At 38.7% G+C, this 72,089-nt stretch overlaps 1 protein-coding gene and 1 long non-coding RNA gene across 2 annotated transcripts; both read right to left on the bottom strand.

The window, feature by feature from the left end:
• Positions 1-32,690: 32,690 nt before the first annotated feature.
• On the bottom strand, positions 32,691-33,661 carry LOC140806644 (uncharacterized mitochondrial protein AtMg00860-like). Its single transcript, XM_073163197.1, has 2 exons — positions 33,545-33,661; positions 32,691-33,197 (listed from the first exon to the last, which is right to left on the bottom strand). The coding sequence occupies exons 1-2, from the start codon at positions 33,659-33,661 to the stop codon at positions 32,691-32,693; spliced, it is 624 nt and encodes a 207-aa protein (XP_073019298.1).
• Positions 33,662-40,511: 6,850 nt separating this feature from the next.
• LOC140807971 (uncharacterized) lies at positions 40,512-65,154 on the bottom strand. Its single transcript, XR_012112780.1, has 3 exons — positions 64,845-65,154; positions 57,308-57,373; positions 40,512-40,748 (listed from the first exon to the last, which is right to left on the bottom strand). It is a non-coding gene; the product is annotated as an uncharacterized lncRNA (long non-coding RNA).
• Between the last annotated feature and the right edge of the window lie 6,935 nt (positions 65,155-72,089).

Here is a 72,089-nt window from a genome sequence, read left to right as displayed (position 1 = left end):
AAATTTCCTCAGTTTCTCAACAACATCCCTAGCAATAAGGGGCACAAAGCGATAACCCCTATCAAACTTCCTAACGAGCTGAGCCACAGTCCTTTCCCCCTGACAAAGAGTCATAAACTTCTTCTTCAAGCATCCTCAGACGTCAGCAGTAAAATACTTCTCATAGATGATATTCTTTAATTGCACTCAAGTGAGGGTGGCTAGATTGACACTGATGGATGGGTTCTGGCACCTTTGAAGGTGCTTCAAACACAGTATTCTCAATGAGCTGCATTAGCTCGTTTTCTAAGAATGTAAACATCGATAAATTATATTGATTCTGGTGTTAAACCAAGCGAAAAATACTCGAAATAATCCTTCATTAAGAAAGCTAATCAGTTTAAAGCTTTTAACATGTATAAACTAAATTACTGAAATAAGGGGGATCAGTTCTTGCATATATCAGTTCAGTTATGGTGAGAACTGAACTGATACCTAACTGAACTAATAACAGCTCGAACTGATTAAATTAGTTTGAAAACCATAATTAAACAGTTAACACACAAGATATGTTTATGGATGTTCGGAGACTTCAACTGCTCCAACGTAACCTCTTCTACCACCTCGTGTAGGTTCCACAGAAGACTTTGATTTATACAACACCTTGTAAAAACTCACTCAGCTTAGGATTTACACCGCTGCCTAACTGAACTCCTAGCCTAGATTGAAGGTAATACATTCCAACCAACACTTGTTTAACATATATGTGTTAAAAACTAAATACACAATTTTTACGCCCTTGTGCAAGACTCGCTCAACTTATCAGTACGCTTAATTTTCTGTATATGTGAGTGATGGTGTGTGAGTGTGTGAGAACTGATCTATGAATACAACATGAAAGTATTCTCACACACTGAAAATTTTGCTTCTACACTAAGCAGTTGGCATGCCCTATTTTTATTTGTATCTTCACACACTTCTATATTGATGATCTTGGTCTGGTATTTATAGAGGCAATGAGACGGTACACCAAGACTCGTCAAATATGTTCGATGCAATTTCAATTCGTTCTTCGAAATGTGTCTGTACTTTCCGACATCCATTCTGGAACATTTTGTCTTTAAGCTCTGATGCAACGTCCATTATTGTCCTTTGACTGGAAAAAAGCTTTTCCGTAATATGCACAGCTTGATTCCACTGAATAAGCTTGTCGCGTTCTGCAAACTGATTAATTCCTAACTGATGTTCTGAACTGGTCAGTTGAACTGATCTCGAACTGGTTTGGTGAAATTAGTTGGCTCGTCGGTTGAATTTATTTCGCTGCTTCAGTTGAACTGTTCAGCTAGACTCTTCATCAGTTAAGTTTTTCATCAGCTGGTGGGGCTTCTGAAGGTCTTTTACTGAACTACCTATCATCTGGACAATCAGTTGAACTGGTTCAATTTGGGAGATCAGTTGTCGCTTACAGTTTACGTCTCGATACCTTCAGTTTTGGTTCGATAACTGATCAGTTCGAATCCTAATCAGTTCCAGTTTCTACACACTTAGGTAAAATCATTATAAACAAAATAGAAAGTTTTGTTAACATCAAAATTAATATTGCGAACATGAAATTTCCAACAGACACCATGTTCAGCTCTTTCCCACCAAAGAGAAGCCTCATCGCGAAGCATATAAGTAGCACACCTAACTCGGTCAACATCTCCCATATTCAGATAACGGAAGTGCACCTCAATGGATCTAATCCAACCCTCAGCAGAAAATGGGTCGGTGGTGCCAGAAAAATCCTTCGGACCCAGCCTCCGGGACTGATCATATACATCATGTTGTGGCCTCGGAGCCTGCTGCTCAAAGAATCGTGCTATGCCCTCTAGTACATGAGTAGCAGCATCCCCATTAGGAGGTGGGTGTGTGGGCTCGTGCTCTTAATTAATTTTTAATTTTCAAACAACCAGGATTTATTAGTGTAAAAAGCAAAAACGAGTAAAAAATTTCATTTTGGGCCTACAGAAATTTCGGCATAACCTTCTCGTAAATAGTACATACCAAAAAATTTCAAAACAACACAACAAAACATTTACACTCGAAAATAGATTCCAATAAAACAAACAGAATACCAATCTCAAGCAGAGCCAGCCAAGCTCAATCACACAAAATAAGATCAAACACTCGATAATACAACCATACAAATACACGAGGCATCCCCTCGGAAAATGACTCAATATATAGTATAAATATCCGGGAACTGCCAACTCAAACCGTCTAACTGGGCTCCACTGGCAGACGCTCTGTCAGCAACATCAGAACCACCTGTATAACCTGCTATGGAATCACAAAACAAACCACAACAGCCCTGAGGGACAGAGGTCGAAACCCAGTACGAAGATCAAATAAATTACAGCATAAATAAATGACATGTAATGAAATAAATGCAATGCAATGCATGTAGGGTACCAATAATCTTGGGTATCAAACTAGATCCAAAGAAACGATAGCAACAAATGTGGCCACAGGTATGACATGTCAAATATGCCCTCGGCCCTGCATGGAGAACCCAAATTATTGGGCCCGTAATTAATTAAATATAGACATGTATTAGAATTTATTTTCGAGTTATAATAGATTCGAAAATATAAATAATCAATGGAATTCAAAATCAAGTATAAGATACATGATAAATAAGGCTGGTTATCAATCTAATTTGGAAGGAAATATTACATACAAGGTAGATTTTCTCAACAAGGAAGCATATCAATATTTATGGAATGATTATCTTGAATTTATGGAAGGAGCATCTCCAAATTATGGAAAGATATCAATCAAATTATGGTAAAATTTTTACCACATCTCTATAAATAGGAGGACCTCCCATTTAAATTTCATACCTCAATTTTCGAGTTTTCTCTCTATATTTTCAAAATTCCTCTCCAAAATTCTGCACGAGTAATCAAAGTTTTGTCCAAGTTTAGAAATTTGTTTCTCTCGTTCGTGCTCGAAATCCGATCTCCACCGTTCAGAGTATGCTTCCATATGTTTTGAATAACATATCCAAATTTCGGCCAAATCCAACAGTTAGTTTTTCGTTTAGAGCCTTCGTAAAAAAGCTGCTCAGATTTTAGGCGAGAAACAGCATACCTACGATTTTCCGTCCATAAGCAGGTTAAAACGACTTCAAACTCGATCTCCACCGTTCATAATTTAATTAACGTATTTGGTAACGTACTGTAAATGTTTAAGCCCGATCCAGCGGTTCAATAAGGTGCAAGGAATTTTACAAGGCGGCTGATTTTTCGGTAGAGGTGTTGTTGCGTTTTCGAAGCATGATTCTTCAATGATTTATGAATTCTTCACGTTCTCTTTAAATATAAGGTAAGTGGGCTTGTTTTAAAATATGTTGCATATGGATTATTTCGTTTTCGAATGTTTCGGCTGAGCACCTTCATTCTCTTTCTACGTTTTTTGTGCGATTTTGGTACGTTTACGTGTTGGCACTATGAGAATTCACTGAAAATGGGTGGGAATCCAAACATATGGCCCTTCACTGTGGGATAGAACTGTTTTATGGCTCGTTCCCTTAGAGGATTAAAAATTAGGGACTGATAACAGTAAACCATAGAAGGTGGAAGAATCGCAGTGCTGTTATGATACGAATATGACGATATGTTATGAAAAGCATGATATGTTTACGTGTTATTTTCGAAAATTGTGTAAATGTTTTTATGTTGTGCTCGAACGGCCCCCACTTTCTAAGTGACGACCATATCACTCACCCCTTACTCTACTCTACCCAGATAAATCAGAAAAGAAAATCGAAGAAGATGAACAAGACCAGTTTTGGAGTAAGTTTATTTTAATTTTGACTTAGTAAGTTGTAAACGCTTCCGCATATTTTTTTATCATTTTAAGAATCTACGTTGTAAAGACAATCTTTTGATTGATTATGAGTAATAAACTGGTTTTTTGTTTATACTGTACTACGAGGCTTGTTGTTTTCAATTGTGTGGTTGTAAAACAACGTCGGTGTCGACTAACCCCAGTCACGGGGCGTGACATTTAAGTGGTATAAGAGCCGTCAGGTTCATAATACAGTCGGGAAGAAAAATTTATCAGATTATGGCAAAAGGCTGATGCAGTCCCCTTCGGAACGACCAACGAGTAATACTACAACTTTTTTTTGAGGCGTGGTCTGAAAACGAGAAATTCCTTCATCTGTACCTCCGAAATCGCGTTTTTGCTATTTTAGGAAAGCATCGTAGAACTCATAGCTTTTCGTAGGAAACTCATAATTTAATTCCGTCGACTATTCTAGAATCCTCTTGACATATTCTTTCTATCCATGTGTCAATGCCCAAAATTTCTATTTTTGGAAAATTTCTCGAAAAATTTCGTTCAACATATTTTCTTGAAACTACTCGAATTTTCATGAAATTTTATTATGAGGACAATTAGTATTTGTATTTATTTTTTGGGAATATACATATAAGAGATATATTGACTTAAGCTTCTGATTTAAGATTAAAAAAAATTGAGTCGAGGATGATAAGTTATTTATGAAAACTAATATTAAAAAATTGATATAAGAATTATAACAGAAGTTTTGGATATTCCAATGGAGAAGTTGATTTTGCGGTAACACCTAACTGTGTGGGCATTAAGTTTGGGTTATTAAAAATGTTAAGCACTAAGACCTAGGAAATATCTTGTGAGACAATATCTACACGTTAAGAAATGTATATTATTTTGGGATAGCAAGTAGGTTGTGATCTTATGTAAATAAAATAAGTTATGAGATATTGATGGGTGTCAAATAAAGTATAGTACAATAAGTTTTGACTTTTTATGTTACTAAGAATGATTCAAAGAGGACGAAATTCAATGAAATCCTTTGTGTTAGAGCATGATAGGCTCATGGTCTTGATGAAAATAAGATTTAGTAAAAGAATAATTATTTGAGGTAACTACTAGGTTATAATTTTCGGGATTTAAGTTAATAAGCTATAGATCGATATTGAGTTAAGTTTCAATATTCTATATGGATTTTAATTTTTTTGATAGTAATTGGGATAATTTCAAGATAGAATAAATCAATATCAATTCGCATATATTCAGTGCCGACTTGATTCAACTCACTTCTGTAGATTTCGATGCCATCCTAGTAATGAATTTGTTATTTAAGAACCGTGCAATAATATATTGACAGAATAAAAATGTCAAACTCTGAACCCCGAACCAAGAAGAAATCAGATACCATGTCCATGCCAAGGAACAAAAATATATTTTTTCTGTTTCCCAAACTGGGAAAGCCATAATATTGGGCAAAGAAATTTACCTAGCAATGGTAAACAAAGTGCAAGAAATAGATGAGCTAAAGTTTGAAGATATTCCAGTAATACAAAATTTTTGGACATTTTTCCAGAAAGTCTTCTTGGAATAGTCTCGAACTGTGAAGTAGAGTTCGAGATAAATTTGGTAGCTGGTGATGCACCATACCGAATTGCTCCAGCTAAACTCAAGGAGCTAAAAGAACAACTCTAAAAGTTGTCAGACAAAAAGCAGATTAGGACAACTGCATCCTCTTGGGGAGCTTCATTCCTATTTGAAAAGAAGAAAGATGAAAGCATGAGATTGTGTATAGAAAACAGAGGACTCAATAAAATCACAATCAAGAATACATATCTTCTTACAATGATAAAAGATCTTTTTGATCAACTTAGAGTCAGAGTCTTCTCCAAATTTGACCCGAGGACATGGCATCATCAGCTAAAGGTCAGAGCAGTAGACACCCCAATGTCAACATTCAGAATAAGGTTATGTAAGATCGAAATCAGGAATATCAGTGGAACTAAGAAAGTAGATGCAGTTCTAGATTAGCCGAAACATAATAATGCAACCGAAATTAGAAGCTTTTTTTTTTTGGATTTCCAGGCTATTAGTGGAAATTCGTCGAGGGCTTCTCTTCAGTAGTCGTATTACTGACGAGACTCGCACAAAAGAACTACGAATTCAACTGAAGCGAAGAATGTGAAAAGAACTTTCAAACATTAAAAGAGAAGCTTGCAGTTACACCAGTGTTGGTATTGCCTACTAAGGACAAGGATTTTACCATCTACAACGAAGCATCAAAAGAATATCTCAGAGGTGTACTCATGCAAGACAGGCGAGTTTACTCTAGCCGCATGAGCAAAACGCAGTGATCTTTGCTTTGAAAATTTGGAGACACTATCTCTACGATGCCAAGTGTGAAATATTCACTCACTGGCCACCAAGTCTCAAATATTTGTTCATTCAAAAAGAATTAAAAATGAGACAAAGACGATAGATAGAGTTGCTCAAAGACTATGACTTGATAATAAGCTACCACGCCAGCAAGGCAAATAGGGTAGCCGATGCTTTGAGTTGAAAAAAAAACATGAGTAAGATAACCTAACATCACTCTCCGCGACCATGCCTTCGGTAAGTAGTCAAGTTAAATCAGAGTTGTGACAAGACACTAGAGTTATTCGAAGAACAAGCCATTGAAATAAAATCATCAGATTTTCAAGTGGACCCGGACGGAATCCTAGGGATGAGAAGATGATTGTGTTTGCCAGACATCGACAACCTGTGATAAAAAGTGATGTAAGAGGCGCATAAGCAACATTCCCCATCTATCCCGTCAGTACAAAGACGTATAGGGATTTGAAAGTAAGTTTCTAGTGAAGCATAATGAAAAGAGATGTCACAGATTTATATCTAAGTGATAAGTATGTCAACAAGTAAAGTTTTGATCATCACTGTGCAGGGAAGAAATAGAGGAAACAGACATAACTGGCTAGAACTAATTCAAGAGACAATGGAAAAGTGGCAATCATCAAAGACAGACTCAAGGCTGCATAAGGCCAGGAAAAGAGTTAGTCTTATCTTAAAAGGAGACAAATGGAACTCACATTGTGTGAAAAGCTTATATAAGTTTCTCATTAATGAAATAATCATTAGATTCAGTAAAGCTGGAAAAGTGAATCATCGGTACGTAGGACTATCCAAATTCTACAGAGATTGGCATATTGGCTTATAGAATAGCATTGCCACCAGATATATGTAGAATCCACAATGTATTCCACAAGTGCAAACTAAGGAAATACATCTCGAACCCAAGCCATGTTAGGTGAATTGAACTGCTCATGATCAAAGGTAACATGGGGAAGAGCTGAAATATGAAGATGCCTATATTCATATTGTGGACATCAATGACAAATTACTGAGACGACGTATAATTACCTATGGAAAGGTACAATGGTCAAAATTTATAGAACGAATTTTTGGGGTAATAATTAATTAAATATAAACATGTATAAGAATTTATTTTCGAGTTATAATAAATTCGAAAATATAAATAATACATGGAATTCAAAATCAAGTGTAAGATACACGATAAATTGTAGTGCCCAAATTAAGTACACGTAAAACCCATGCATCTGTTTAATTATTAAATCATTTAATTAATTCTAAGTGAGTTTTGGCCAAGCATGATTTATGAAAATGCATTATTTTAAATCATTCATGTTTATTGTGATGCACGTTAAAATGTTTTTCAAGTTTCATGTTTCAGGCGATCATTCAAGGCGGGATTGGGGAAAGGACCCGGCGACGGTGTTGGCAATTTAAGAATGCGGTATTTTATTTTAAGTTGAGGATGGGGCGTTTTAAATGATTTATTTAGTTGTTAGTATTTTAAAGCCTAATTTATTTGTTAGTGGATTATGAGTTTAAATCTTCTAAGGATTTTTACTTGTGTAAGTTATTTTAAAATTTTAGAGATTTTACTAGTTAAGTGAGAGTTATTATTTTAAATTAGATGCTAATTATTTAATTAAGCATAATTTACTCCCTAATTACTAAAACACACGCGCACACACACTTTTACACACACCTGTAAACGACTAAACACACACACACTCACTTCACATTAAGATTTTTATTATTTTTGAGAGAGAAACCTAGGGTTCCTCAAGCTAGAGTAGCCGCCCCCTTCCCTCTTCGATTTCCAGCAACTTTTCGTGTGTTTTCTTTGAGGATTTTAGTGCCACGTTCGTCCCGGATCAAGCCTCGCTCCGTTCCCGCATCGGTATCGCCGTTTCGATAAAGTGTATCATCAAAAGGCACGTATAATCTCTATTTTCTGGGTCGATCATGTCCTATTATGTGTTGCGTTGTTTTTATGCATAAAATCCATGTGTGATGTGTAGTAGTTTGGGCAGGAAATTTATCGATGCGTTTTGCAATAGTTTTTTGATCTAAAATCCCGTTTTTCACTGTATTTTGGGTTACTGCGATTTTTCAGTCTAGCATCTGAGAAAACTTTCAACGCAAAAAATGTAGAACTTTTCGATGCCTTCGATTTGATATAAAATTAGAACTATTTGGATAACAATTGAGTGAGTTACGGCGTTTTTCGTGGGACTGCTCAAACTGCGACTTTTACGTAAATTGTGTTCTTGAAGTTTAATTGTTGCAGGCTTCGTTGGGGATCGACGGGCGATCGTTGATGCGTATAGGAATATTTTTGTTGCTGTGGGGATGGTTATTGACATTTCGTTTCGTGTCATTAGGCATTTGAGAGATTGAATAGTCGTTTATAACTGTTTTGTTGTCAAAGATCGTGTTTACGGGTTTAGTGTGTACTTGGAATTGCATGGTTGTTTTGGAGACTTTTGGGAGGTTATGTGGAGTCGAGTCAAAGCCATAGTATCCTAGGACGAGCCTCAAAGCGTTGTTCACTGTCGGTGTGATTGAATTTGGGGAGATTAAGTTTCTAAGTCGCGGATCACAGTGCACTCGGCGCCCGAGCGGTAATTTCTCACCGCCCGAGCGCCACTCCTTCGGTTCAGTCTAGGCGTCCAGTAGACCTGGCGCCCGAGCGGTAATATATTAACGCCCGCGTGGGGACCCTGCCGCTCGAGCGGTCAAGTTTCACCGCCCGAGCCCCACCCCTTCTGTCCAAATATTTTGTTCTTTCTTCTTTTCAAGTTCTGATAGTAAGTTCATGTCTTTTATGGTTGGGAAATGTTCACACGGCATCTTAGAGTTTGTTTCGGGGTTTGATGTCCTGGTTAGTATGGTTAAACGAGGTCAAGTCCCGAGTGATCTAGAATGTCATAAGCTATTTATGCACTTCGGTGGTGAGCTCCTGTACCTACGTCTAAGTTATGCAAGTTAAGTGTGGAAATTCATGTTAGTTTGTGCAGCAACGGCCCCAATCGAAGTCCAACGAATCCCTCAACACCAAGTAAGTATGTTGACGTGCGAAACGAAAATATTTTATGTTTTTGAGGTATGCTAAATGTCTTGTGACCAAATTATGAATGGGTTTGGAAGTCGTTGAACGTGGCCGAGGACCTCTCCACCCCGTTAAATTATGAACGGGTTAGATCGTGGTTGGAAAGCATTAAATCATGAACGGGGACCAACCAGCCCGTTTAATTTCCGCAAATTTTAAGTAGTACAAGTACGGTTCGTTACAGTTGGTATCAGAGCGTTGTTTTTGTAAAGGGTTACGCCTACTGCCAGTCGCAAGAAGCTCACGAAGTCACACCTCAAGTCTGTAAGTTTTAAAGTTTCAAATTTATGTTATGTAGTAAGCATTAAGTTCTGATTTCAGCATGTGCATATTTTCAAGTTGTAGTACGTGCATCTTATGTCATTTATATCATGTTCATGCATATTGGGTTTATGTGTTGGGTGAATTATTGGAACAGTGTGCCTCCTAGACGTGTGGTTGACCGTGAAGCGAGGGAAGAGGACAGAGAGGCCCGAAATGAGGAGAGGGCCGATCCTCCATCTCCACCTCCAGACATGCAGGCACAGATGCTTGCAGGTATGACGCAGTTCTTCGCGCAATTTGCGGGGAACCAGGCTACAGCAGCGGGTGTAGGGGCGAGGCCCCAACCGGAAGCAGTGTACGAGAGGTTCAGAAGAATGAGCCCAAAGGAGTTCTCGGGTACCACTGACCCGATGGTAGCTGAAGGATGGATCAAGTCTATTGAGGTAATATTCGACTTTATGGAACTGACTGATGCAGATAGAGTCAGGTGCGCCACGTTCCTTCTGTTAGGGGACGCTAGACTAAGGTGGAAGAGCGCGTCGGGGGCAGTGAATTTGCAGACTTTGTCTTGGACTGGATTCAAGGAAGTGTTCTTCGCCAAGTACTTCACTAAGGAAGTACGCTCCGCTTGACCAGGGAATTTATGACACTAAGGCAGGGGGAACAGCAGCGTGGCAGACTTTGTCAGAAAGTTTGAGAGGGGGTGTTACTTCGTAACCCTCATTTCGAATGATTTCCAGGCAAAGCTGAGACATTTTATGGATGGTTTGCGGCCGATCTTGCGTCGTGATGGGAGGGTAGCTGGCCCTACTACATACGCAGTTGCCATTTCGAGCGCTTTGGCGGCAGAGCAAGACCAGCGAGACATTGAGGCAGATAGGCAGGGCAAGAAGCCCTATCAGGCTCCACCGCAGCAGCAACAGCATCAGAGGCCTCAGTTCAAGAAACCTTACCAGGGGCAACCGGGAAAGAAACCCTATCAGGGACCGCCGAAAGGCAAGGGCCCTATCCAGCAGCAGGGGCGCTTCAGAGGCCCGGTAATTCCCAGTGTGTCAGAAATGCAATCGCCAGCATCCCGGTCAGTGCTTATGGGGATCTGGGAAATGTTTTAAATGTGGAGCTACGGACCACATGTTGAAAGAGTGCCCACACTGGAAGCAGCCAACCCAAGGGAGAGTTTTCGCCATGCATGCCCAAGAGGCAAATCCAGGACACTACCATTTTGACTGGTAATGTATTTAATTCAGTACAGTATTGATTTCTTTTTTACTGGTAATGTATTTAATTCAGTACAGTATTGATTTCTCTTTGCCTTGCATGTTTAATTTTAATTGGGAATACTAGTGTTTTAGTTGATTGTGGGTGTCTTTTGTTGCATGAGGTTTATGGTAGAATTTTCGGGATATAGTTAGTTGTTGTGCGAATGCCTCTCAGGGAATATTTTCATTAAGAGATTAGCCACGACGACACTAATAGATTCAGGAGCCATTCACTCATTTATCTCGGAGACTTTTGCTAATCAACTGGACATCAAGTCCATTGGCCTAGACATAAATTTTTCGGTGACAGTTCCATCCGGGGAAGAGCTGTTAGCAACTAGCGTGATCAGAGATATGGATCTGGAATTGCAGGGCCATCTAGTATATGCAGATTTGATTCTACTGCCGATGCCGGAGTTCGACATTATCTTAGGAATGGACTGGCTGATGAGGAACCAGAGTTCTGATTGACCTTCAGAAGAGGTCAGTATTTGTTAGACCGTCGGGCATGGAGCAATTCATATTTGAGCCAGCCAGATGGAGAAGTTCCCCCGCATTATCTCTTGCATGCAGGCTAGGAGACTTATTTCTAAGGGGTGTCAGGCCTTCTGGCCAGCATTATTTCTGCACCTGACATACCCACTCCGTCTTATCAGAGGGTGTCAGTAGTCAGAGAATTCCCAGACGTCTTTCCTGATGACGTCACAGGCCTTCCACCAGAGAGAGAGAGGTAGAGTTTGCAATCGATCTTATGCCAGGCACTGTGCCAATCTCTAAGGCACCGTACCGATTAGCTCCAGTTCTGCAGATGAAGATCGAGGATTGGGATGGGTCCAGAGCTGACTATTCCACCGAATTCCCAAAATTCCTCCCTCAGAAGAGAAGGTTGAACAATCAACCATCAGCCAGAGCCATCCCAAGAACAGTTGCTGAACCGACTGAACAAGAAACTGCCTACTTCTTCGAAGCAATGCTGAACCAACAACTTTTCTCTTCAATCTTCTCCTAAAGGTCCTTCCAACTCTACACTGAAGCTGAGTTGTATCACTGGCCAATATCGACGAAGTCATACAATCAGTCACCATTGATAGCCAGTTGAATTTTCTAATGAGAGAGACAGTTGAAGGACCTAGCCTAACTGAACAACCAGCACTCAAAGGCTATTCTTCAAGAAAACTGAAGAACCAGTTCGTCTTCCTTGCCACGACTGAACAAGTAGTTCTAGCTGAAGCTGAAGTGGATCAGTTGCACTCGATTCCAACTGAGTGCAACTGAAGAACCAACTGAAGAGCTTTCTAGCTCAACTGTTGTTTTGACTTCCACTCCTCCCTCCAAAACTTCAAATGAAAAAGTTACATAATGGTTTACCGTTGTGACTGAATCACCTGATCAGGCCTTGGTGATTTATAATGAAGAAGAAACGGAGCAAGAACCAGAATTCTCTGAGCTTTGTCTCCTAAAATACCTATGGCTACTGATGCAATGATATAATACATTCATTCCAACCTTCTCCAGTTAGTTTCTTCTATTTCTGATATCAAGGTCAACCCAATTGCTGCACACCTTGAAGATTGACTCTATGAAGGAGAACACACAATGAAGAACGCACCAGGTCACAAAGGATATGACTCTATATTTATAGCCAGCTTGACAATTAAGAAGAAGCCGAGTGAAAGTTCAAGAAATTTCCAGACTCGGACATATTCAAGAATCACATTGATTCTGGAAAATGTAGTGGACAAAGAGAATGGTTTTATGCAAGAACAAATAATGAATGCCGTAGCTAAATCACCTCGAAGTTCGCTTTATCCGAGAGTTGGTGTAGTTTGAAAAAATGGGGAAGATGTAGAAGATCAGAAGAATCTATCCAAGAAAAGACCCAGTTCAACCTGACTGATCAAGGACCAGCTGATAAACGAGCTAAGCATTGATGTAGTCCAGTTCAGTTATAAGGACAGTCTTCCATATTCAGTTGAGAAAATTTGGCAGATTTTGAGGATTCTTTTATTCTTTGTACTAATATTTACATTGAAAGAGTTTTTTAATAAATATTATTTTATCTACGAAGAGTTCGGTTTGATCAGTTCTATATTCTATGTTTTGTCAAATACCTAAAAGGAGGAAATTGTTGGAACTAAATTTTGAGTTTGACAAACTGAGCTGTGAAAAGGATGAACAAATGATCAAGAAGACTATGTGTAACTGAACTAAAATAAATCGTAAAACTGACAGTTGCTCGAACTAAAGATTAGTGCGTATTTAGGCAACTTAATTAAGCTAATTGAATTACGTAGTCAACTGGATGATCAGTTGGAACTGATCAGTTAAACTAAAATCAGTGGAGAGCAATCAGTTATCCTATCGTCTTTGTCAACTGATAAATTAATTTGACACGTCATCAGTTAGGACGTAACTATCATTCGACAATTGTTCAAAATCAGACTAACAAAACGCCTCATTGGGAATCCGCATATCAGAAAGGCTACATGTATTATATATCTATATATATATATATATATATATATATATATATATATGTCATAGCATTCAAAGTTATACTTCGAGCTTAAAATCACAAACACTCACTACTGTATTATTCGATCTTGTAGAGATCATTTGTGCTAACTAGTTATGTATCAGTTGAGTACTGATAAACTATATGAAACTAAGAGTTTCAGTTGACTTTGTTAAGTCCAAACTGAGAGTGAGTTTTTGTACTAGACAGTATATAGATCAAGTCTTTTAGTAAATATCCTATATTCGAGATAGAAGGGATGACGTAGGAGTGTTTGAAATCTCCGAACATCTACAAAATATTGGCCCCCTAATTTAGTTTTTATTCTATCTGTCATTCAGTTTATTTCCACACTTTCATTGGTTAAATGATTGATATTGACAAACAAGATTCCTGAATTCAGTTTTACTAAATTGATTCATTATTCGAAGAAGTTTGTGAAAACCTTTAAGTGTTTATTCAACCCCCCCCTTCTAAACACCTCTTCAATTCCAATTGATCCTAACACTATAGAAGAAGGTAGCTATTATTATAGGTGAACTCCACTAGAGGTAACTTCAGTTACCAACTTCCTTGGAAATCTGATCACACAAGCTCGGATTAAATCATCCAAAATTTGATTCACCCTTTCAGACTGCCCCATCGGTTTGAGTGATGAAACGTGTACTGAACAAAAAATTTGTCTCCATCGTTGAATGCATATCTTCTAAAGGATGTGTGAATCTCGAATCTCGGTCATAAACAATAGACAATGGAATCACATGCAGTCAGACTATCTCTCGGATATAACCTGCGATATTGAAGTCATGTAGGTAGAAAGTGAGCTGATTTTGTTGAGAATCAACTATCACCCAATGACATTGAATCCCTTATAGTCATGGCAATCCCACTACAAAATCTATAGTTATATTTTCTCATTTTCACTTGGGATTAGGAAGTAGTTAAGCTTCCCTACTGGCTTCTAATACTCTGCCTTAACTTTCCGGCGTGTCAAACACTCGAACACAAAATGGAAGACGTCTGCTCCATGCCGCGCACCAATACAACGTTGCAGTTCTTTATACATATTTGTACTTCCTGGATGAATTGAGTACAGGGTAATTGTGAGCTTCCTTCATAATAACTCTCTCTCAGTGAATCGCCACTAAGAACTCATAATCGATCTCGATATCGAACTATGCCATCCCTCCTCAGAATACAGCTTCCGACCTTCTCGATCATTTCTCAGTCGCCCATTTTTGCAACCTGCTTAGCAAAATATTGACCTTCGCGGATTCTAATCCCTCAAAGTCAACTGAACTGTCATAGTAGAAAGATTAGAAGCCTCGCTCCTAAGCATACTGCAAACTCGAATCAACTGAATCTATGAATTTCAAGGGTCTTTGAATGTCAATTGTGATGACTACTGTCTTCTACTCAAGTGTCCGCAAACTACATTAGTTTTGCCCGAGTGGTAGCTAATATCCGCAGTTTTAGTCCTGTTCCCAACTCTAACCATCTCATTGCCTCATATTCAACTCTTTTTGGGGATGAAGAAGCCTTCAGCTTTATGATTAGTGAAAATCTTCACTTCTCCCAATGTAAGTAATGTCTCCAAATCTTGAGAGCAAAACTACTATTGCATGAGGTCATTGTTGGGTGCAATAATTGTCCTGTTGGTAGAGCAATCGAACCGTGGTGATTGAGTGTTTGTGCAGTTTAAAAGATTTGATTTTCACATTACCACCAGCTATAGCTTTGGGTAAAGCGACAAGCACTCGGTCTACAATTGGTATCAGAGCCAAGGTCATGGGTTCGATCCATTGATTGCAAGGAAGACCATTATTGGGAGTGGGATATTGTGGTGAAATAATTGTCCCTACTTGGTAGAGCGATCGAACCGTGGTGCTTGATCTGCTGTGTGGTTAAAGAGTGAGTTGCAACCATTACCACCCAGCTATAGTTTTGGTTAAAGCGGCAAGCGCTCAGTCCTACAATCATGAATCGGGTAATTATTCTCGTGAACCTTCAACTGTCAAGATGCATATGCTATCACTCGATCATTCGAACCGTGGTGTTGAGCTGCTGTATGGTTAAAAGATTTGAGTTGCACCCATTACCACCAGCTATAGCTTTTGGTAAAGCGGCAATGTGCTCAGTCCTACAATCATGAATCGGGTATTCTCCTCGTGAACCTTCAACTGTCTAGATGCATATGCTATCACTCCATCATTTTGCATTAGTACTGCCGAAAAACCAAGCGTTTGAACGCTTTATAGAGACATACTCTCCTTGCCCTGATGGAATCGATAGAACTGGCGCTGAAGTCAAAGCTGTGCTTCAGCTTCTCGAAACTCTCTTGGCAGTCGGTTCCCAAATAAACTTTTCATTCTTCTTCGTCAGGCGGTCAAGTGTACCTCAATAGAAGAGAAAACTTTGAATGAACTTCCGGTAGTAGCCATCTAGACCTGAGAAAACTGCGGATCTCGGTTATTGCCTTTAGGTACTGGACATTCTCAACTACCTCGACCTTGCTTGGATCGCACCTTGACTCCATCTTTAGAAATAATGTGGCCTAAAAACGCCACTCTCTCGAGCCAAAACTTGCACTTGCTAAAATTATCGAATAATTTTCTATCTTGCAGTATTTTAGTGTCGTTTTTAAGTGCTGACTATGCTCTTCTTTTCTCCTCGAGTAATCATATATAATCTATGACGACTATGATAAACTGATCTAGATACGGCTGAAATACGAATTCATGAGATCCATGAAGATCGCTGGCGCATTGGTCAACCCGAATGTCATCACCATAAACTCGTAATACCCATATAGAGTTCTAAAGTTGTCTTACGACATCGGACTCCTTCACCTTTAACTGATGGTATCCCGAACGAAAATCTATCTTCTAGAAAAATTGATGCTCCTTGTACTGATCAAATAAGTCTTTGATCAAGGCAAGGGATACTTATCTTGATGGTGACTAGTTCAGCTCTCTAAATTCAATGCAAAGTCTCATACTTCAATATTTTTTCTTCACAAATAATAACATTGTGCCCCATTGAAACAACTCGGGCGAATAAAACCCTTGTCCAGCAAACTCTGATGTCAAATTCAGGCATTGGAAGTACTAAGTAAGTCTGCACGAACCACATCTTTTTGCAAGAAAAGCTCCAGATTCTTCACAATGCTCGAAGTGGCCATTTGATCAACAGAATGAATTGAAACTTTAAAGCCCAATTCCAAATCCTCGGGTATAATCTTTAGTCGCTTGACAAACGTCTCGGATATAAATTAGTGTATAGCTCCCGAATCCAGAATTCATAGGTAGCTACACCTAAAATAACTATCTTTCAGTGATTAAAGTTGTGTCTGGCGTCTGTTCTCAACTCTTCTCAGATGCATAACATAAGCTCTGGCAACATTTGGTCCTTTTTCTTTGGGCAATCAGCAGCTTTATTTCCTTCCTCCTTGCCATATGAAGCACTTATTGTTCCCTATACGTACTTGCAAAAGTGTGGGTGATTGGTTTCTTTGCACAGTGGCCTTTCTTTATGTTCTGGGGCTCCAAACTATGGGCGGCTTATGTTGCCCTGGTTTTTTCCACTGTCTCTGGGATTTTGATGCCCTTGAGCTTGGTAGGTCCCATAAAATTGCTTCTTGACTGGCTGAAAGTTCTGTTGGTGTTGCTGCCTCTTGCGCTGCATTCTAAATGAATATCCTTCAGGGATTGTCTCGATTGGAAAGCTCAAGCAGTGGCAGGTGCATAATCTACCGGTCGCTATCAACATCACATCAACGGTGTATGAGGTCAGAATACCATCAAAAAAATTTCCTCCAGTTTCTCACACAACATCCCTAGCAATAAGGGGCACAAAGCGATAACCCCTATCAAACTTCCTAACGAGCTGAGCCACAGTCCTTTCCCCCTGACAAAGAGTCATAAACTTTTCTTCAAGCATCCTCAGACTCAGCAGTAAAATACTTCTCATAGATGATATTCTTTAATTGCACTCAAGTGAGGGTGGCTAGATTGACACTGATGGATGGTTCTGGCACCTTTGAAGGTGCTTCAAACACAGTATTTCCAATGAGCTGCATTAGCTCGTTTTCTAAGAATGTAAACATCGATAAATTATATTGATTCTGGTGTTAAACCAAGCGAAAAATACTCGAAATAATCCTTCATTAAGAAAGCTAATCAGTTTAAAGCTTTTAACATGTATAAAACTAATTACGAAATAAGGGATCAGTTCTTGCATATATCATTCAGTTATGGTGAGAACTGAACCTGATACCTAACTGAACTACAACAGCTCGAACTGATTAAATTAGTTTGAAAACCATAATTAACGTACACACACAATATATGTTTATGGATGTTCGGGAGACTTCAACTGCTCCAACGTAACCTCTTGTCTACCAGCCTCGTGTAGGTTCCACAGAAGACTTTGATTTTACAACACCTTGTAAAAACTCACTAGCTTAGGATTTACACCGCTGCCTAACGAACTCTTAGCCTAGATTGAAGTAATACATTCCAACCAACACCTTTTTAACATATATGTGTTAAAAACACAATACACAATTTTTACGCCCTTGTGCAAGACTCGCTCAACTTTCAGTACGCTTAATTTTCTGTATATGTGAGTGATGGTGTGGTGAGTGTGTGAGAACTGATCTATGAATACAACATGAAAGTATTCTCCACACACTGAAAATTTTGCTTCTACACTAGCGTGGCATGCCCTATTTTATTTGTATCTTCACACACTTCATATTGATGATCTTGGTCTGGTATTTATAGAGGCAATGAGACGTACACCAAGCACTCGTCACAATATGTTCGTATGCCAATTTCCATTCGTTCTTCGAAATGTGTCTGTACTTTCCGACATCCATTCTGGAAACATTTTGTCTTTACGCTCTGATGCAACGTCCATTATTGTCCTTTGACTGGAAAAAAGCTTTTCCGTAATATGCACAGCTGTTCCACTGAATAAGCTTGTCGCGTTCTGCAAACTGATTAATTCCTAACTGATGTTCTGAACTGGTCAGTTGAACTGATCTCGAACTGGTTTGGTGAAATTAGTTGGCTCGTCGGTTGAATTTATTTCGCCTGCTTCAGTTGAACTGTTTCAGCTAGAACTCTTCATCAGTTAGTTTTTCATCAGCTGGGGGGCTCTGAAGGTCTTTTACTGAACACCTATCACCTGGACCAATCAGTTTGTGAACTGGTTTCAAATTTGGGAGATCAGTTGTCGCTTACAGTTTACGTCCTCGAACCTTCAGTTTTGGTTCGATAACTGATCAGTTCGAATCCTAATCAGTTCCAGTTTCTACAAACACTTAGGTAAAATCATTAAAACAAAATAGAAAGTTTTGTTAACATCAAAATTAATATTGCGAACATGAAATTTCCAACAGACACCCTGTTCAGCTCTTTTCCCACCAAAGAGAACCTCATCGCGAAGCATATAAGTAGCACACCTAACTCGGTCAAACATCCCATATTCAGATAACGGAAGTGCACCTCAATGGATCTAATCCAACCCCAGCAGAAAATGGGTCGGGTGGTGCCAGAAAATCCTTCGGACCCCAGCCTCCGGACTGATCATATACATCATGTTGTGGCCTCGGAGCCTGCTGCTCCAAGAATCTGCTATGCCCTCTAGTACATGAGTAGCAGCATCCCCATAGGATGGTGGGTGTGTGGGGACTCGTGGCACTGTAATTAATTTGAATTTCAAACAAACAGGATTTCATTAGTGTAAAAAGCAAAAAAGCAGAAAAAATTTCATTTTGGGCCTACAGAATTTCGGAAACCTTCTCAGTAATTCGTACCTACCAAAAAATTTCAAAAACAACACAACAAAACACTTTACCTCGAAAAATAGTTCCAACAAACAAACAGGATACCAATCTCAAGCAGAGCCAGCAAGCTCAATCACACAAAATAGATCAAACACTCGATAACAACCATACAAATACAGAGGCATCCCCTCGGAAAATGGACTCCAATATATATATATAAATATCCGGGAACTGCCAACTCAACCGTCTAACTGGGCTCCACTGGCAGACGCTCTGTCAGGCAACATGCAGAACCACCGTGTATAACCTGCTATGAATCACAAAAAACAAACAACAGCCCTGGGGACAGAGGTCGAAACCCAGTACGAAGATCAATAAATTACCAGCATAAATAATGACCATGTAATGAATAAATGCAATGCATGCATGTAGGGTACCATAATCTGGGTATCAAATAGATCCAAAGAAACGATAGCAACAAATGTGGCCACAGTATGACATGTCAATTGCCCTCGGCCCTGCATGGAGAACCCAAATTATTGGGCCCGTAATTAATTAAATATAGACATGTTTAGAATTTATTTCGAGTTATAATAGATTCGAAAATTAAAATAAATCAATGGAATTCAAAATCAAGTATAAGATAAATGATAAATAAGGCTGGTTTCAATCTTAATTTGGAAGGAAAATTACATACAAGGTAGATTTTCTCAACAAGGAAGCATATCAATATTTATGGAATGATTATCTTGAATTTATGGAAGAGCATCTCCAAATTATGGAAAGATATCAATCAAATTTGGTAAAATTTTTACCACATCTCTATAAATAGGAGGACTCCCATTTAAATTTCATACCTCAATTTTCGAGTTTTCTCTCTATATTTTCAAAATTTAATCCTCTCCAAAATTCTGCACGAGTAATCAAAGTTTTGTCCACGTTTAGAAATTTGTTTCTCTCGTCGTGCTCGAAATCCGATCTCCACCGTTTCAGAGTATGCTTCCATAATGTTTTGATAACATATCCAAAATTTCGGCCAAATCCAACAGTTAGTTTTTTCGTGTTTAGAGCCTTCGTAAAAAAGATGCTCAGATTTTAGGCGGGAGAAACCAGCATACCTACGATTTCCGTCCATAAAGCAGGTTAAAACGACTTTTCAAACTCGATCTCCACCCACCGTTATAATTTAATTAACGTATTTGGTAACGTACTGTAAATGTTAAGCCCGATCCAGCGGTTTCAATAAGGTGCAAGGAAATTTTACAAGGCGCTGATTTTCGGTAGAGGTGTTGTTTGCGTTTTCGAAGCTGATTCTTCAATGATTTTAGAATTCTTCACGTTCTCTTATAATATATAAGGTAAGTGGGTTGTTTAAACTATGTTGCATATGGATTATTTCGTTTTCGAATGTTTTTCGGCTGAGCACCTTCATTCTCTTTCTACGTTTTTTGTGCGATTTTTGGTACGTTTACGTGTTGGCACGATGATGAGAATTCACTGAAAAATGGTGGGAATCCAACATATGGCCCCTTCACCGTGGGATAAGAACTGTTTTATGGCTCGTCCCTTAGAGGATTAATATAAACTTAGGGACTGATAACAGTAACCAATAGAAGGTGGAAGAATCGCAGTGCTGTTTATGATCACGAATATGACGATATGTTTATGAAAAAGCATGATATGTTTACGTGTTATTTTCGAAAAATTTGTGTAAAGTTTTATTGTTGGGCTCGAACGGCCCCCACTTTCTAAGTGACGACCCTAATCACTCACCCCTTAATCTTACTCTCACCAGTACGAAATCAGAAAAGAAAATCGAGAAGATGAAACAAGACCAGTTTTGGAGTAAGTTTATTTTATTTTGACTTAGTAAGTTGTAAAACGCTCCGCATATTTTTTTATCATTTTAAGAATCTACGTTGTAAAGACATCTTTGATTGATATGAGTAATAAACTGGTTTTTTTTGTTATACTGTACTACGAGGCTTGTTGTTTCAATTGTTGTGGTTGTAAAAACAACGTCGTGTCGACTAACCCCAGTCAGGGGCGTGACATTTAAGTGTATAAGAGCCGTCAGGTCATAATACAGTCGGAAGAAAAATTTATCAGATGGCAAAAGGCTGATGCAGTCCCCTTCGGACGACCAACGAGTAATACTACAACTTTTTTTTTGCAGGCGTGTCTGAAAACCGGAAATTCCTTCATCTGTACCTCCTGAAAATCGCGTTTTTGCTATTTAGGAAAGCATCGTAGAACTATAGCTTTCGTAGGTAAACCATAATTTAATTCCGTCGGACTATTCTAGAATCCTCTTGACATATGCTTTCTATCCATGTGTCCAATGCCCAAATTTCTATTTTTGGAAAATTCTCGAAAAATTTCGTTCAACATATTTTCTTGAAAAACTACTCGAATTTTCATGAATTTATTATGAGGACAATTAGGTATTTGTATTTATTTTTTGGGAATCCTATAAGAGATATATTGACTTAAGACTTCTGATTTAAGATTAAAAAAAATTGAGTCGAGGAGTGATAAGTTATTTATGAAAAAAACTAATTTAAAAAAATTGATATGATTATTAACAGAGTTTTGGATTCCAATGGAGAAGTTGATTTTGGCGGTAACACCTAACTGTGTGGGCATTAAGTTTGGGTTATATAAAATGTTAAGCACAAGACCTAGGAATATCTTGTGAGACAATATCTAACCGTTAAGAAATGTATATTATTTTGGTGATAAGCAGAGGTTGTGATCTTATGTAAATAAAATAAGTTATGAGATATTGATGGGTGTCAAATAAAGTATAGTACAATAGTTTTGACTTTTTATGGTTACTAAGAAGGATTCAAAGAGGACGAAATTCAAATGAAATCCTTGTGTTAGAGCATGATAGGCTCATGGTCTTGATGAAAATAAGATTTAGTTAAAAGAATAATTATTTGAGGTAACTACTAGGTTATAATTTTCGGGATTTAAGTTAATAAGCTATGATCGATATTGAGTTAAGTTTCAATATTCTATATGGATTTTAATTTTTTGATAGTAATTGGGATTAATTTCAAGATGAGAATAAATCAATATCAATTCGCATATTTCAGTGCCGACTTGATTCAACTCACTTCTGTAGATTTCGATGCCATCCTAGTAATGAATTTGTTATTTAAGAACCGTGCATAATATATTGACAGAATAAAATGTTCAAACTCTGAACCCCGAAACCGAAGAAATCAGATACCATGTCCATGCCAAGGAACAAAAATATATTTTTTCTGTTTCCCAAACTGGGAAAGCCATAATATTGGGCAAAGAAATTTACCCAGCAATGGTAAACAAAGTGCAAGAAATAGATGAGCTAAGTTTGAAGATATTCCAAGTAATACAAAATTTGTTGGACATTTTTCCAGAAAGTCTTCTTGGAATAGTCTCGAACTGTGAGAGTAGAGTTCGAGATAAAATTTGGTAGCTGGTGATGCACCCATACCGAATTGCTCCAGCTAAACTCACAGGAGCTAAAAGAACAACTCTAGAAAGTTGTCAGACAAAAAGCAGATTAGGACAACTGCATCCTCTTGGGGAGCTTCATTCCTATTTGAAAAGAAGAAAGATGAAAGCATGAGATTGTGTATAGAAACAGAGGACTCAATAAAATCACAATCAAGATACATATCTTCTTACAATGATAAAAGATCTTTTTGATCAACTTAGAGTCAGAGTCTTCTCCAAATTTGACCCGAGACATGGCATCATCAGCTAAAGGTCAGAGCATAGACAACCCCAATGTCAACATTCAGATAAGTTTATGTAAGATCGAAATCAGGATATCAGTGGAACTAGAAAGTAGATGCAGTTCTAGATTAGCCGAAACATAATAATGCAAAAACCGAAATTAGAAGCTTTTTTTTTTTGGATTTCCAGGCTATTAGTGGAAATTCGTCGAGGGCTTCTCTTCAGTAGTCGTATTACTGACGAGACTCGCACAAAAGAACTAGAAATTCAAGCTGAAGCGAAGAATGTGAAAAGAACTTCAAACATTAAAAGAGAAGCTTGCAGTTACACCAGTGTTGTATTGCCTACTAAGGACAAGGATTTTACCATCTACAACGAAGCATAAAAGAATATTCAGAGGTGTACTCATGCAAGACAGGCGAGTTTACTCTAGCCGCATGAGCAAAACGCAGGATCTTTGCTTGAAAATTTGGAGACACTATCTCTACGATGCCAGTGTGAAATATTCACTCACTGGCCACCAAGTCTCAAATTTGTTCATTCAAAAGAATTAAAAAATGAGACAAAGACGATAGATAGAGTTGCTCCAAAGACTATGACTTGATAATAGGCTACAACGCCAGCAAGGCAAAAGGGTAGCCGATGCTTTGAGTTGAAAAAAAAAAAACTGAGTAAGATAACCTAAACATCACTCTCCGCGACCATGCCTTCGTAAGTGTTCAAGTTTAATCAGAGTTGTGACAAGACACTAGATTTATTCGAAGAACACAGCCATTGAATAAAATCATCAGATTTCAAGTGGACCCGGACGGAATCCTAGGGATGGAAGATGATTGTGTTTGCAGACATCGACAACCTGTTGATAAAAAGTGATGTAAGAGGCGCAATAAGCAACATTCCCCATCTATCCCGCAGTACAAAGACGCTTAGGGTTGAAAGTAAGTTTTTCTAGTGAAGCATAATGAAAAGAGATGTCACAGATTTATATCTAAGTGATAAGTATGTCAACAAGTAAAGTTTTGATCATCACTGTGCAGGGAAGAATATAGAGGAAACAGACATAACTGGCTAGAACTAATTCAAGGAGACCTGGAAAAGTGGCAATCATCAAAGACAGACTCAAGGCTGCATAAGGCCAGGAAAAGAGTTAGAGTTAGTCTTATCTTAAAGGAGACAAATGGAACTCACATTGTGTGAAAAGCTTATATAAGTTTCTCATTATGAATAATCTTAGATGCAGTAAAAGCTGGAAAAGTGAATCATCGGTACGTAGGACTATCCAAATTCTACAGAGATTGGCATATTGGCTTATAGAATAGCATTGCCACCAGATATATGTAGAATCCACAATGTATTCCACAAGTGCAAATAAGGAAAACATCTCGAACCCAAGCCATGTTAGGTGAATTGAACTGCTCATGACAAAGGTAACATGGGGAGAGAAGGGGAATATGAAGATGCCTATATTCTATTGTGGACATCAATGACAAATACTGAGAGACGTATAATTACCTATGGAAAGGTACATGGTCAAATTTATAGACGAATTTTGTGGGTAATAATTAATTAAATAAACATGTATAAGAATTTATTTTCGAGTTATATAAATTCGAAAATATAAATAATACATGGAATTCAAAATCAGTGTAAGATACACGTAAATTGTAGTGCCCAAATTAAGTACACGTAAACCCATGCATCGTTTAATTATTAAATCATTTAATTAATTCTAAGTGAGTTTTGGCCAAGCATGATTTATGAAAATGCATTATTTTAAATCATTCATGTTTTTGTGATGCACGTTAAAATGTTTTTCAAGTTTCATGTTTCAGGCGATCATTCAAGGCGGGATGGGGGAAAGGACCCGGCGACGGGTGTGGCAATTTAAGAATGCGTATTTATTTTTAAGTGAGGTGGGGCTTTTTAAATGATTTATTTATTTGTGTTAGTATTTTAAAGCCTATTTTTGTTAGAGGATGTATGAGTTTAAATCTTCTAAGGATTTTTACTTGTGTAAGTATTTTAAAATTTTAGAGATTTTACTAGTTAAGTGAGAGTTATTATTTTAAATTAGATGCTAATATTTAATTAAGCATAATTTACTCCTCAATTACTAAAACACACGCGCAAAACACACTTTTACACAACACCTGTAAGACTAAACACACACACACTCACTTCACATTAAGATTTTTATATTTTTTGAGAGAGAAAAACCTAGGGTTCCTCAAGCTAGAGTAGCCCGCCCCCTTCCCTCTTCGATTTCCAGCAACTTTTCGTTGTGTTTTCTTTGAGGATTTAGTGCCACGTTCGTCCCGGATCAAGCCTCGCTCCGTTCCCGCATCGGTATCGCCGTTTCGATAAAGTGTATCATCAAAAGGCACGTATAATCTCTATTTTCTGGGTCGATCATGTCCTATTATTGTTGCGTTGTTTTTATGCATAAAATCCATGTGTGATGTGTAGTAGTTTGGGCAGGAAATTTATCGATGCGTTTTGCAATAGTTTTTTGACTAAAAAATCCCGTTTTTTCACTGTTTTTGGGTTACTGGCGAGTTTTCAGTCTAGCATCTGAGAAAACTTCAACGCAAAAAATGTAGAACTTTTCGATGCCTTCGATTTGATATAAAATTAGAACTATTTGGATAACAATTGAGTGAGTTACGGCGTTTTTCGTGGGACTGCTCAAACTGCGACTTTTACGTAAATTGTGTTCTGAAGTAGTTTAATTGTTGCAGGCTTCGTTGGGGATCGACGGGCGGCTCGTTGATGCGTATATAGGATATTTTTGTTGCTTGTGTGTGGGGATGGTTATTGACATTTCGTTTCGTGTCATTAGGCATTTGAGAGATTGAATAGTCGTTTATAACTGTTTGTTGTCAAAGATCGTGTTTACGGGTTTAGTGTGTACTTGGAATTGCATGGTTGTTTTGGGAGACTTTTGGGAGGTTATGTGGAGTCGAGTCAAAGCAATAGTATCCTAGGACGAGCCTCAAAGCGTTGTTCACTGTCGGTGTGATGATTTGGGGAGATTAAGTTTCTAAGCGCGGACACAGTGCACTCGGCGCCCGAGCGGTAATTCTCACGCCGAGCGCCACCTCCTTCGGTTTCAGTCTAGGCGTCCAGTAGACCTGGCGCCCGAGCGGTAATTATTTAACGCCCGCGTGGGGACCCTGCGTCGAGCGGTCAAGTTTCACCGCCCGAGCCCACCCCTTCTGTCCAAATATTTTGTTCTTTCTTGTCTTTCAAGTTCTGATAGTAAGTTCATGTCTTTATGGTTGGGAATGTTCACACGGCATCTTAGAGTTTGTTTCGTGTTTGATGTCCTGGTTAGTATGGTTTAAACGAGGTCAGAGTCCCGAGTGATCTAGATGTCATAAGTATTTACTAAAAGACTTTGATCGAGTACAACGCTTGTACAGACGCACTTCAGTTAGGACTTATCTATTGCCTGAACTGAAACTCTTAGTATAATACAATGATCTCTGTAAGTAACTGGACTTAGCACTTATCGAATTATCAATATTTCAGAGTGCTAGTTTGCTCAATGTGTAGCCTTGATTGCTACGAATAGATCTAATAAGTGTGAGCTAAGATTTTGACAAGGTAATGGCAAGTTTGAGATTGGTCAATCGTGTATCTGTCAACTGCTCTTTAGTCATATTATAGATTTATCTTTCAACGGTAATTTCAAATATTCTCGTATCCGTTGATTGCCACCTTATCATTCTTGGACAAAGTTCTTGATTGCCACTTCATCATTTATTGTAAGACGGCGTATTAATCTCAATAGCCGAAATACGTTTTTCTATGCAGTGCGGCTTTCCATATTCAGTTGATGTCTGATATGTCTTTTTGTCTGTTGAATGATCTTTCCCGAGGTATCTTCAGTTGAGAAGCTTTAATGTTTTCGGCTGAATGTTTTAACTGATCAGTTCTCAATTGATCAGTTTGTGTCAACTGATTTTAGTTGAATGTTCAGCTGCCGAATATGCTTTCATGTATTAGTTGATTTTATGTTTTGTCAAACTCCAGAATTTAGTTTCCAACATAATATGAAATGTGGCCCCACGTAGACCATTAGACTTCTATTCACGTTTTCATCGCACATACACACGTTTTTATCCAAATTTATCTTGGACTGACACGTGTCCAAAAATTTGAACTGTCACAAACATAAATAATTGACCTCGTTTCATTTTAGCTTCTTTATTAGCATTTCAGTTTCCAGAATTTATCAAACACACATCAATCTTTCCTTCTCCCAGATATGCAATCAAGAATGGCAAGCCAAGTTCCAGCCTACATTCTCAATGCTATGACAATTGATTTCAACTTCGTCCTCTCTTTTAAGGACGCAACCATTCAGGGTGTCTTTCAAAAACTGGAAGCAGCTGGGCTCAGGAAATTTTTTGGGTCATCCACTCGAGAAATTTATTCCAAAGAAGTTCAAGATTTCTACGACAACGGATTCTTCTCAGCTAAAGGGAAAATAAAAACTACTCTCAGTGGCAAGTTGCTGACTATTGACGAAGAAATGTTTAGATTTTTCTTCCAACTGTCGTCTAAGGGCTTCTCTCACTACTCTGAAGTGAAAATTGCTGATATGGAGGAGATGCTAACACTTTTGCCTGCTGATGGGAGGAAGATAAAGGTCTCTGATCCCAAGAAAGAACTCAAATATGAGTATCAGTTGCTGGCAGACATAGTAGAAAATGGTGTTCTAGCCAAGGCAGGTTCCTTTTCTGCCCTCACACTAGAGAAAATTCAGATAATGACTACTACGGTGAATGGACGAAAGCTAAAATGGTCAACCATTCTGTTCAATATTTGAAGAACATGGTTCAATCATCTGAACATTCCAAAAGCTTTGCGGTGCCAATCAGTTGTATTTTGAAGCACAACGGTTTGGAAGATGACTCTTCTGAGAAGTAATCCAAATATAAAGTTTTCTCTGCCAAAAATATTATTCCTCCGAAGACCGAGCTGGACATATCTCTTGAGAAATTTGTCAAAATCAAGAAAGAGATTGGGACGCGAGCAGCTCCCACATCAGTCCAAAAGACCAAGAACTTGGTTAAGAAGAAGGCAATCAAGAGGAAACTTATTGTCAGTGAGACTGACTCGGATCCTTCTCCGAAAATTTTGAAGAAGCCAAGGACTCAAAGAACCAAACTCGCGACTATTTTGGAAACCATCCATACTGACAGATTGAGGGAAACTGGAGCTCAACAGCCGATCAGTACAATACCAATCTCGGCAGTTCCAGCTGATTCCTGAGCAGAACAACAGTTACTACCTCCAACTGATCACTCCAAGAATACCATCACCGAATCTAGTAATAAGAAAAAAATTGTTGGAGTAAAAGCACCACTGATCACCATCACTGGCCCAACTTTTCTACCTTTTGCCAGACCAAAGGGAGTGGAGATCCGAGAAAACGTGGATGCAATTGTTTCAGGGCTGAGCATTTCTCATGCCCTATCTGACCCGAAAGGTAAGGGAAAGATGATAGAAGAGCCCAGATCAACCAACTCAATTCAGACTCATATTGATATAATATGGGAAAAAGTAAATGAGTTTTCTGAATCGAAGTTGAAGACTTACAATTAATGGGTCAGATACAGGACTGAAGTGTTTGTCAAGCGACTACAGAAGAAATCAATTTGAATAAATTCATCACTTTGGAAACTATTGTCCTGAGAATAGTCAAAGCTGCAACAATCATTCAGGCACCGGAGAGAAAGACTTACTTTTTCGATCTGATGCATGCTAAAAAGCTGGCTCAAGTCATAGCCGAGCTATGCAAGAACTATGATCTCACCAGTCCAACTCCCTTCAATAACAAAGCAGTATACGATCAGTTGGAGATTGATCTTTTATCACTGCAGATGAAGATCGAGGATTGGGAAATGGGTCCAGAGCTGACTATTCCACCGAATTCCCAAAATTCTCCTTCAGAAGAGAAGGTTGAACAATCAACTCATCAGCCAGAGCCATCCCAAGAAACAGTTGCTGAACCGACTGAACAAGAAACTGCTACTTCTTCGAAGAATGCTGAACCAACAACTTCTTCTCTTCAATCTTCTCCTAAAGGTCCTCAACTCTACACTGAAGCTGAGTTATCACTGGCCAATATCGACGAAGTCATACAATCAGTCACCATTGATAGCCAGTTGAATTTTCTAATGAGAGAGACAGTTGAAGGACCTAGCCTAACTGAACAACCAGCCTCAAAGGCTATTCTTCAAGAAACTGAAGAACCAGTTCTGTCTCTTGCCACGACTGAACAAGTAGTTCTAGCTGAAGCTGAAGTGGATCAGTTGCACTCGATTCCAACTGAAGTGCCAACTGAAGAACCAACTGAAGAGCTTTCTAGCTCAACTGTTGTTTTGACTTCCACTCCTCCTCCAAAACTTCAAATGGAAAAAGTTACATACATGGTTACCGTTGTGACTGAATCAACTGATCAGGCCTTGGTGATTTATAATGAAGAAGAAACGGAGCAAGAACCAGAATTCTCTGAAGCTTTGTCTCCTAAAATACCTATGGCTACTGATTCAATGATATAATACATTCATTCCAACCTTCTCCAGTTAGTTTCTTCTATTTCTGATATCAAGTCAACCCAATTGCTGCACACCTTGAAGATTGACTCTATGAAGGAGAACACAATGAAGAACCTGCACCAGGTCACAAAGGATATGACTTCTATATTTATCCAGCTTGATCAATTGAAGAAAGACCGAGTGAAAGTTCAAGAACATTTCCAGACTCGGGACATATTCAAGAATCACATTGAATTCTTGGAAAATGTAGTGACAAAGAGAATGGATTTTATGCAAGAACAAATAATGAATGCCGTAGCTAATATCACCTCGAAAGTTCGCTTTATCCAGGAGAGTTGGTGAGTTTGAAAAAAATGGGGAAGATGTAGAAGATCAGAAGAATCTATCCAAGAAAAGACCCAGTTAACTGACTGATCAAGGACCAGTTGATAAACGAGCTAAGCATTGATGTAGTCCAGTTCAGTTAGAAGACAGTCTTCATATTCAGTTGAGAAAATTTGGCAGATTTTGAGGATTCTTTTATTCTTTGTACGAATATTTACATTGAAAGAGTTTTTAATAAAATATTATTTTATCTACGAAGAGTTCGGTTTGATCAGTTCTTATATTCTATGTTTTGTCAAATACCTAAAAGGAGGAAATTGTTGGAACTAAATTTTGGAGTTTGACAAACTGAGCGTGAAAAGGATGAACAAATGATCAAGAAGACTAAGTGTAACTGAACTAAAATAAATCGTAAACTGACAGTTGCTCGAACTAAAGATTAGTGCGTATTTAAGGCAACTTAATTAAGCTAATTGAATTACGTAGTCAACTGGATGATCAGTTGGAACTGATCAGTTAAACTAAAATCAGTGGAGAGCAATCAGTTAATCCTATCGTCTTTGTCAACTGATAAATTAATTTGACACGTCATCAGTTAAGGAACGTAACTATCATTCGACAATTGTTCAAAATCAGACTACAACGCCTATTGGGAATTCCGCATATCAGAAAGGCTACAGTATATATATATATATATATATATATATATATATATATATATATATATATATATATATATATATAGCATTCAAAGTTATACTTCGAGCTTAAAATCACAAACACTCACTACTGTATTATTCGATCTTGTAGAGATCATTTGTGCTAACTAGTTATGTATCAGTTGAGTACTGATAAACTATATTGAAACTAAGAGTTTCAGTTGACTTTGTTAAGTCCAAAACTGAAGTGAGTTTGTACTAGACAGTATATAGATCAAAGTCTTTTAGTAAATATCCTATATTCGAGATAGAAGGGATGACGTAGGAGTGTTTGAAATCTCCGAACATCTACAAATATTGTGCCCCCTAATTTAAGTTTTTATTCTATCTGTCATTCAGTTTATTTCCACACTTTCATTGGTTAAATGATTGATATTGACAAACAAGATTCCTGAATTCAGTTTATTACTAAATTGATTCATTATTCGAAGAAGTTGTGAAAACCTTTAAGTGTTTATTCAACCCCCCCTTCTAAACACCTCTTCACTTCCAATTGATCCTAACACTATAGAAGATAGGTAGCTATTATTATAGGTGAACTCCACTAGAGGTAACTTCAGTTACCAACTTCCTTGGAAATCGATCACACAAGCTCGGATTAAATCATCCAAAATTTGATTCACCCTTTCAGGCTGACCATCGGTTTGAGGATGAAACGTTGTACTGAACAAAAAATTTGTCTCCATCGTTGAATGCATATTCTTCTAGAAGGATGATGTGAATCTCGAATCTCGGTCATAAACAATAGACAATGGAATCACATGCAGTCAGACTATCTCTCGGATATATAACTCTGCATATTGAGTCATGTAGGTAGAAAGTGAGCTGATTTTGTGTGAGAATCAACTATCACCCAAATGACATTGAATCCCTTATAGTCATTGGCAATCCCACTACAAAATCTATAGTTATATTTTCTCATTTCACTTGGGATTAGGAAGTAGGTTAAGCTTCCCTACTGGCTTCTAATACTCTGCCTTAACTTGCCGGCGTGTCAAACACTCGAACACAAAATGGAAGACGTCTTGCTTCATGCCCGGCAACCAATACAACGATTGCAGTTCTTTATACATATTTGTACTTCCTGGATGAATTGAGTACAGGGTATTGTGAGCTTCCTTCATAATAACTTCTCTCAGTGAATCGCCACTAAGAACTCATAATCGATCTCGATATCGAACTATGCCATCCTCCTCAGAATACAGCTTCCGACCTTAGACTCATTTCTCAGTCTCCATTTTTGCAACTGCTTAGCAAAATATTGACCTTCGCGGATTCTATCCCTCAAAGTCAACTGAACTGTCATAGTAGAAAGATTAGAAGCCTCGCTCCTAGCATACTGCAAACTCGAATCACTGAATCTATGATTTCAATGGTCTTTGAACTGTCAATTGCTGATGACTACTGTCTTCTACTCAAAGTGTCCGCAACTACATTAGTTTTGCCCGAGTGGTAGCTAATATCGCAGTTTTAGTCCTTTCCCAACTCTAACCATCTTCATTGCCTCATATTCAACTCTTTTTGGGTGAAGAAGCACTTCAAGCTTTTATGATTAGTGAAAATCTTCACTTCTCCCAATGTAAGTAATGTCTCCAAATCTTGAGAGCAAAAACTACTATTGCATGAGGTCATTGTTGGGTGCAATAATTGTCCATGCTTGGTAGAGCAATCGAACCGTGGTGATTGAGTTGTTGTGCAGTTTAAAAGATTTGATTTTCACAATTACCACCAGCTATAGCTTTGGGTAAAGCGACAAGCACTCGGTCCTACAATTGGTATCAGAGCCAAGGTCATGGGTTCGATTCCCATTGATTGCAAGGAAGACAATTATTGGGAGTGGGATTGTTGGGTGAAATAATTGTCCCTACTTGGTAGAGCGATCGAACCGTGGTGCTTGATCTGCTGTGTGGTTTAAAAGATTTGAGTTGCACCATTACCACCAGCTATAGTTTTGGTAAAGCGGCAAGCGCTCAGTCCTACAATCATGAATCGGGTAATTATTCTCGTGAACCTTCAACTGTCAAGATGCATATGCTATCACTCGATCATTCGAACCGTGGTGCTTGAGCTGCTGTATGGTTTAAAAGATTTGAGTTGCACCATTACCACCAGCTATAGCTTTTGGTAAAGCGGCAAGTGCTCAGTCCTACAATCATGAATCGGGTAATTCTCCTCGTGAACCTTCAACTGTCTAGATGCATATGCTATCACTCCATCATTTTGCATTAGTACTGCGCAAAACCAAGCTTTGAAACGTCTTTATAGAGAACATACTCTCCTTGCCCTGATGGAATCGATAGAACTGGCGCTGAAGTCAAAGCTTGCTTCAGCTTCTCGAAACTCTCTTGGCAGTCGGATCCCCAAATAAACTTTTCATTCTTCTTCGTCAAGGCAGTCAAGTGTACCTCAATAGAAGAGAAACTTTGAATGAACTTCCGGTAGTAGCCATCTAGACCTGAGAAACTGCGGATCTCGGTTATGCTCTTAGGTACTGGACATTCTCTAACTACCTCGACCTTGCTTGGATCGACCTTGACTCCATCTTTAGAAATAATGTGGCCTAAAAACGCCACTCTCTCGAGCCAAAACTTGCACTTGCTAAAATTATCGAATAATTTTCTATCTTGCAGTATTTTTAGTGTCGTTTTTAAGTGCTGACTATGCTCTTCTTTTCTCCTCGAGTAAATCATAATATCATCTATGACGACTATGATAAACTGATCTAGATACGGCTGAAATACGCAATTCATGAGATCCATGAAGATCGCTGGCGCATTGGTCAACCCGAATGTCATCACCATAAACTCGTAATACCCATATAGAGTTCTAAAAGTTGTCTTACGAACATCGGACTCCTTCACCTTTAACTGATGGTATCCCGAACGAAAATCTATCTTCTAGAAAATTGATGCTCCTTGTAACTGATCAAATAAGTCTTTGATTCAAGGCAAGGGATACTTATTCTTGATGGTGACTTAGTTCAGCTCTCTAAATTCAATGCAAAGTCTCATACTTCAATATTTTTTCTTCACAAATAATAACATTGTGCCCCATTGAAAACAACTCGGGCGAATAAAACCCTTGTCCAGCAACTCTTGATGTCAAATTCAGGCATTGGAAGTACAATAAGGTCTGCACGAACCACATCTTTTTGCAAGAAAAGCTCCAGATTCTTCACAATGCTCGAAGTGGCCATTTGATCAACAGAATGAATTGAAACTTTAAAGCCCAATTCCAAATCCTCGGGTATAATCTTTAGTCGCTTGACAAACGTCTCGGATATAAATTAGTGTATAGCTCCCGAATCCAGAAATTCATAGGTAGCTACACCTAAAATAACTATCCTTTCAGTGATTAAAGTTGTGTCTGGATCTTTCTCAACTTCCTCAGCATGCATAACATAAGCTCTGCCAACATTTGGTCCTTTTTTCTTTGGGAAATCAGCAGCTTTATTTCCTTCCTCCTTGCATATGAAGCACTTATATGTTCCCTATACGTACTTGCAAAAGTGTGGGTGATTGTATTCTTTTCACAGTGGCCTTTCTTTATGTTCTGGGGCTCCAAACTATGGCGGCTTATGTTGCCCTGCTTTTTTCCACTGTCCTTGGGGATTTTGATGCCCTTGAGCTTTGGTAGGTCCCATAAATTGCTTCTTGACTGGCTGAAAGTTCTGTTGGTGTTGCTGCCTCTTGCGCTGCATCTCAAAATGAATATCCTTCAGGGATTGCTCAGATTGGAAAGCTCAAGCAGTGGCAGGTGCATAATCTACCGGTCGCATCAACATCACATCACGGTGTATAGTAGGTCGAATACCATCAAAAAAATTTCCTCAGTTTCTCAACAACATCCCTAGCAATAAGGGGCACAAAGCGATAACCCCTATCAAACTTCCTAACGAGCTGAGCCACAGTCCTTTCCCCCTGACAAAGAGTAATAAACTTCTTCTTCAAGCATCCTCAGACGTCAGCAGTAAAATACTTCTCATAGATGATATTCTTTAATTGGACTCAAGTGAGGGTGGCTAGATTGACACTGATGGATGGGTTCTGGCACCTTTGAAGGTGCTTCAAACACAGTATTCTCAATGAGCTGCATTAGCTCGTTTTCTAAGAATGTAAACATCGATAAATTATATTGATTCTGGTGTTAAACCAAGCGAAAAATACTCGAAATAATCCTTCATTAAGAAAGCTAATCAGTTTAAAGCTTTTAACATGTATAAACTAAATTACTGAAATAAGGGGGATCAGTTCTTGCATATATCAGTTCAGTTATGGTGAGAACTGTAGTGACCCGTTCCAGAATCACACTACCCGTTCCAGAATCACCTACTAACCAAGAACTAAGCACACAAATAACTTAATTAACAATAATCAGAGATAACAGCGGAAATAATCAACAACTATAATTATACAACCCAATCGAAGTCTAGAATAACTCAACTAAAATATTCAGTACAACCATATCGAATAGAAAAGTACTGAAAACTAAACCAACCAGTTACTCACTGTCCTCCTCCTGCTCCTCCTGAGCTATCCAACCTGAGGCCTGCCCCGTGGGAATGGGGTGTCCAAGATAAACAAAAACCGAGGACGTGAGCGATAAGAACGCCCAGTACAAAAGTATGAGTATACAAACCTATATGAAATGCACATGCTATGATCATGATACCGGGTAGTCAAGAAACAGGAATCACAAAGGATCTCAAAATGCTCAGTCTAGAGGCGCCAAGTGGATAGTGCCGCGCGGTACACCTCTGGGTCACTGCATCCACTACAAGACAGACGTGGACCTAAAATGTCCCGGACCACCGAAGCCCTCCCGACCCGTCGGCCACTGTGTACTCTCGGTGTCCATGCGTCCACAAGACAGGGCTGAGCGGCCCCAAGATATAGCTTATCTCGAAAGAGATACGGCTCAACAGTAAAGGCTATCTCGAAGGAGATACGGCTCAACGTGAAATGCAACGTGCAGTAATAAACGTGACATAATAGCATGCATCAAATGACATATATCAATGCACCACATAATCATGCAACACATATATGAATGTATACTCAACCAGGATATCTCGGACAGTACTTTCGTACCTCTATCACAGCAAGCCTAGCCTTACGCAACACCGCTAATCAGGTCTAGCACAAGCCTACGCATCAAAAGCATACTCAATCAATACTACCATGCTCGACTAGCAAAACCAGTACTCCCTAGTACTACCAAAGGTTTAGGGTTTACCTTCGTCCGTCGACAGCCCTTTGATGTCGATTGCCTCGAAACTCCGGCGTCGCTACACTACCAATCCTGGCAGCTCCTGGCTATCGCTCGACCAACCACTAACCCTAAAAACCTTCCAAAACCTCTCAAAGAAGAGCCACAACTCAACAAATGAATATCCAAAATGAGGAAATCCGAGCACTATTTATAGGCTATGTTCGGATCCACCGAACATACTTCGGAACGTCCGAACTCCTACGTGTCCACCGGCTCTTGACACCTCATGATCGGATCCTCCGAACCTACACTTCGGATCGTCCGAACGTGCATGCAAACTGACGTGTCGATCAACTCTTGACACCTCATGATCGGATCCACCGAACTCACTTCGGATCGTCCGAACTCTTCGGTGCTTCCGAACCATCTTCGGTCCGTCCGATCATGACCCTGGTCAAAATTACACATTAAACCTTCTTAATCACCATTAATCCGTTAATTACCCAATTTGGAATTCGGGCTACTACATTCTCCCCCCCTTAAAAAGATTTCGTCCTCGAAATCAAGTTTATAGAATGAACAAAACTGAAATAAAAACAACATCATTATTACATCTCAATTGTTGCTTCAATTCTCTCATCTCTGACTCTCATCTGCAGCCTGATCCTGGTTCAGCGCAAAAACCTGACCTTGGGCACGAGGTCGAAGATTCGAACTACCCACAGCCTGACCTTGCCTCCTCTGCTGAACAGTCGTCTGAGATCCGGAGCCAGATCCTGCTCCACCTCGCAACTGAGGACAATTCTTCTTGATATGACCCATCTCTCCGCACTGAAAACAAGCTCCTGCTGCTAATCGGCATTGCTCCGATGGATGGTTCTTCCCACAATGCGCACAAGAATCCTTCTTCTCACCAAAGCGAACAACACCGCTAGACCTTGATCCAGATCCAGAAGAAGAAGAACCGGACTTCTTAAAAGACTGAGGTCGAGGACTCAAAACACTCGGAGGTCTAGAAGAAAGAATAGCCCTACCACGCTGGAGACTGATCTCTGCTTGACGACACCGGTTCACCAACCCATCGTACGAAGTAGGATTATCACAGACAGTGACTCGATCAAAGATCTCCTGGTTAAGGCCCTGAAGGAAATGATCGTACTTGGCCTCAGAACTGCCACTGATATGAGGAGCGAAGGGTAACAACTCAAAGAATTTCTGCTGATACTCATCAACAGACATACTCCCCTGCTTAAGGTTCAGGAGCTCAATCGTCTTGGCCTGGCGAAGGGCTGGAGGAAAGTACAGCTGCATGAACGCTGCACGGAAATCGACCCAAGTCGCTCTACCCTGCGACTGAACTATCGGCGCAGAAGTCGATCGCCACCACCTGCGAGCACGGCCCTCGAGAAGAAAACTAAGGGTCTCCATCTTCTGCTCATCGGTGCACTGGAATGCGCGGAAACAACTCTCCATGCGCTCTAACCAATCCTCCGCATCATCGGGAGTCTCACCGCCAACTAAAGGCTTAGGCCCCATCTGCATGAAACGATGCATATCGAAACGCCTAGGACCATCCCGACGATGACGATGTTCACGGTCACGATGACGCCTACTATCGTCCTGATCACCCCATCGACCTACACTCCCCTGACTACTCCCGTCACCAAAGTGGTCAGCCATCGCTACAACATAGAATGGGAAACTAGTAAATTGGTCAACGGAAATCCCAAAACAGAAATCTATATCCCAAAATCGTATGCATGCTCTGATACCATAAATGTAGTGACCCGTTCCAGAATCACACTACCCGTTCCAGAATCACCTACTAACCAAGAACTAAGCACGCAAATAACTTAATTAACAATAATCAGAGATAACAGCGGAAATAATCAACAACTATAATTATACAACCCAATCGAAGTCTAGAATAACTCAACTAAAATATTCAGTACAACCATATCGAATAGAAAAGTACTGAAAACTAAACCAACCAGTTACTCACTGTCCTCCTCCTGCTCCTCCTGAGCTATCCAACCTGAGGCCTGCCCCGTGGGAATGGGGTGTCCAAGATAAACAAAAACCGAGGACGTGAGCGATAAGAACGCCCAGTACAAAAGTATGAGTATACAAACCTATATGAAATGCACATGCTATGATCATGATACCGGGTAGTCAAGAAACAGGAATCACAAAGGATCTCAAAATGCTCAGTCTAGAGGCGCCAAGTGGATAGTGCCGCGCGGTACACCTCTGGGTCACTGCATCCACTACAAGACAGACGTGGACCTAAAATGTCCCGGACCACCGAAGCCCTCCCGACCCGTCGGCCACTGTGTACTCTCGGTGTCCATGCGTCCACAAGACAGGGCTGAGCGGCCCCAAGATATAGCTTATCTCGAAAGAGATACGGCTCAACAGTAAAGGCTATCTCGAAGGAGATACGGCTCAACGTGAAATGCAACGTGCAGTAATAAACGTGACATAATAGCATGCATCAAATGACATATATCAATGCACCACATAATCATGCAACACATATATGAATGTATACTCAACCAGGATATCTCGGACAGTACTTTCGTACCTCTATCACAGCAAGCCTAGCCTTACGCAACACCGCTAATCAGGTCTAGCACAAGCCTACGCATCAAAAGCATACTCAATCAATACTACCATGCTCGACTAGCAAAACCAGTACTCCCTAGTACTACCAAAGGTTTAGGGTTTACCTTCGTCCGTCGACAGCCCTTTGATGTCGATTGCCTCGAAACTCCGGCGTCGCTACACTACCAATCCTGGCAGCTCCTGGCTATCGCTCGACCAACCACTAACCCTAAAAACCTTCCAAAACCTCTCAAAGAAGAGCCACAACTCAACAAATGAATATCCAAAATGAGGAAATCCGAGCACTATTTATAGGCTATGTTCGGATCCACCGAACATACTTCGGAACGTCCGAACTCCTACGTGTCCACCGGCTCTTGACACCTCATGATCGGATCCTCCGAACCTACACTTCGGATCGTCCGAACGTGCATGCAAACTGACGTGTCGATCAACTCTTGACACCTCATGATCGGATCCACCGAACTCACTTCGGATCGTCCGAACTCTTCGGTGCTTCCGAACCATCTTCGGTCCGTCCGATCATGACCCTGGTCAAAATTACACATTAAACCTTCTTAATCACCATTAATCCGTTAATTACCCAATTTGGAATTCGGGCTACTACAGAACTGAACTGATACCTAACTGAACTAAAAACAGCTCGAACTGATTAAATTAGTTTGAAAACCATAATTAAACAGTTAACACACAAGATATGTTTATGGATGTTCGGAGACTTCAACTGCTCCAACGTAACCTCTTCTACCACCTCGGGTAGGTTCCACAGAAGACTTTGATTTATACAACACCTTGTAAAAACTCACTCAGCTTAGGATTTACACCGCTGCCTAACTGAACTCCTAGCCTAGATTGAAGGTAATACATTCCAACCAACACTTGTTTAACATATATGTGTTAAAAACTAAATACACAATTTTTACGCCCTTGTGCAAGACTCGCTCAACTTATCAGTACACTTAATTTTCTGTATATGTGAGTGATGGTGTGTGAGTGTGTGAGAACTGATCTATGAATACAACATGAAAGTATTCTCACACACTGGAAATTTTGCTTCTACACTAAGCAGTTGGCATGCCCTATTTTTATTTGGATCTTCACACACTTCTATATTGATGATCTTGGTCTGGTATTTATAGAGGCAATGAGACGGTACACCAAGACTCGTCAAATATGTTCGATGCAATTTCAATTTGTTCTTCGAAATGTGTCTGTACTTTCCGACATCCATTCTGGAACATTTTGTCTTTAAGCTCTGATGCAACGTCCATTATTGTCCTTTGACTGGAAAAAAGCTTTTCCGTAATATGCACAGCTTGATTCCACTGAATAAGCTTGTCGCGTTCTGCAAACTGATTAATTCCTAACTGATGTTCTGAACTGGTCAGTTGAACTGATCTCGAACTGGTTTGGTGAAATTAGTTGGCTCGTCGGTTGAATTTATTTCGCTGCTTCAGTTGAACTGTTCAGCTAGACTCTTCATCAGTTAAGTTTTTCATCAGCTGGTGGGGCTTCTGAAGGTCTTTTACTGAACTACCTATCATCTGGACAATCAGTTGAACTGGTTCAATTTGGGAGATCAGTTGTCGCTTACAGTTTACGTCTCGATACCTTCAGTTTTGGTTCGATAACTGATCAGTTCGAATCCTAATCAGTTCCAGTTTCTACACACTTAGGTAAAATAATTATAAACAAAATAGAAAGTTTTGTTAACATCAAAATTAATATTGCGAACATGAAATTTCCAACAGACACCATGTTCAGCTCTTTCCCACCAAAGAGAAGCCTCATCGCGAAGCATATAAGTAGCACACCTAACTCGGTCAACATCTCCCATATTCAGATAACGGAAGTGCACCTCAATGGATCTAATCCAACCCTCAGCAGAAAATGGGTCGGTGGTGCCAGAAAAATCCTTCGGACCCAGCCTCCGGGACTGATCATATACATCATGTTGTGGCCTCGGAGCCTGCTGCTCAAAGAATCGTGCTATGCCCTCTAGTACATGAGTAGCAGCATCCCCATTAGGAGGTGGGTGTGTGGGCTCGTGCTCTTAATTAATTTTTAATTTTCAAACAACCAGGATTTATTAGTGTAAAAAGCAAAAACGAGTAAAAAATTTCATTTTGGGCCTACAGAAATTTCGGCATGACCTTCTCGTAAATAGTACATACCAAAAAATTTCAAAACAACACAACAAAACATTTACACTCGAAAATAGATTCCAATAAAACAAACAGAATACCAATCTCAAGCAGAGCCAGCCAAGCTCAATCACACAAAATAAGATCAAACACTCGATAATACAACCATACAAATACACGAGGCATCCCCTCGGAAAATGACTCAATATATAGTATAAATATCTGGGAACTGCCAACTCAAACCGTCTAACTGGGCTCCACTGGCAGACGCTCTGTCAGCAACATCAGAACCACCTGTATAACCTGCTATGGAATCACAAAACAAACCACAGCAGCCCTGAGGGACAGAGGTCGAAACCCAGTACGAAGATCAAATAAATTACAGCATAAATAAATGACATGTAATGAAATAAATGCAATGCAATGCATGTAGGGTACCAATAATCTTGGGTATCAAACTAGATCCAAAGAAACGATAGCAACAACTGTGGCCACAGGTATGACATGTCAAATATGCCCTCGGCCCTGCATGGAGAACCCAAATTATTGGGCCCGTAATTAATTAAATATAGACATGTATTAGAATTTATTTTCGAGTTATAATAGATTCGAAAATATAAATAATCAATGGAATTCAAAATCAAGTATAAGATACATGATAAATAAGGCTGGTTATCAATCTAATTTGGAAGGAAATATTACATACAAGGTAGATTTTCTCAACAAGGAAGCATATCAATATTTATGGAATGATTATCTTGAATTTATGGAAGGAGCATCTCCAAATTATGGAAAGATATCAATCAAATTATGGTAAAATTTTTACCACATCTCTATAAATAGGAGGACCTCCCATTTAAATTTCATACCTCAATTTTCGAGTTTTCTCTCTATATTTTCAAAATTCCTCTCCAAAATTCTGCACGAGTAATCAAAGTTTTGTCCAAGTTTAGAAATTTGTTTCTCTCGTTCGTGCTCGGAATCCGATCTCCACCGTTCAGAGTATGCTTCCATATGTTTTGAATAACATATCCAAATTTCGGCCAAATCCAACGGTTAGTTTTTCGTTTAGAGCCTTCGTAAAAAAGCTGCTCAGATTTTAGGCGAGAAACAGCATACCTACGATTTTCCGTCCATAAGCAGGTTAAAACGACTTCAAACTCGATCTCCACCGTTCATAATTTAATTAACGTATTTGGTAACGTACTGTAAATGTTTAAGCCCGATCCAGCGGTTCAATAAGGTGCAAGGAATTTTACAAGGCGGCTGATTTTTCGGTAGAGGTGTTGTTGCGTTTTCGAAGCATGATTCTTCAATGATTTATGAATTCTTCACGTTCTCTTTAAATATAAGGTAAGTGGGCTTGTTTTAAAATATGTTGCATATGGATTATTTCGTTTTCGAATGTTTCGGCTGAGCACCTTCATTCTGTTTCTACGTTTTTTGTGCGATTTTGGTACGTTTACGTGTTGGCACTATGAGAATTCACTGAAAATGGGTGGGAATCCAAACATATGGCCCTTCACTGTGGGATAGAACTGTTTTATGGCTCGTTCCCTTAGAGGATTAAAAATTAGGGACTGATAACAGTAAACCATAGAAGGTGGAAGAATCGCAGTGCTGTTATGATACGAATATGACGATATGTTATGAAAAGCATGATATGTTTACGTGTTATTTTCGAAAATTGTGTAAATGTTTTTATGTTGTGCTCGAACGGCCCCCACTTTCTAAGTGACGACCATATCACTCACCCCTTACTCTACTCTACCCAGATAAATCAGAAAAGAAAATCGAAGAAGATGAACAAGACCAGTTTTGGAGTAAGTTTATTTTAATTTTGACTTAGTAAGTTGTAAACGCTTCCGCATATTTTTTTATCATTTTAAGAATCTACGTTGTAAAGACAATCTTTTGATTGATTATGAGTAATAAACTGGTTTTTTGTTTATACTGTACTACGAGGCTTGTTGTTTTCAATTGTGTGGTTGTAAAACAACGTCGGTGTCGACTAACCCCAGTCACGGGGCGTGACATTTAAGTGGTATAAGAGCCGTCAGGTTCATAATACAGTCGGGGAGAAAAATTTATCAGATTATGGCGAAAGGCTGATGCAGTCCCCTTCGGAACGACCAACGAGTAATACTACAACTTTTTTTTGAGGCGTGGTCTGAAAACGAGAAATTCCTTCATCTGTACCTCCGAAATCGCGTTTTTGCTATTTTAGGAAAGCATCGTAGAACTCATAGCTTTTCGTAGGAAACTCATAATTTAATTCCGTCGACTATTCTAGAATCCTCTTGACATATTCTTTCTATCCATGTGTCAATGCCCAAAATTTCTATTTTTGGAAAATTTCTCGAAAAATTTCGTTCAACATATTTTCTTGAAACTACTCGAATTTTCATGAAATTTTATTATGAGGACAATTAGTATTTGTATTTATTTTTTGGGAATATAATATAAGAGATATATTGACTTAAGCTTCTGATTTAAGATTAAAAAAAATTGAGTCGAGGATGATAAGTTATTTATGAAAACTAATATTAAAAAAATTGATATAAGAATTATAACAGAAGTTTTGGATATTCCAATGGAGAAGTTGATTTTGCGGTAACACCTAACTGTGTGGGTATTAAGTTTGGGTTATTAAAAATGTTAAGCGCTAAGACCTAGGAAATATCTTGTGAGACAATATCTACACGTTAAGAAATGTATATTATTTTGGGATAGCAAGTAGGTTGTGATCTTATGTAAATAAAATAAGTTATGAGATATTGATGGGTGTCAAATAAAGTATAGTACAATAAGTTTTGACTTTTTATGTTACTAAGAATGATTCAAAGAGGACGAAATTCAATGAAATCCTTTGTGTTAGAGCATGATAGGCTCATGGTCTTGATGAAAATAAGATTTAGTAAAAGAATAATTATTTGAGGTAACTACTAGGTTATAATTTTCGGGATTTAAGTTAATAAGCTATAGATCGATATTGAGTTAAGTTTCAATATTCTATATGGATTTTAATTTTTTTGATAGTAATTGGGATAATTTCAAGATAGAATAAATCAATATCAATTCGCATATATTCAGTGCCGACTTGATTCAACTCACTTCAGTAGATTTCGATGCCATCCTAGTAATGAATTTGTTATTTAAGAACCGTGCAATAATATATTGACAGAATAAAAATGTCAAACTCTGAACCCCGAACCAAGAAGAAATCAGATACCATGTCCATGCCAAGGAACAAAAATATATTTTTTCTGTTTCCCAAACTTGGAAAGCCATAATATTGGGCAAAGAAATTTACCTAGCAATGGTAAACAAAGTGCAAGAAATAGATGAGCTGAAGTTTGAAGATATTCCAGTAATACAAAAATTTTTGGACATTTTTCCAGAAAGTCTTCTTGGAATAGTCTCGAACTGTGAAGTAGAGTTCGAGATAAATTTGGTAGCTGGTGATGCACCATACCGAATTGCTCCAGCTAAACTCAAGGAGCTAAAAGAACAACTCTAAAAGTTGTCAGACAAAAAGCAGATTAGGACAACTGCATCCTCTTGGGGAGCTTCATTCCTATTTGAAAAGAAGAAAGATGAAAGCATGAGATTGTGTATAGAAAACAGAGGACTCAATAAAATCACAATCAAGAATACATATCTTCTTACAATGATAAAAGATCTTTTTGATCAACTTAGAGTCAGAGTCTTCTCCAAACTTGACCCGAGGACATGGCATCATCAGCTAAAGGTCAGAGCAGTAGACACCCCAATGTCAACATTCAGAATAAGGTTATGTAAGATCGGAATCAGGAATATCAGTGGAACTAAGAAAGTAGATGCAGTTCTAGATTAGCCGAAACATAATAATGCAACCGAAATTAGAAGCTTTTTTTTTTTTGGATTTCCAGGCTATTAGTGGAAATTCGTCGAGGGCTTCTCTTCAGTAGTCGTATTACTGACGAGACTCGCACAAAAGAACTACGAATTCAACTGAAGCGAAGAATGTGAAAAGAACTTTCAAACATTAAAAGAGAAGCTTGCAGTTACACCAGTGTTGGTATTGCCTACTAAGGACAAGGATTTTACCATCTACAACAAAGCATCAAAAGAATATCTCAGAGGTGTACTCATGCAAGACAGGCGAGTTTACTCTAGCCGCATGAGAAAAACGCAGTGATCTTTGCTTTGAAAATTTGGAGACACTATCTCTACGATGCCAAGTGTGAAATATTCACTCACTGGCCACCAAGTCTCAAATATTTGTTCATTCAAAAAGAATTAAAAATGAGACAAAGACGATAGATAGAGTTGCTCAAAGACTATGACTTGATAATAAGCTACCACGCCAGCAAGGCAAATAGGGTAGCCGATGCTTTGAGTTGAAAAAAAAACATGAGTAAGATAACCTAACATCACTCTCCGCGACCATGCCTTCGGTAAGTAGTCAAGTTAAATCAGAGTTGTGACAAGACACTAGAGTTATTCGAAGAACAAGCCATTGAAATAAAATCATCAGATTTTCAAGTGGACCCGGACGGAATCCTAGGGATGAGAAGATGATTGTGTTTGCCAGACATCGACAACCTGTGATAAAAAGTGATGTAAGAGGCGCATAAGCAACATTCCCCATCTATCCCGTCAGTACAAAGACGTATAGGGATTTGAAAGTAAGTTTCTAGTGAAGCATAATGAAAAGAGATGTCACAGATTTATATCTAAGTGATAAGTACGTCAACAAGTAAAGTTTTGATCATCACTGTGCAGGGAAGAAATAGAGGAAACAGACATAACTGGCTAGAACTAATTCAAGAAACAATGGAAAAGTGGCAATCATCAAAGACAGACTCAAGGCTGCATAAGGCCAGGAAAAGAGTTAGTCTTATCTTAAAAGGAGACAAATGGAACTCACATTGTGTGAAAAGCTTATATAAGTTTCTCATTAATGAAATAATCATTAGATTCAGTAAAGCTGGAAAAGTGAATCATCGGTACGTAGGACTATCCAAATTCTAGAGAGATTGGCATATTGGCTTATAGAATAGCATTGCCACCAGATATATGTAGAATCCACAATGTATTCCACAAGTGCAAACTAAGGAAATACATCTCGAACCCAAGCCATGTTAGGTGAATTGAACTGCTCATGATCAAAGGTAACATGGGGAAGAGCTGAAATATGAGGATGCCTATATTCATATTGTGGACATCAATGACAAATTACTGAGACGACGTATAATTACCTACGGAAAGGTACAATGGTCAAAATTTATAGAACGAATTTTTGGGGTAATAATTAATTAAATATAAACATGTATAAGAATTTATTTTCGAGTTATAATAAATTCGAAAATATAAATAATACATGGAATTCAAAATCAAGTGTAAGATACACGATAAATTGTAGTGCCCAAATTAAGTACACGTAAAACCCATGCATCTGTTTAATTATTAAATCATTTAATTAATTCTAAGTGAGTTTTGGCCAAGCATGATTTATGAAAATGCATTATTTTAAATCATTCATGTTTATTGTGATGCACGTTAAAATGTTTTTCAAGTTTCATGTTTCAGGCGATCATTCAAGGCGGGATTGGGGAAAGGACCCGGCGACGGTGTTGGCAATTTAAGAATGCGGTATTTTATTTTAAGTTGAGGATGGGGCGTTTTAAATGATTTATTTAGTTGTTAGTATTTTAAAGCCTAATTTATTTGTTAGTGGATTATGAGTTTAAATCTTCTAAGGATTTTTACTTGTGTAAGTTATTTTAAAATTTTAGAGATTTTACTAGTTAAGTGAGAGTTATTATTTTAAATTAGATGCTAATTATTTAATTAAGCATAATTTACTCCCTAATTACTAAAACACACGCGCACACACACTTTTACACACACCTGTAAACGACTAAACACACACACACTCACTTCACATTAAGATTTTTATTATTTTTGAGAGAGAAAACCTAGGGTTCCTCAAGCTAGAGTAGCCGCCCCCTTCCCTCTTCGATTTCCAGCAACTTTTCGTGTGTTTTCTTTGAGGATTTTAGTGCCACGTTCGTCCCGTATCAAGCCTCGCTCCGTTCCCGCATCGGTATCGCCGTTTCGATAAAGTTTATCATCAAAAGGCACGTATAATCTCTATTTTCTGCGTCGATCATGTCCTATTATGTGTTGCGTTGTTTTTATGCATAAAATCCATGTGTGATGTGTAGTAGTTTGGGCAGGAAATTTATCGATGCGTTTTGCAATAGTTTTTTGATCTAAAATCCCGTTTTTCACTGTATTTTGGGTTACTGCGATTTTTCAGTCTAGCATCTGAGAAAACTTTCAACGCAAAAAATGTAGAACTTTTCGATGCCTTCGATTTGATATAAAATTAGAATTATTTGGATAACAATTGAGTGAGTTACGGCGTTTTTCGTGGGACTGCTCAAACTGCGACTTTTACGTAAATTGTGTTCTTGAAGTTTAATTGTTGCAGGCTTCGTTGGGGATCGACGGGCGATCGTTGATGCGTATAGGAATATTGTTATTGCTGTGGGGATGGTTATTGACATTTCGTTTCGCGTCATTAGGCATTTGAGAGATTGAATAGTCGTTTATAACTGTTTTGTTGTCAAAGATCGTGTTTACGGGTTTAGTGTGTACTTGGAATTGCATGGTTGTTTTGGAGACTTTTGGGAGGTTATGTGGAGTCGAGTCAAAGCCATAGTATCCTAGGACGAGCCTCAAAGCGTTGTTCACTGTCGGTGTGATTGAATTTGGGGAGATTAAGTTTCTAAGTCGCGGATCACAGTGCACTCGGCGCCCGAGCGGTAATTTCTCACCGCCCGAGCGCCACTCCTTCGGTTCAGTCTAGGCGTCCAGTAGACCTGGCGCCCGAGCGGTAATATATTAACGCCCGCGTGGGGACCCTGCTGCTCGAGCGGTCAAGTTTCACCGCCCGAGCCCCACCCCTTCTGTCCAAATATTTTGTTCTTTCTTCTTTTCAAGTTCTGATAGTAAGTTCATGTCTTTTATGGTTGGGAAATGTTCACACGGCATCTTAGAGTTTGTTTCGGGGTTTGATGTCCTGGTTAGTATGGTTAAACGAGGTCAAGTCCCGAGTGATCTAGAATGTCATAAGCTATTTATGCACTTCGGTGGTGAGCTCCTGTACCTACGTCTAAGTTATGCAAGTTAAGTGTGGAAATTCATGTTAGTTTGTGCAGCAACGGCCCCAATCGAAGTCCAACGAATCCCTCAACACCAAGTAAGTATGTTGACGTGCGAAACGAAAATATTTTATGTTTTTGAGGTATGCTAAATGTCTTGTGACCAAATTATGAATGGGTTTGGAAGTCGTTGAACGTGGCCGAGGACCTCTCCACCCCGTTAAATTATGAACGGGTTAGATCGTGGTTGGAAAGCATTAAATCATGAACGGGGACCAACCAGCCCGTTTAATTTCCGCAAATTTTAAGTAGTACAAGTACGGTTCGTTACAGTTGGTATCAGAGCGGTGTTTTTGTAAAGGGTTACGCCTACTGCCAGTCGCAAGAAGCTCACGAAGTCACACCTCAAGTCTGTAAGTTTTAAAGTTTCAAATTTATGTTATGTAGTAAGCATTAAGTTCTGATTTCAGCATGTGCATATTTTCAAGTTGTAGTACGTGCATCTTATGTCATTTATATCATGTTCATGCATATTGGGTTTATGTGTTGGGTGAATTATTGGAACAGTATGCCTCCTAGACGTGTGGTTGACCGTGAAGCGAGGGAAGAGGACAGAGAGGCCCGAAATGAGGAGAGGGCCGATCCTCCACCTCCACCTCCAGACATGCAGGCACAGATGCTTGCAGGTATGACGCAGTTCTTCGCGCAATTTGCGGGGAACCAGGCTACAGCAGCGGGTGTAGGGGCGAGGCCCCAACCGGAAGCAGTGTACGAGAGGTTCAGAAGAATGAGCCCAAAGGAGTTCTCGGGTACCACTGACCCGATGGTAGCTGAAGGATGGATCAAGTCTATTGAGGTAATATTCGACTTTATGGAACTGAGTGATGCAGATAGAGTCAGGTGCGCCACGTTCCTTCTGTTAGGGGACGCTAGACTAAGGTGGAAGAGCGCGTCGGGGGCAGTGAATTTGCAGACTTTGTCTTGGACTGGATTCAAGGAAGTGTTCTTCGCCAAGTACTTCACTAAGGAAGTACGCTCCCGCTTGACCAGGGAATTTATGACACTAAGGCAGGGGGACAGCAGCGTGGCAGACTTTGTCAGAAAGTTTGAGAGGGGGTGTTACTTCGTAACCCTCATTTCGAATGATTTCCAGGCAAAGCTGAGACATTTTATGGATGGTTTGCGGCCGATCTTGCGTCGTGATGGGAGGGTAGCTGGCCCTACTACATACGCAGTTGCCATTTCGAGCGCTTTGGCGGCAGAGCAAGACCAGCGAGACATTGAGGCAGATAGGCAGGGCAAGAAGCCCTATCAGGCTCCACCGCAGCAGCAACAGCATCAGAGGCCTCAGTTCAAGAAACCTTACCAGGGGCAATCGGGAAAGAAACCCTATCAGGGACCGCCGAAAGGCAAGGGCCCTATCCAGCAGCAGGGGGCGCTTCAGAGGCCCGGTAATTTCCCAGTGTGTCAGAAATGCAATCGCCAGCATCCCGGTCAGTGCTTATGGGGATCTGGGAAATGTTTTAAATGTGGAGCTACGGACCACATGTTGAAAGAGTGCCCACACTGGAAGCAGCCAACCCAAGGGAGAGTTTTCGCCATGCATGCCCAAGAGGCAAATCCAGACACTACCATTTTGACTGGTAATGTATTTAATTCAGTACAGTATTGATTTCTTTTTTACTGGTAATGTATTTAATTCAGTACAGTATTGATTTCTTTGCCTTGCATGTTTAATTTTAATTGGGAATACTAGTGTTTTAGTTGAATTGTGGGTGTCTTTTGTTGCATGAGGTTTATGGTAGAATTTTCGGGATATAAGTTAGTTTGTTGTGCGAATGCCTCTCAGGGAATATTTTCATTAAGAGATTAGCCACGACGACACTAATAGATTCAGGAGCCACTCACTCATTTATCTCGGAGACTTTTGCTAATCAACTGGACATCAAGTCCATTGGCCTAGACATAAATTTTTCGGTGACAGTTCCATCCGGGGAAGAGCTGTTAGCAACTAGCGTGATCAGAGATATGGATCTGGAATTGCAGGGCCATCTAGTATATGCGGATTTGATTCTACTGCCGATGCCGGAGTTCGACATTATCTTAGGAATGGACTGGCTGATGAGGAACAGAGTTCTGATTGACCTTCAGAAGAGGTCAGTATTGGTTAGACCGTCGGGCATGGAGCAATTCATATTTGAGCCAGCCAGATGGAGAAGTTTCCCCAGCATGATCTCTTGCATGCAGGCTAGGAGACTTATTTCTAAGGGGTGTCAGGCCTTCTTGGCCAGCATTATTTCTGCACCTGACATACCCACTCCGTCTTTATCAGAGGTGTCAGTAGTCAGAGAATTCCCAGACGTCTTTCCTGATGACATCACAGGCCTTCCACCAGAGAGAGAGAGGTAGAGTTTGCAATCGATCTTATGCCAGGCACTGTGCCAATCTCTAAGGCACCGTACCGATTAGCTCCAGTTGAGATGTTAGAGCTCAAGCAGCAGATTCAGGAGCTTCTCGACAAGGGATTTATCTGCCCTAGGTTCTCACCGTGGGGCGCACCAGTGCTCTTTGTAAAGAAGAAGGATGGGAGTATGAGGCTGTGCATCGATTACCGAGAGCTGAACAAGGTAACGATAAAGAATAAATACCCACTTCCTAGAATCGAAGACTTGTTTGATCAGTTGCAGGGAGCCACAGTGTTCTCTAAGATAGATCTTCGATCAGGGTATCACCAACTGAAGGTGAAGGATGCAGATGTTCACAAGACAGCCTTCAGAACCAGGTATGGGCATTACGAGTTCTTAGTGCCATTTGGATTGACGAATGCTCCAGTAATTTTCATGGATCTAATGAATCGAGTATTTTAGCCCTACCTTGATCAGTTCGTCATAGTGTTTATTGACGACATTTTTATTTACTCGAAGAGCCAAGAGAAGCATAGCCAGCATTTGAGGACAGTGTTGCAGGTTTTGCAGAGTCGCAAGTTATTTGCGAAGTTCAATAAGTGCGAGTTTTGGTTGCAGAAAGTAGCGTTTTTGGGGCATATAGTGTCTAGCAGTGGCATTGAAGTGGATCCAGCAAAGGTAGCAACCGTTAAGGAATGGGTTGAGCCAAAGAATGCATCAGAGATCCGCAGTTTTCTGGCTTTAGCCGGTTACTACCGTAAGTTCATTCGAGGATTTTCATCCATAGCAGTGCCACTCACTTCACTGACCAAGAAGAATGCTAAATTCGTGTGGAGTGATGAATGTCAGAAGAGCTTCGATACTTTGAAGCAAGCTCTTATTTCGGCGCCAGTGCTAGCCATGCCGACAGGACAGGGTGAATTTGTGCTTTATACCGATGCATCTAAGCTCGGATTAGGCGCAGTGTTGATGCAGCAAGATCGGGTTATAGCTTATGCTTCCAGGCAGTTGAAGGTGCATGAGAAGAACTACCCGACACATGATTTAAAATTAGCCGCAGTCATCTTTGCGTTGAAGATTTGGAGACACTACTTGTATGGCGAGAAGTGTCAGATTTTCACTGATCACAAGAGTCTGAAATATTTCTTCACGCAGAAGGAGCTGAACATGTGGCAGAGACGGTGGTTGGAGCTGGTAAAAGACTAAGATTGCGAGATTAGCTACCATCCGGGAAAAGCTAATGTTGTGGCAGATGCCCTGAGCAGGAAAGTTGCAGGCATAGCTCAGTTAGCAGTGCAGAGACATCTTCAGTCTGAGATTCAGAGGTTTGGTTTGGAATTTTACCATAAGGGCAGAGCACCAAGGCTGTCTAATCTGACAGTCTAGTCTTCTCTGCTAGACCGTATCCGGGCAGGTCAGTCTTCAGATGAGCAGTTGCAGAAATAGAGACTGAAGGATGAAGCCAAGGGCAGTCTACTCTACTCAGTGTCAGATGATATTGTGCGATACAGGGATAGAATGTGGGTGCCTAGTGTTGATTCGATCAGAGAGGATATTCTGACAGAGGCACACGCATCTCCGTATTCTATTCACTCAGGAGGTACCAAGATGTATAAGGACATACAGATTCTGTATTGGTGGCCAGGGATGAAGAGAGACATCCGCAGGTTTGTGTCCGAATGCCTCACTTGTCAGCAGGTGAAGGCAGAGCATCAGAGGCCAGCAGGATTGGTTAAGCCACTCCCCATCCCAGAGTGGAAATGGGAGAACGTCACAATGGACGTTGTGGTTGAGTTGCCAAGGTCAGTCAGGGGATTCAATTCTATTTGGGTTATCGTGGATCAACTCAAGAAGTCAGCGCACTTTTTGTCAGTGAAGACGACTTTCTCCATGACGCAGTATGCGGAGCTTTATATCAGGGAGATAGTCCGTTTACATGGGTTCCCAGTTTCGATTGTATCCGACAGGGACCCGAGGTTTACGTCGTCCTTCTGGAAGAGCTTACATGCAGCCATGGGGACAAAGTTGCTGTTTAGTACAGCTTTTCACCCGCAGACAGATAGCCAGTCTGAGCGAGTGATTCAGATTCTGGAAGATTTGCGGAGAGCCTGTATGATTGATTTTCAGGGGACTTGGGATTCTAAGATACCGCTAGTGGAGTTTACCTACAACAACAGCTTCCAATCATCTATAGGTATGGCCCCCTACGAGGCGTTGTACGGACGGAAGTGCAGATCACCAGTCCATTGGGACGAAGTCGGTGAGAGAGCAGATCTCGGTCCAGAGATAGTTCAGCAGACAGCAGATGTGGTGGCCAAGATTCGAGACAGAATGAAGACTGCAAAGCCGTCAGAAGAGCTATGCTGATAAGAGGAGGAGAGATCTCGAGTTTGCCGTTGGTGATCACGTTTTCGTCAAGATAGCACCTATGAAGAGTGTAATGAGATTTGGGAAGAGAGGCAAGCTGAGTCCGAGGTTTATTGGATCATTCGAGATTTTGGACAGAGTTGGGACATTAGCTTATTGTGTAGCCCTTCCGTCGAATCTGGTCGGGGTACACAATGTGTTCCATGTTTCTATGCTAAGGAAGTATCTGGCCAATCCTTCGCATATTCTGAGTTATGAGCCGTTGCAGCTTGCTCCAGACCTGTCGTATGAGGAGCGACTGATTCAGATCCTAGACAGACAGGAGCGCAGACTCCGGAACAAAGTGACTAAGCTAGTCAAAGTCCGGTGGCTAAATCAATCGGTGGAAGAGGCCACTTGGGAGTCAGAAGCGGACATCAGGATTCGCTACCCGGAGTTGTTTGGTAAGACTTAATTTCGAGGACGAAATTTTTATAAGTGGGGGAGGAACTGTAGTGCCCAAATTCAGTAAACGTATAACCCATGCATCTGTTTAATTATTAAATCATTTAATTAATTCTAAGTGAGTTTTGGCAAACATGATTTATGAAAATGCATTATTTTAAATCATTCATGTTTATTGTGATGCACGTTAAAATGTTTTTCAAGTTTCATGTTTCAGGCGATCATTCGAGACGGGATTGGGGAAAGGACCCGACGACGGTGTTGGCAATTTAAGAATGCGGTATTTTATTTTAAGTTGAGGATGGGGCGTTTTAAATTATTTATTTAGTTGTTAGTATTTTAAAGCCTAATTTATTTGTTAGTGGATTATGAGTTTAAATCTTCTAAGGATTTTTACTTGTGTAAGTTATTTTAAAATTTTAGAGATTTTACTAGTTAAGGGAGAGTTAGTATTTTAAATTAGTTGCTAATTATTTAATTAAGCATAATTTACTCCCTAATTACTAAAACACACGTGCACACACACTTTTACACACACCTGTAAACGACTAAACACACACACACTCACTTCACATTAAGATTTTTATTATTTTTGAGAGAGAAAACCTAGGGTTCCTCAAGCTAGAGCAGCCGCCCCCTTCCCTCTTCGATTTTCAGCAACTTTTCGTGTGTTTTCTTTGAGGATTTTAGTGCCACGTTCGTCCCGGATCAAGCCTCGCTCCGTTCCCGCATTGGTATCGCCGTTTAGATAAAGTTTATCATCAAAAGGCACGTATAATCTCTCTTTTCTGCGTCGATCATGTCATAGTATGTGTTGCGTTGTTTTTATGCATAAATTCCATGTGTGATGTGTAGTAGTTTGGGCAGGAAATTTATCGATGCGTTTTGCAATAGTTTTTAGATCTAAAATCCCGTTTTTCACTGTATTTTGGGTTACTGCGATTTTTCAGTCAAGCATCTGAGAAAACTTTCAACGCAAAAAATGTAGAACTTTTCGATGCCTTCGATTTGATATAAAATTAGAATTATTTGGATAAAAACTGAGTGATTTACGGCGTTTTTCGTGGGACTGCTCAAACTGCGACTTTTACGTAAATTGTGTTCTTGAAGTTTAATTGTTGCAGGCTTCGTTGGGAATCGACGGGCGATCGTTTCTGCGTATAGGTATATTGTTATTGCTGTGGGGATGATTATTGACATTTCGTTTCGTGTCATTAGGCATTTGAGAGATTGAATAGTCGTTTATAACTGTTTTGTTGTCAAAGATCGTGTTTACGGGTTTAGTGCGTACTTGGAATTGCATGGTTGTTTTGGAGACTTTTGGGAGGTTAGGTGGAGTCGAGTCAATGCCATAGTATCCGAGGACGAGCCTCGAAGCGTTGTTCACTGTCGGTGTGATTGAATTTGGGAAGATTAAGTTTCTAAGTCGCGGATCACAGTGCACTCGGCGCCCAAGCGTTAATTTCTCACCGCCCGAGCGCCACTCCTTCGGTTCAGTGTAGGCGTCCAGTAGACCTGGCACACGAGCGGTCATATATTACCGCCCGAGCGCGGACCCTGCCGCTCGAGCGGTCAAGTTTCACCGCCCGAGCGCCACCCCTTCTGTCCAAATATTTTGTTCTTTCTTCTTTTCAAGTTCTGATAGTGAGTTCATGTCTTTTATGGTTGGGAAATGTTCACACGACATCTTAGAGTTTGTTTCGGGGTTTGATGTCCTGGTTAGTATGGTTAAACGAGGTCAAGTCCCGAGTGATCTAGAATGTCATAAGCTATTTATGCACTTCGGTGGTGAGATCGTGTACCTACGTCTAAGTTATGCAAGTTAAGTGTGGAAATTCATGTTCGTTTGTGCAGCAACGGCCCCAATCGAAGTCCAACGAATCCCTCAACGCCAAGTAAGTATGTTGACGTGCAAAACAAAAATATTTTAAGTTTTTGAGTTATGCTAAATGTCTTGTGACCAAATTATGAATGGGTTTGGAAGTCGTTGAACGTGGCCGAGGACCTCTCCACCCCGTTATGTTAGAACGGGTTAGATCGTGGTTGGAAAGCGTTAAATCATCAACGGGGACCAACCAGCCCGTTAAATCATGAACGGGGATCTCATGTATTTGGTAGTGGATACGTCCCTGTCAGCCCAGTACTGTGTTTTGTCTGATCAGGCGTTTATTATGTATGGGTCACTTGCTTTGAAACATGCCTCTACACAAAATGAAGTCATGTATGTTTAAGTATGATCAAGTATGCAAGCATTTTTATTAAAGCTTTTAAGTTATGGCACGTCTATGTATGTATGCAAGTTCAAGTTCATTTCAAAGCCAAGCTTCAAGTATGTATGTCCTATTTTAAAGTTCCATGTGGTTTTATTATGTAGTATTTATTACTTCCAGTTTATACGTGTTGAGTCTTTAGATTCACTAGACCTGATCGATGCAGGTGAGGATGTCTATGAGGAGACAGGAGGTGGGGACCAAGGAGCGGGATTGGAGTGAGCGGGAGGCTTGACCCGAGGACCGCCCACGCTGTTTTAATATTTTTATGCAAGTTTAAAATACTCTGATTTTATGTCTGACGCGAGATGTTTTTAGCAAGCTTTTCTTTTAACAAGATTTTTATTGGTGAATGGATGATGTAGTGACGATCGTATTGATTTTATTTTCGTATTCAAGAAAAATTTTAATTTTCCGCAAATTTTAAGTAGTACAAGTACGGTTCGTTACATAAATAAAGCTGGATATCAATCAAATTTGGAAGGAAATATTACATTCAAGGTAGAATTTCTCAACGAGGAAGCATATCAATATTTATGGAATGATTATCTCTAATTTATGGAAGGGGCATCTCCTGTGGAAGGAGCATCTCCAAATTATGGAAAGATATTAATCAAATTATGGTAAGATTTTTACCATATCTCTATAAATAAGAGGACCTCCCATTTAAATTTCATACCTCAATTTTCGAGTTTTCTCTCTATATTTTCGAAATTTCTCTCCAAAATTCTGAATGAGTCATCAAAGTTCTGTCCAAGTTTAGAAATTCGTTTCTATCGTTCGGTTGCTCGGAATTATATCTCCACCATCCAAAGTATGATTCCGTATGTTTTGAATAACATATCCAAATTTCGGCCAAATCCAACGGTTAGTTTTTTATTTATAGCATTCGTAAGAAAATTGCTCAGATTTTAGGTGAGAAACAGCATACCTTTGGCTTTTCGTCCATAAGCAAGTTAAAACGACTTCAAACTCGATCTCCACTGTTCATAATTTAATTAACGTACTTGGTAATGTACTATAAATGTTTGAGCCTGATCCAATGGTTCAATAAGGTGCAAGGAATTTTACAAGACGACTGATTTTTCGGTAGAGGTGCTGTTGCGTTTTCGAAGCATGATTCTTCTATGGTTTCTGAGTTCTTCATGTTATCTTCCAAGATAAGGTAAGTGGGTTTGTTTTAAAATATGTTGGGTATGAATTATTTCGTTTTCGAAAGTTTCGGTTGAGCACCTTCATTTTGTTTCTAATTTTTTTGCGATTTTGGTACGTTTACGTGTTGTCACTGTGAGGATTCACTGAAAATGGGTGGGAATCCCAACATATGGCTCTTCATGGTAGGATAGAACCGTTTTATGGCCTTGTCTCCTTAGAGGATTAAAAATTAGAGACTGATATTAGTAAATCATAGAAGGTGGAAGAATCACAGTGTTGTTATAATATGAATATGATGATATGAAAAGCATGATATGTTTACGTGTTATTTTCGAAAATTGTGTAAATATTTTTATGTTGTGGTCGAACGGCCCCCACTTGCTGAGTTACGACCATATCACTCACCCCTTACTCTACTCTCCCCAAATAAATCAGAAAATAAAATTAAGGAAGATGAACAAGACTAGTTTTGGGGCTGATAATAAGATGATTCAAGAAGTTTATTTTAGTTTTGACTTAGTAAGTTGTAAACGCTTCCGCGTAATTTTTTTATCATTTTAAGAATCTACGTTGTAAAGACAAACTTTTGATTGTTTATCAGTAATAAACTGGTTTTTGGTTTATATTGTACTACGAGGCTTGTTGTTTCAATTGTGTGGTTGTAAAACAACGCCGGTGTCGAATAACTCCAGTCACGAGACGTGACACTGCACATCTGCGTCAGGGGTGTCAGTCTGCAGAACTGCTCGGCCCTTCCGCTACTCATCAGAGGTGTGACACGTAAACGCCCTCGGCTATGATGTCTAAATAACTCATCCAAGAGTAAACAGAAATCTCGGAAACAACGGAGTCATGGCTCGATATGAATACGTGCTCAACAATGCAAATAAATCCACAGATTATTCCAATATAATTAAAAACTCACATATTTGTTTTAAAAAAATGAGAAATAATCTTAAAATATACCCAAATAGCACAAAGAGCACATAAACACATAATTCTCATAAAGTCACATCAATTAAATTACACGTCTTTATAGACGCTGTAAAGAATCAATCAATCTTTACCTTAACCTTCAAATTAAATTACCACAATAGTTTATCAACTCATTGGAGCTTCCTGGCTACTAAAACCTATGGCAAAAAATTTATTTCCATCAAATAAAGATTCAACTCTTAGCCAAAAACAAGTTACTAATTCCAAGCTTGGACCTAAGCTCGGTTTTAAGGTCGTAACTCAACCAAAACTTAACCAAAACACACTTATCATACATGGCTGGAATCCTAACTCAAAATCCCATATTTCATCAGAAGACATCAGAAAGAAATTCAATCATCTTGATACTGAAAAATGCACAAAACTAGAAACCATGAGAAATGAGTTCTGTAACAGATTCAGGTTAGACACTTATGAGTATAAAATTCATAGCTAACTCATCATTGACTCAAATCCATATCCGTCAATTGGGGATGAAAGACATTCCAATATCTATGTTTTCCTAGAAGAAACCATTTCCATAATCCTAATAGATAAATCCCAGAATTATCAAGAAAACGCTACTACATGCGCACTTCGCGGACAGAAATCTGTACCTGAGCCATTTTGGAAAAATGAGTGTAACGATTTCAATTATTAATGTAATTTAACGATTCTTATATCAACACTAAGAAAACACATAGCTCTACAACTCTTATTGAAATCACAAGTTCTGAATCTAAGCGCATAAATGTCATAAACTCGAATGACAGTAGCTAATCTACGCAGCTCCAACAAAGAATTCCATTTTGACACATTTTGGTTGTAAATCATATCAAATCCATTTCTGATTGGAATTCCATTTTATCAGTGGCTTAAGAAGGCTAACACATAGATCTATAGGTCCTATTTGAACCACAAGTCAAGAATCGTAGCGCACAACACACCAAAAACCCAAAAATCAGAAGCCAAAACCTGCAACTCGAAACAGAATTCATCATCTACCATCATTAAAATAAATTAAACCCTAGTATTAGAGATTACCTTGAAAAGCTTCCTATGAACTGAAATGAAGATAGAATCAGCCTCTCCATACTCTAAAGAACCAAGATAAATGACAAGCAAGAAGATGGAAAACGAAGCAACAGCTGAGCAGAATAGGGCAGCAGCAAGAACAAGCTTGTCTACAATGAATATGGTCAAGGAGAGCTGAGGGATTACTGGTCTAGCTTGAGAAGATTCAGGAGAAGCTTTTCCGGTTGGATTTGTGCAGCAACGACAGCTGAGAAGATGAGCACGCAAGAGAAGGAAATGGATGCAAGAGAAGAGGCGAGAAGAAAGAGATTGTTGAGGAGTAAATGGATTGGGCTTGGGGGAAATGGGCTTTCTATTAACATATATATACATGTATCCAATTATTTAGCCCAATAGATAGAATGTGACCCGATTAAAATATTACAACTCTCGTATGGTTTAAGAAATCCGATATGTATTTTAATATCGTCTATAATGCCGATATTTTTCTAATACATAAGTTTAACACACAAGTATAATTATTGGCTTAATTATTTTAATTTCGCACTTTAAAATAATTATTTCTAATTCTTGCCAAATATTGAATAATTAAATTCGGGTTCTCACATTCTCCACTTCTAATAAAAGATTTCGTCCTCGAAATCTAACTTACACAACACTTATACACAAAGTGGTTAAAATATTTATCAATGATAATACATAGGAAAATTTGAGTACATGGAATTATTCATCATATTTCAAACAAATGAGGCTCTTGATGCATTCTAGCTTCTAATTCCCATGTAGCTTCCTCTATCTCATGTCTACTCCACTGCACCAAAACCAAAGGAATCGTCTTGTTCCTGAGTTGCTTCTCCTTGCGATCAAGGATTTGAACTGGATGCTCAACATAACTTAGGGAACTATCTAACTCCACATCCTCCGTACTCAAAACATGAGATGGATCTGGCTAGTACTTCCACAACGTCGATACATGAAACACATCGTGTTTCGCAGACAAACTTTTCGGCAAGTCCAAATGATAAACCAAAGGTCCCATCCTCTCAAAATTCCCATACGGACCAATATAACGTGGAGCTAACTTCCCTTTACGTACAAATCTCATAGTACCACAAAACGGTAATACTTTCAAGAAAACATAATCGCCAACCTGGAACTCTAAAGGCCGGCGTATTTTATTAGCATAAATTGCTTGACAACCCTGAGCTGCTTTCATTCTTTTTCCAATCAACGTAACTTTATCTTTCATTTCTTGCACAAACTTTGGTTTAGACATATGTCATTCTCCTACGTCTTCCCAACAAATCGGAGATCTGCACTTTCCGCCATATAAAGCTTCAAATGGTGACATACCGATCTTTGTCTGAAAACTATTATTGTAAGAGAATTCGACCAGAGACAATTATTCTTGCCAACCACCCCTGAAATCCATTAAAACTGCTCGTAATATATCCTCTAGAGTCTGGATGGTTCTTTCTGGCTGACCATCTGTTTGGGGATGATAAAAAGTGATCATGGCTAAATTTGAACACAAAGCTGATTGCAAACTACTCCAAAACTTTGAGGTAAACCTTGGATCACGGTCTGATATTATGGTTACTGGTACACCATGCAATCTTACCACATGATCAATGTACAATTTCGCCATTTTCTTGTAAGTACAAGTACGGTCATATGGAATAAAATGGGCTGATTTAGACAATCTATCAACAATCACCCAAATAGCATCAAAACCATGATTAGAAAAAGGTAGGTGTGTCACAAAATCCATAGCGATGTGTTCCCAATTCCATTGTGGCACTTCAAGACTAAGTAATATACCGCCAGGTCTCATTCATTCAGCTTTAACCTGTTGTAAAGTTAAAAATTTAGCCACGAAATCAGAAATTTCCTTCTTCATACCTTCCCAAAAATAATGAGCTCTCAAAGTATGATACATCTTTCGATTTCCTGGATGAATGCTATGTCGAATACAATGTGCTTCACGTAGTATAGCTTCTTTCAGATATATCAAATTAGGAACCACAAGTCTCCCATTAAATCGCAAACTACCATCTGAGGCAACACTAAACTAATCTGACTGATCTGTTTGAACCAATTCTTTCAATCTATGAATGCGCGGATCAGTTCTCTGGGTTGATTTAATACTTGAGATTATCTGTGGCTCGACTTTGATAGATGAAACTATAAAGTCCACTTGTTTGATAAGTCCATCCTGATGTTCCCTAGTGCTCGTGGACTTTAGAAATATTCAGAGATGTCAGCATAGCGTTTTGAGCTTTCCTGCTAAGTGCATCTGCAACTAGATTTATTCGCCATGATTGATATTGAATCTCACAATCAGTCTTTAAGCAACTCCATCCATCGACGTTGTCTCATATTCAAGTCGGACTGTGTGAAAAGATATTTAAGGCTCTTTTGATCAGAATAAATTACTAATTGTTCACCGTACAGATAATGACGCCATATTTTTAACGCAAACACAATGGCAGCCAATTTTAAATCATGAACTGGATATCGAGTCTCGTGTGGCTTCAACTGTCGAGATGCATATGCAATTACTTTTTCATTTTGCATTAAAACACATCCTCATCGTCCCGTATTTCTTCTTTATGAACAATAATGGAGCTCCCCAAGGTGACATACTTGGTCTAATATAACCTTTCTCCAGTAAGTCTCGTAATTGTTCCTTGAGTTCTTTCAACTCTGCTAGAGCCAAACGATACGGTGCTCTAGAAATAGGATTCGTCCTTGACATTAACTCAATACTTAAATTTATTTCCCTTTGAGTCGGAAAGCCTGGAATTTCATTAGGAAATACATCAGGAAAATCCTTTACCACATGAATATCTGAAACTTTCAACATTTCTTCCTGCATCACATCAACTGCATAAATCATGAATCCTTCATTCTATGCCGGTAGCAGTCTAAACATTACCATCACTGACACTAATGGAATGAATGACTGAGAATCATTACCATAAAAGTTCCACTTATTGCCATAATATGGTCTAAATCTGGCAACCCCATAGAAACAATCAACGGTGGCTCGGTAATTCGTCAAAGTATCAATTCCCAAAATACAGTCAGAGTCAAACGTAGATAATTTTATTAGATTAGTTATCATACGGTTATCATCAAATCTAATCACACAGTTCAGAAATATTTCACGATACATCAAATACACACCAGCAGGGGTAGATACAGACACAGTATCCAACAACAAGGTAGTGGCTATCCCATACTCATCGATAAATGCAGCAGACAAAAATGAATGAGATGCTCCCGTGTCTATCAATATACATGCAAGATTATCAAAAATAAAGCATATACCTGCAATGACTCCTCCGGGAGTCTCATGAGCCTGGTCCTGAGTCAAAGCATTCACCCTAGCCTGCTGAGGTCCTGGAAAGTACTGTTGAGCAGATCTTCTCGGCTGTTGGTAGCTAGGTTGTGGAGAAGATGGTCTAGGCACTGGGGCTCGCGGAAAGTGGCTAAACTGTGAGGGTTGATATTGTTGTCTTCCCGCATTAGGACAAACTCTCGCATAATGTCCCGATAATCCACATGTATGGCAGTCTCCCTGAACTCCTGCACACTGGATAGTAGGATGCCTACCTCCACATCTCCCACGAGAATCTCGAACATAACCACTAGATCTTCCTCCACGAGATCTGCCTGAACTAGATGAACTACTGTAAAACTTCTTCTTAAACTTCTTTCCTTTAGCCCTGAATTTCTGCTGCTTCCGTGGCTCGTTTATCTGTGGAGGCTGATAAGGAGGTATGCCCACTGGCATCTAAATGCTACTCCCTGACCCTTGGGAAGTAAAATATAGAACTTGTTGTGATCCTCCCAAAGCAAACTAGCCTCAATATTCTTTGCTTTCTCTACCGCTTCTACAAAAGTAGTTGGTGCTCCAGTCATAACCAATGTATGTATAGTCCGATTCAGTCCTTGCATAAAACACGACAGCTTGGATCGATTACTATTAGAAAAATGAGGTACATAAGCTAGAAGAGCAGAAAATTGAGAGGTGTACTCTCCTACTGACATATTTCCCTGAATCAACTGATTGAACTCGGCTTCCTTAGCAGAATAATAAGATGGAGGCGAGTATTCTTGAATAAAATGAGTATGGAATACCTCCCAAGAAATTATCTTACCAGATTCTCGGACTGCTTTCTCTGTGGCTTCCCACCACAGTTGTGCTCGATCCTTGAGTTGGTAAACAGCTAACTTGAGTCTCAGCTCTGGAGTGCACTCCACCAAATTAAATAAATAATTCATGCTCTTCAGCCATGCCATTGACTTTTCATTACCTTCATTTCCAAAGAATTTTGGAGGACGCATATCTTGGAATTTAGCAATCACTAACTCCATTTCTCTCATTCTTTGGTTCAACTGCTGAACTTCACGCTCCACTTCCACATTCCTTGCCCTATGTTTTTCTGGACGAATTGGTGGCTCCTGCTCCACCTCTACCTCTGCATTCACGTTTTGATTTGCCCTTTCTCTAGGGCGGCCACGTCTACCTCTGCAAATACCCTATGAATTCCTATGTTCTGAGCTCCAGACTCTTGGATAACTTCTTTTAACTTTCTGCCTCTACCTCCAGGTGCCATTCTACGAGACACAAGGATTAAACCACATGCATAAAAATAATAATATAAGCACTGAAAGGTTTCAAGGAAAGTTAAAACTTACTTCACTACTAGCTCTAACTCAGCTAAGTTAAATAATCATAACAAGCAAATCTAATAAGAGAAAATAGTAAATCAAATACACAATCATTTCATTTGTCTAAACTCGAGTGTCCTAGACTCTAATTTGAGCATACCCCAGTTACGCTCTGATACCAACTGTGAGGGCATGTGCTCTTGATTAATTTTTAATTATCAAAACAACCAAGATTTATTAGCGTAAACAGCAAAAACGAATAAAAAATTTCATTTTGGGCCTACAGAAATTTCGGCATGACCTCCTCTTTAATAGTACATACCGAAAAATTTCAAAACAACAAAACAAAACATTTACACTCGAAAATAGATTTCAATAAAACAAACAGAATACCAATCTCAAGCAGAGCCAGCCAGGCTCAATCACACCAAATAAGATCCAACACTCAATAATACAACCATACAAATACACGAGGCATCCCCTCAGCAAATGACTCAATATATAGTATAAGAATCTGGGGAATCCCAACTCAAACCGTCTCACTGGGCTCCACTGGTAGATGCTCTGCCAGCTACATCAGAACCACCTGTATAACTTGCTATGGAATCACAAAACAAACCACAGCAGCCTCGAGGGACAGGGATCAAACCCCAATACGAAGATCAAATAAATTACAGCATAAATAAATGACATGTAATGAAATCAATGCAATGCAACGCATGTAGGGTACCGATAATCTCGGGTATCAAATTGGATCCAAAGAAACAATAGCAACAATTGTGGCCACATGTGCCAAGGGTGTGACGTGTCAAATACGCCCTCGGCCCTGCACATCTTTGTCAGGGGTTTTAGTCTACAGAACTGCTCGGCCCTTTCGCTAGTCATCAGAGGTGTGACGCTTAAACGCCCTCGGCTCTGATGTCTAAATAACTCATCAAAGAGTAAACAGAAATCTCGGAAACAACGGATATGAATGTGTGCTCAACAATGCATATAAATCCACAGATTATTCCAATATAATTAAAAACTCACATTCATTTTTAAAAAATGAGGAATAATCTTAAAATACGCCGAAATAGCACAAAGAGCACATAAACACATAATTCTCATAAAATCACATCAATTAAATTACACGTCGTTATAAACGCTATAAGGAGTCGATCAATCATACATGGCTGTAATCCTAACTCAAAATCCCATATTTCATCAGAAGACATTGGAAAGAAATTCAATCATCTCGACACTGAAACGCCCAAAACCAAAAACCATGAGAAATGTGTCCTGGGACAGATTCAGGTTAGACACTTTGAGTATAAAATTCATATCTAACTCATCATTGACTCAAATCGATATCCGTCAATTAGAAATGAAAGAAACTCCAATATCTAATTTTCCTAGAAGAAACTATTTACAGGATCCTAATAGATAAATCCCATAATTATCAAGAATACGCTACTACATGCGCACTTCGTGGACAAAAGTCTGTACCTGAGCAGTTTCGGAAAAATGAGTATAACGATTTCAATTCTTGATGGAATTTAATGATTCTTAAATCAATACGAAGAAAACACATAGCTCTACAACTCTTATTTGAATCACAAGTTCAGAATCTGAGTGCATAAATGTCATAAACTCGAATTACAGTATCTAATCTACGCAGCTCCAACACAGAATTCCATTTTGCAAATTTTGGTAGAAAAATCATATCAAATCCGTTTCTAATTGGAATTCATTTTGTCAACGGCTCCAGAAGGAAAACACATAGATCTATAAGTTCTATTTGAACCATGAGTCAAGAATCTTACTGCACAACACACCAAAAACCCGAAAATCAGAAGCCAAAACCTGCAACTTGAAACAGAATTCATCATATACCATCATGATCAAAATTTAAACCCTAGGCTTAGAGATTACCTTCAAAAGCTTCCTATGAACTGAAATGAAGATAGAATCAGCCTCTCCACACTCCGAAGAACCAAGAAAAATGACAAGCAAGAAGCTGGAAAACGAAGCAACAGCTCGACAGAACAGGGCAGCAGCAAGAACAAGCTTGTCTACAATGAATATGGGAAAAGAGAGCTGAGGGATTACTGGTCTAGCTTGAGAAGATTCAGGAGAAGCTTTTCCGGTTGGATTTGTGCAGCAACGATGCCTGAGAAGATGAGCACGCAAGAGAAGGAAATGGATGCAAGAGAAGAGGCGAGAAGAAACGAGATGGTTGAGGAGTCAATGGATTGGGCTTGGGGAAATGGGCTTCCTATTAACATATAAATACATGTATCCAATTATTTAGCCCAATAGATAGAATGTGACCCGATTAAAATATTACAACTCTCGTGTGCTTTAAAAACTCCAATATTTATTTTAATATCGTCTATAATTCCGATATTTTTCTAATACATATGTTTAACACACAAGTATAATTATTTGGCTTAATTATTTTAATTTAGCACTTTAAAATAATTATTTCTAATTCTTGTCAAATATTGAATAATTAAATTCGGGTTCTCATAGTGAGGGTGCATTCCCTTGACGATCCTCATTAGTCTCAACTTACCTATCGATACTAAGTGCGCGTCTAGGATGCATTATATCTTAATGTTTTTTAAATTCTAAACATAACTATCATGCGTTCAAATCTAAGCTTCTAACCATGTAGCATATAAAAATCTTTTTTTGAGCAACTTTAAGCATAAATGTCATTTAAACTTTAAAAAGCATTTAAACATGTATCTTAAGCATATAAACCATGTAAACATGCAGGTACCATCATAAAAATTATTTGAAGTAACTAAAATTACAGACTTGATGACTGAGCTTTCCCGAACTGGCGGTGGCACAACCTTTTGCAAGAAAATTGCTCTAATACCAATTGAAACGTCTACTATTCATTTTTTCTTAAAATATACTAGAAATTTTTTTTATCTACCTTTGGCCTAAATGTACATTTACATATATATGTTTTAAATATACTTTGCACCTTTTAAAATAAACCAACCAACCTATTATTTGAAAATCCAAAAAAAAACGTCATTCAAAACATGAAATTGTAAATCGTCAGACCAAACATAAAACTATCATTTTTCAAATTAAATCATAAGCATATTGCTCCTCTGTTGGGTGCAATAATTGTCCTTGCTTGGTAGAGCGATCGAACCATGGTGCTTGTGCTGCTGTGCGGTTTAAAATATTTGAGTTGCACCATTACCACTAGCTATAGCTTTTGGTAAAGCGGTAAGCACTCGGTCCTACAATTGGTATCAGAGCCAAGGTCATGGGTTCGATTCCCATTGATTGCAAGGAGTGCAATTATTGGGAGGGAGATTGTTGGGTGCAATAATTGTCCTTGCTTGGTAGAGCGATCGAACCATGGTGCTTGTGCTGCTGTGCGGTTTAAAATATTTGAGTTGCACCATTACCACTAGCTATAACTTTTGGTAAAGCGGTAAGCACTCGGTCCTACATCCTCTCAGAAACCACTCAAAAGCATCAAAAGTCATAAATGTCATAAAATCTCTAAAATAATTTTAATGCAAAAAACTAGCAAAGGTCCTCGGGTTATGTGCACCATCAGTCCAGCTAGTTCAACCATCAAGTCATCCATCATCAACAATATCATGCTCACCTGCATCGATTATATATAGTGAGTCTATTGACTCAGCAAACCTTACATATATATTCACAAGCAACAATGAAAGATACTTGTATTAAAAATAGCTATTCATGAATATGCATAACTTTAAATCATTTTTTATTTTCATCATATGCGTATTTGTTTCCCTTTTACTCAATTCAGATCCTTAATTGTGACTTTTGTATCAGCTGTAGGTTGATGGATCTATCTACATATAAGCATGGTACCAGGTGGTGGGGACATCAGCGACACTCTCACCCGTCAACTAAGCATTGACCTTACATATCATCATATCATCGTATTAGTCACAATCAAATCACCTCCTTCAACTTTTCGTTATTTTCATCACTTATAAACATTCATGTATATATATGTATATATCATTTTTTTAAAACCAAGCATGCAACACTTCTTTTAGCATTGTCGTCTTTCATCATAAAATTACATAAACTTTCAAACTAAACATTTTAACTTTCATTACAGCATTCAGGGCACTGCCAAGACATCTAACATTTTTCAAGTGTAAAATGACCATTTTGTCCCTGAAACCCAAACTTTCCCGATTTATCCTTGGACCTTAAAACGACGACCTGAATCCATCCAAACTTAATATAACACCTTAAAATACACCCATAAGCATTTCTTAGACGTAAACATAAGCTCCTCGAGTAATTTTTCAATTCGTTTTAAAAATTAAACTCACGTCCCGGTTTTAACCCGAATCGACTTGAAACTTAACCAAACTTGAACTATAGCTTATTAACACCTAACCATACCATATACAATCCAAATAAACCATTTAAGACCCTCAATCAAGCCTAGGTACCTGTTGGAAAATTCTGCTCATAATTTGAAACCCTAACTTAACTTACCCATGGGTTACGTCAAGCCTAGACCCTAGCCAACCATCCTATGGGCATACTTGAGCCCTTAAAAAGCTACTGGACCAGACCTAGCAACCCAAGCTTTCCTAGCCCATCAAGTCGTGCCCTAGGAGACTCACGCGAATTCAAGCTAGCGCCTATCGCCCCTCCCTCGCTCTAAGTACTGTACTAGCCATCTAAGACCATGACTCAGCCATCTTAAGACCCATGAACATGTCCCTACAGTGGCTAAGTGCCGCGGGCTTCTAGGAAACCCTTGCCGAAACCCTAGCTTAGTTTTGTACCCCAAAAATGTGCAGCCTAGCATCCTTACTGTCCATCCCTTAGACATGCATCTAGGATTCCCTAAAATTATTTAATTTAGTCCTTTTTTATAACCCTATCATTGCAGCCCTTTTGTGTGTCATAAACATTAATTTAAAAGCATAAAAATCAAAGTTTTGATCATGTAATGCAAAAAAAACAAAAATAAAAGAAAGTGTATCATTTTTTTCATGCAATCATGTTAAATACACATAATATGGTATGAACGATGAGTAAATGAAGATTAAGGTGTGCATTTGCGTATTTTACGCACGAAAAATAATCCTTAACGCGAGAGATATTCGCAGAGAGACAAAGGAGGAAGCTTGCTAAATTGTCCTTAAAGTTAACGTGCTTTATGCCTCAAAACGTGTGTGTGTGTGTGTGCTACTGATGGAGGAGAGAAAACTAGGAGTCTTTGGAGTGGTGTGTGCATGAATAGTGTGTGTAGGATAGGGTTTTAGGAGTCCTTGTGTGATATAAAATACTAGGTGCAAATTTAGGCCCAATAACCTAGTTATAATAGGTCCCTTATATTGTGGGTAAAATATTTCGTTTAGAAAAGTTTTCAAAAGTATTAGCCGAGTTCCCAAAAAGTCCTTATTTTCGTCAAAGATAGATTAGCAGTTTAAAATACGACTCAGCACGTAAAAACACCTCAAAAGTTGTCATTTTCAAAAATAACACATTAAATATACCATATATTAAATAATTAAAAATATTCATTTAATAAAAATATTTTCTTTAATGGTCACTGGTCTCCATTCTTCGATCGCGTCTCGAATAAATCTTAAAAATACAGTTTTATATATTCTAGTAGAAAACTCTATTTTAAATATGTAAATATGCCTACCACATTTAATTCATGCAATTAAAATAATTTAATTAGTCATTTTTCATTCTTCTTATATTTGCATGCAATTGGATTACGTTTTCGTATTTTGAACCTTACAAAAACTGTGTCAAAAAGGGTGGTTCGTAGCATGGATCCGAATATGAAGTAGAGAGACAAACGTTGGGATCAGATTGGTGTGAAATACAAGTTCTAGTTATCCTAGAACCGAAGAAATCTTGATTAGACCCTATGATTTTTTGCAAAGGTTTAGGGATGCACTTGGAGGAATTATAGCTTGGCCTTGTCACCCGGTATGGTATTCGACTTTCAATAATTATCATCTATTGATATACCTATCACCTTATTATGGTTTTAAGCAAATATCATCGTATTTGCAGTTGGCAGTCAACGATAGTTTGTCAGTTTCTTATATTTGACGGTTGAATTATATTTTAATCACTTATAAATTTTATTTTTCTATTTTATTTACATATATATATGAATTGTGTTTGTAGGTGACAAACGAAGAATATTGGATTTTTCTAAAGATATGATGGTTGAAGATGTCCACATCAAGTTTGTTGAATTTTTTTTTTTATGAGACTTTGTTTCTAGTTCTTAAATTAAATATTTTTTGTACATTTTTTGGTGTATATACATTTTTGGAGTAGAAAAAATTGCCATTGGTGTTACATTAGTTTTCATGATTTTGACTAAAATGATTGCAAGATGAATGACAATTATGTATTAGCACTTTGATTTATATTTTTAAAACTTTTTGCATTGTGTTAACTTGTTACGTGCATAATATGATGAAATCTTGAAATTGGATGAAACATTTCATAATATATGAAATTTTTTTATGTGGCGATAGAACATCAAATTTTGTAAATAACAACTAAAATTGTCATTGTAGAACTCATAAAGAAGCATTTCAAAACGTCATCATTGTGGAAAAATATATTTAAAATGTGTGTATTGAATATTTGAATGTTGAATATTTGAATGTTGAAAATAAGAGTTGTAAATATTGAAAATTAGTGTGTGATGATGTAGGTAATGGTGTATTTTATTTTTGGATTATTTGTAAAGATTTCCTATAAATAGATCTCTCATTTGTGAAGAAAGTCACAATTGAGTAGAGAGAAAAATATTATAAAGTGTGTAGTTTGGTAAATTTTGAGAGTTTGAGATTTTTACTTTTTACCACAAATTTTTACTTTTTCATAACACGTTATCAGCACGAAGCTCTAAAACAGAAGAAAAAGATAACAAAAATAATAATATTTATTTTACTGTTATTTATTTATTGTGTATTTATTTAATATATAATATAATGTTATTATTAGAAATAATAAAAATAAATTTTTCCAAAAACTTGTTATAAATCCTGGGAGGATGTTAAGACGACATCCCACACTCCCGGTAAGGGGTACGACAAGTATAAAAGCCTACAAGATTTTTAAATAAAATAAATTATGACACTTCATTATAATAATGTGATATGATATACATAATTATTTAAACATGTCTAATATTATATACATCATATTATTACCATAAAATTATAGAAATACATACATTTTTTTTGTAAACCAACGGTCATAAACGGCAACAAACGGCTAGTTTTTGCCCTATAAATATCATCTCACAAACAAATTCAATCACTCCAACTTTCTCTTCTTCTCTAAAATTTATTCTTCATCAAATTTTTCGAAGAAAAAAGAAGATGACTTTCTCAAGGTTATTTTTAATTATTTTGATTATCATACTCACGAGTCTTGTATTTATCGGAGAATATCCTCCTCGTGTGTTTTCTTTATTTTTACAAATGCTTGTAGTTGTTGTTTATCCATTACTTTGTATTACAATATTCATTAACTAATAAAATGTATCGTAATTTTTTTAGTACCACCATGTCAAATTTAACAAAGCTCGAATTTGTTGCGCTAGACATCACGGGAAAGAATTATATGCCATGGACTCTAGATGTACAAATGCATCTTGAATCATTGGGTCTAAGCGAGACCATTAAAGAAAATGGTATATCTTCGTCACAAGAAAAAGCAAAAGTTATAATATTTTTACGTCGACATCTCGATGAAGAATTAAAATGTGAATATCTCATCGAAAAAGATCTCATGGCTCTGTGGAAAGGATTGACAGAAAGATTTGAACATATAAGGGAAGTTATGCTTCCGACCGCCCGTGATGAATGGAATATGTTAAGATTCCAAGATTTTAAGAAAGTCAGTGATTATAATTCAGCGATGTATCGAATAATCTCGCAGCTAAAATTTTGTGGACATGAGGTCACGGAATCTGAGATGCTTGAAAAAACATTTTCAACGTTTCATGCATCGAATATTACTCTACAGCAACAATATAGAGTACGTGGATTCGCGAGATATTCTGAACTCATCGCCTGTCTTCTTGTGGCGGAAAAGAACAACGAGCTATTAATGAGAAATCATCAGTCCCGACCCACTGGATCAACAGCATTTCCAGAAGTAAATGCTGTAATTAAAAATGAATTTAAACCTCGAAACCAAAATCAAATTCAAAGACAAGATTTTGGTCGAGGTCGAGGTCGAGGTCGAGGTCGTGGACGTGGACGTGGTCGTGGTCGAGGCCGTGGTTTTGAAAACAATAGAGATAGTTATTTTTATAACTCATCTCAAAAGAGCGTCCCAAACCATCCACCGAAAAGGCATCATGAGAATACAAGTGTTAATGAGAATCACTCAAAAAGATATGAAAGTTCTTGTTTCAGATGTGGTACTCCAGGACATTGGTCCCGTATTTGTCGAGCCCCTGAGCATCTTTGCAAACTTTATAAAGAATCATTAAAGGGGAAAGAAAAGGAGACCAACTTCACTGAACGCAGTGATCGTTTGAGTGATTCAACTCATTTTGATGCTGGTGATTTTATGAATGATTTCTCTGGAAATGATCAACATGTTGATGGGATAGAAATGAACAATTTTGATGCTGCAGATTTTCTCAATGATTTTTCTGAAAATGAACAATATAGTGGTAGAATATAAATGTACAATAATTTGTTTTTCATGTATTCATATAATAATATTTTATTGTACAATTATGATATGTGTTATATTTATATATGTATTGTCAGTAATTTTATTTAATTGCATATTTTTTTGAAGTTCAAATATGGAAAATGCTATGAGCAAAGCTGAAGTTTGCATACCCGATAGTGGTACAACGCACACTATCCTCCGAAATAAAAGATATTTCTTGGAACTAAAACCAACAAAAACAACGGTAAATACAATATCAGGTCCTGTAGACTTGATTAAAGGATGTGGTAAAGCACAATTTTTGTTACCTAATGGTACAAAATTTTTGATCAATAATGCTTTATATTCACCACAATCGAAAAGAAATTTGTTGAGCTTTAATGATATATATTCCCATGGGTTTGATACTCAAACAATGAATGAAGGGAATGAGAAATATATGTGTCTTATCACATATAAATC

The sequence above is a fragment of the Primulina eburnea genome, chromosome 12 (assembly GCF_022965805.1).
Source record: "Primulina eburnea isolate SZY01 chromosome 12, ASM2296580v1, whole genome shotgun sequence".
Classification (NCBI taxonomy): Eukaryota; Viridiplantae; Streptophyta; class Magnoliopsida; order Lamiales; family Gesneriaceae; genus Primulina; species Primulina eburnea.
Note: the sequence above shows the minus strand (reverse complement) of the source record. Positions and strands in the feature narration are given on the sequence as shown.

Coding starts and splice junctions, on each gene's coding strand:
- LOC140806644 (XM_073163197.1), bottom strand. CDS start 33,661: ATGGCCACTTCGAGCATTGTGAAGAATCTGGAGCTTTTCTTGCAAAAA. Junction 33,198..33,544: donor TCAAGAGTTGCTGGACAAGG/GTTTTATTCGCC, acceptor TGCGTATTTCAG/CCGTATCTAGATCAGTTTAT.